The sequence below is a fragment of the Xyrauchen texanus genome, chromosome 43 (genome assembly GCF_025860055.1).
Source record: "Xyrauchen texanus isolate HMW12.3.18 chromosome 43, RBS_HiC_50CHRs, whole genome shotgun sequence".
Classification (NCBI taxonomy): domain Eukaryota; kingdom Metazoa; phylum Chordata; class Actinopteri; order Cypriniformes; family Catostomidae; genus Xyrauchen; species Xyrauchen texanus.
The window spans coordinates 18,114,083-18,185,223 of NC_068318.1; the positions used below are offsets into that span (position 1 = coordinate 18,114,083).

Here is a 71,141-nt window from a genome sequence, read left to right on the forward strand (position 1 = left end):
TTGTGAATGTGTTGTTTTTGATTTGGGACTCCGGATCAAAGGAGATGGATGACAGATTAAAACTGCTTACTTTATGTGGGAGTTTCATCTTCATAAATGTAAAGTAACTGATTCTAAGCCCAATTTTAGACTTTTTTGTGTTGATTTGAAATTATTTTACGACTCTCTTTGTTTATCAGCTAATAAGAAAGCTGCTAAAACTTCTTTGTTGCTGAAAGAAATTATGGTTTCAGTATAAATTCCCTCATACTTTTCTGAAAATATTTATTTATTTTTTTTATTTTTTATTTATGTATTCCCAATGTTATTTACTTCTAATTACTTGTATTCATTTTGTATATTTGTTGTTTCTATGCATGTCTTGTGAATTGTGTTTATTTTTTTAGTGGACTATCCCTTATCTAGCATATTGCCTTGCTTACTTTGAGTGTACTGTCTTATTTTTATTTTATTTTATTTTTCTGTGCTTGATACATGTATCCCCTGTGCTTTTTGTTCAATAAAAAAAAATAAAAAAAAATAAATAAATAAAACTTTGTATTATTCCCGCCCTCCTTGGTCACGTTTTCAGAATAAGAGTTTGATAAGCGTGTGTGTCAAACATCATGTCTGTGCTTTGTTACAACAAGGGATGTGGACAACGTTTTGATCCGGAGAAGAATTCAGATGGTAATACTTTTGATAACAAACGTAAACTGCGTTGCTATGGAAGATAGCAGGCAAGGTGAATGAGACAAGAAAGCCAGTCAGTTGTGTTTAATATCGTAGGCTATGTTTAATTTATTTTAATTAATTATATTGAAACTTTATCTATTTGTTTGAATAACTCATGTTTGAATGACGATTTTGGAATAGCTCATGTGTGTGTGTTTAGCTTTATGTTTTTAGGTAAATTATTATTTATAGCTTTAAGTGGCTTATACATACGCATTTGCTATATAAACTTTATTCTGCACTTTAGTGTTCTGCGGACTTTATTCCAAAATTATACTTTTTATTTTATTTTTTTATTTTTTATTTTTTTATTCATAGGAGTTGATCTATAACTTTGTGATATTACATTTGACTCTATCAGTCTCTTCTTATACACAGATGCATGTACCACCCTGGAGTGCCTGTGTTTCATGGTGCATTGAAGGTATGGAGATGTGAGAAGAACAGTTCACTTTAATGAGAAGTATAGCCTTGCTGTTGTTGATTCTTGCCATTACTCAGAGCAAGGGCGTAGATTTGGGGGGTATTTTCATTTGCATGTTTCCATTGATCATGGTATAAATAATGGGGAGGAGGGGGAGTTGTACTTGCTTGTTGTGATTATTACCTCCTCCCATCCCCCCTGATATCTATGCCCCTGACTCAGAGTTTAAGCTATTAAATAGTTTCTTACATTGATTCCCAGGGTTGGTCTTGCTGCAAGAGACGAACAACAGACTTTTCAGATTTCCTCAGTATTGCTGTAAGTACTACACTGCACATTTAATGAGACTGAAATCATGTTTTCATCAAGGTTCCCAGACTTCCCACAGTTGTGGAAAACCTGGAAATGTCAGTGGATTTTAAAATGGTGATTTCCTGGCTCAGGAATGTCTTGAAGTTTAATAAAATATTGAAAGTAATTGAAAAGTCATGAACATTTTTATAGTGAATATGGGTTTTTCCAGTCAGGCTCAGCTTTAAAATATTTTATTTACAAAAATTTCTATTCATGAGACCAGTCCCTATAAAATATATATTTTTAAATCTTATCCATTAATCCACTACTGGAAATTCCATTAGTCGAAAGTAGAGGTTGACCGATAGATCATTTTGCCAATATCTGTAACTGTTGTGCTGGGAAATACAGATAACTGATTGTAACCGTATAAGGACAGGCAAGGAGGTGGTGGGAACCGGCTGAACAGAAAACATAAAGTTTAATGTGAAACTCAACATAAAACTCGCTCTACTGCTGATTCAGCGCCGCCGGCCATGCAGCCTCATGGCCTGGCAATGCCCTCCTCCTCGTCACACTGATTAAATGCCCGATTTATAAAATGTCAAAAAAAAAAATTATTCTTCCCTTAATATGACAGGCACAGACAAAGATTCCTAAATTAATAAAATCCCAGATGCAGTTTATTGTTCAACCAAAATCCCAATTATAACCAGAAAAAATGTAAGCTTTGGTAAAAATCATAACACTGGACTTTTTTGTATAATCAACCTGGGAATTCTTATTTTGAAATGACAAATTTATTTTTTTTTACTATCGGCAACTATTAATCTGTAAAAACGATATATTCAAATTCGGTCTACCTCAAGTCAAAAGGTGTGGGAACCCTGTTTTATAGATGGCTTCAAATGTTTGCTCATCTAATTTAAAAATATCTTTAGTTAGAGATCAGGAGTTATAAATTACTATCTTTATGAATGAAACTGTATTTTAGGGTTGCACAAAAGGCCCTCCTAATCAAGAGAAGCCCGTTGAGCCTGTTAAACCAGAGGTGAAGTCCTCTGCGGATAAGAATGTCAACGATCTGAAACCAAAGTTTGATGAATGCATCATCCAAGCACCAAAACCTCTGGAATCCATCCAGCGACCAAGGTAAAAGCACGCTTTAAGAGCACAGAGCCTTCCCCCTTTTTTTATTTTCTGAATCATTGGTTCAGATTTTCAGAAGAAAAAGTAATGCAACATTAAATCTAAAATGGAGAACAATGTGTTCTCATTAATAGTCCACCAGCCTTGGGGGCCTGGTTAGCTCAGTGAGTATTGTTGCCACCCCTGGATTCGCAGTTCGAATCCAGGGCATGCTGAGTGACTTCAGTCATGTCTCCTAAGCAACCAAATTGGCCCGCATGGGGTAACCACCTCATGGTTGCTTTAATGTGTGGTTTTCACTTTCAGTGGGGCACGTGGCGAGTTGTGTGTGGATGCCGCAGAGAATAGCGTGGGCCTCCACACGTGCTACGTCTCCTCTCTAATGCGCTCAACAAGCCACGTGATAAGATTGGTGGACGGATTGATGGTCTCAGACGTAGAGGCAACTGAGATTCGTCCTCCGCCACCCAGATTGAGGCGAGTCACTACGCCACCACAAGGACTTAGAGCGTATTGGGAATTGGGCATTCCAAACTGGGGAGAAAATAAATTAAGAAATTAGTCCACCAGCCAAAACCCGCATTGATGCCTCAACCTCTTCGAGATAAATCACTGACAATGTCCATTTTTATCATCTTTGTAGTCCAGATGAGCCTTTCTCAACACTGCAACAGAAGATCTCTCCTTCACTGAAACAAGCCTTAGAGAAGCTTAAATTAACTGAGGATAGTGCACAGGAGACAAAAGGTAATACTACTAATAAAAACAATTAATAAAAGTAATAATATTACATGATAAATTGTCTGCACTTATATAGTGCCTTTTTAACCTTAACAGTATTCAAAGCACTTTACACTGACTCATTCACCCATTCACACACATTCATACACCAATGGTACTAGCCTGCCATTGGGAGCAACTTGGGGTTCAGTGTCTTGCCCAAGGACACATCGGCATGTGGAGTCGTTTGGGCTGGGATTCAATCCACCAACCCTGCAATTAGTGGCTGACCCGCTCTACCAACTGAGCCACAGCCACCCCTAACATGGGGTGCATTATTCATTGCATATTTTATTTTTGTTGTATTGTATTGTGGTGTATTCAATATTTATTATTGTTAACTCATATTGTCTGATTTATGTCTACTTCTGTAACACCTCAAGTTCCCCCAGAAAAAAAAGTTTTCCTATCCTTTTATTCTTAAGGATTTTATTTCTTGTATTATAGAAGAGGACAGTGATGAAATTAAGATAGGGACATCTTGTAGGAATGGAGGCTGCAGTAAGGTATTGTTTATTCTGGTGTTTTACCCACATCTCTGATTAGATACCACGGTACATTGAGTTAAGTCTCTTTAGCCCATAAACAAATGGATTCTCATTATTCTGTTTTTCAGACTTTTTGTGGACCAGTCAGCGATGATGAGACGTGTTTGTATCACACTGGAGTTCCTATCTTCCATGAAGGGTAAATTAGCTACCAGTCAAGGCTGAATATTACTTGAAAAGTGTAGATAGAGAAATCTGATAAATCACGCCTGTGAGCTCTGCAGTTAAGAACCCTTTTTTTGTCTCTCCTCATAAAAGGATGAAATATTGGAGCTGCTGTAAGAGGAAACCTCAGACTTCAACACATTACTGTCTCAGGAGGGTTGTACCCAAGGAAAGCATCAGTGGAAGAAGAAAGATACAGTCAGTGTCTAACATGAGATTTAAAGTGCATAGCACTATATTACTGAAAAATCTGGAATTTATTTAATTCATTTTTTGCCATCACATTTTTAGCAACTAATGACATTCGTGCTACTATATCTTCACAAAAGTGTAGTTATTACAGTTTTCCAGAAACCTCTTTGAAAATGGTAATTATTTTCCATTTGTTGAATTGGGGCAGAAATGACACGCTTCAAATTTAACGTTGCAGAGCATCTGGGTTCTGGAATTGTTCAGCTTTCAGAATGAACAAATAAAATGTTTAAGGCCTGGATATTTTCGCAGATATTGTTTTTAACTGACTAATAATTTTTCTATTTGTGTACACAGGGAAAGAAGGTCATACCATGCATGTTTGACTGGCATCAAACGGGAAGTCAGGTCATCATTTCAATTTATGCCAAATATTCAGTACCAGAGCTGAGCTCAGTGGATGGGAACGGCACTGTGGTATGACACCAGGATTACTTATGTTTTAATTTTTTTTTGCTGTTATTGTTTAATTAGTTGTTAATTTGTATTACTTTGTAAATATATTTTACCTTTTATCAATGTAATTCGTTTTTAATGGTAATATTAATAATTAATCCTTTTGAGAACTTAATGAAATGTCACCTATAAAGTTATAACTAGCTTTGTATCTATGTCCAGTGTGTCATGTATGCAAATACAATTAAAAGTGTATTTTTCCCTTGTCACAGCTAACAATTCACATATTTGGAGAGAAAGAATTTGAACAGCAATTTAGTTTGTGGGGGGGTGAGTATTGAATAACACATCTCGACACCTAACACAGTATAAAACCTTTCACTGTTTTTAATTTACCAATGCTGCCATTTTGTGTCTATTTGCTTCTTTAATAAGGTAACTGATGCTAGTAAAAGTTTGGTGAGCATCGTGGCTTCAAAAATTGTGGTGTTAAAGAAGGCCGAACCAATGTCATGAGCTCGATTGGATCTTCCCCCTGTCGTCGCTCCTCCAAAGGAAAAAGATATTGATAGTGAGGATGAGTGCAATGATTAAATTGAGACCGTAAGATTATTTTGCAGTATTGAGACAACGTTCCGATGCCTGAATGAGTTTTTGACTCTTGGATTATAACACATTCATGCTTCATTGTCATCTCTTTTGTAAATTCTGAGATGTATTTACAATTGTCTAGATTTTACCAACAATTATGAAAAATTTAAAGTTACTAAACCAGGCTTGTTTACAGATTTAAGAAAGCTCTTTCACACAAATTACCAGCAGTTGTTCTGTTAATAGTATATTTTTCAACTCAATCAAAACTGTATCCAGTCTTAGTAAATGGAGCTTTTCACTTTCCCAATGATATTAGTCCCGTTTGTCAATCAAGCAACAATTTCATAATGTATAAATGTATGCTTTAACCTTGTTTTACCACATATAAAAGGTACAAAGTTTAGAAAATTAAGCAAATACTTTCATTTAAAGGTATAGGATGTATTATAAAATGCTGCTGCCTACAAGTTACACACGGTGGTTTTGACAATTAATATCAGGAAGAATTACAGCCTTACACAGGGTTTTTTTTTTTATAAACTTAAGGCAGCACGGTTTTGATATTAAAGATTCCATGTGTATTGTTTTTCTCAAATGGTGCTTAACCTTCAGGCCCCAGCCAAGTAGTGTAGGAAATTTCAGCCTTCGGGGTGTGCTATTTTTCCAAGTTCATATATTAAAAAAAAAAATAACATTTGCATTAACATTCTGCTGTCAGAGACCCTTTAACCTGAGCAGATCACTTGTATGAACACAAGGGAGAAATTGAGCCAATTCAAGAATACACAGGTGGACTAGTCTGAAAAAAGTAGCAAGATTAGAGCTACATTTAGGATGCCACTAATGTCCCATTTTATCAATGTTCTTGGATCATAATCTTGACTGTTATATTATAGATTTCCCCAGTCAAGTAGATAGTACTTTTTAATGCCACTTGGATCCATGGAAAATAGCTGCTTAGGAGTGTACCAAAGACCGGTTGCCAGAGTTTGGCAATTTGTGTAAATTGTGATTGAGGTGCAAGGAAGAGACAAATCTTTACAGTAGCAAAAGTTGCACTATAGGGTTACGCATCGTACTCATGCAGCCTACAGAACAAGATGCATACGGTCATTACTAATGGCAACTGCAACATTTTAAGGTCGCTGGCACTTTACAAAACCCAAGCTTGCATCTCCAAAATAAAACCTCTTGATATATAGATCATTGCTTGGAATATTATGACTTGACATCCCAGCCAGTCCCAGGAAAGTTCACCCATGTTACACTTTTTATTCATGTCGAAAGCAAAATAAGCCAAAACGTACTGCAAAAATATTAAATTTTATTCAATTGAGAATTAAAAAAGCAAATCAAAAATCAAATTTCTTCTGGACTTCAGATGCTCCAAAGACAAAGTTTGCATCTGTGGCTTCAGTTGTCAAGCACTGATCCCCTCCATCCTGTGCAAAGTACCATGTGGAAAGAGAACTTAACTTTTTCCTGTGCAGAAGTCATTAGCATCATTTGTAAACTGTCCTCAAAAAGTAGGATTGGTAGGCGTCTTATCATTGGCAACACAACACCCACCTCACTGAAATACTTCTCAATAAGAGCCTGAGCTGCTCGATACACTGCATTGTTCTCATGGTTTTGGAGGAACTCTATTCGATCCAGTCCACCCACTTCCTCCACCAGCAAACAAAGCTTATCCACCTCCCCAAGTTTCTCAGCAGCCTGCAGAAGGCACAAATTTTAACAAATCCCTTAATGTAAAGCACTGAGAATTGCGGTGCAAATATGTATGATCTTTTAATGCCACACACACACACATTGCAAACTCACCAAGAAAATGTTATTAATGGCATCTAGGATGACCAGGACAGTCTTTGGGTCTTTAACTTGAAGTAAAGACAATATGGCCTCTAGAGCACCACACTTGACAAGATGAACCACCTGGTCAACGGTTCCACCACTTGTGTAGTTGGTTACTGCCCATACTGCCTCTCGCTGGGTTTTGAAGTCACCCTGGAAAACAAGCTCTGCAAGTTAGTGCAAAATAGGGACAAAAAGTACCACAGATCCACATCAAGTTCGTGCATCCTTACAGCTCATTCATTTTCAAATCAACTTGTTTTGAAAGCAATGTTTCAGCATTAACAGATCATTCAGCTCAGAGCTTAAAAATGCTCAACCACATCAATTAGTGAATCTTAACAGCTTTTGGGCCCCCATTAGAAACACTTTACCACCAACATTTGTAAACAAATGCAATAAGGCTAGCACTGTATCCAGAAGGTTTTGAAGATCAAAGCCTAGTGATAATCATTAAAATACAGTCTTAAAATTCTTGCACCAAGACAGATTTCAGTGTAACCACTTGCTTTTGAAGTCTGCACTATTCCATAAAATATCAAAGATTAGACAAGCATGACGGTTTTTGATTTACTGTTTGCCAACTGGAAAATGCTACAAAACATAAAATTCCCCAAGGGGGACAGTTTGTAAAATTTGCCACATATTGCCAGCTTCAGAGTATCAAAAGTTGTCTGGAGTATTTAAATTCTTAAGTGATTTTATAGGCAATTTTTTGTGGGCAGAAGCTGAAATCAAAACGGGCATTAAATCAATTGCCACCTACGTTCCTTAGGAGATCCACTAATGGAGCCAATAATCCACATGTGAGGAGCTGTTGTATCTGTTGGCAGGGTCCTGCTGCAATGTTGGACACTGCCCAAGCCGCCTCTTTCTGAACACTGGACTTGGGGTGTCGCATCAGTTGAGGCAAAGCACTCAGCACACCTGCGTCAATGGCCGCTTGGGTCTGCATGTCTGAGCCACTCACAATGTTCCCAATGGAACGCAGGGCTGGAGTCTAGAGTGCATCAGCATGACAAACGTAGAGTTTAGAAAAGAACCTTGGAAAACTTTTAGGACAGCAAAAATCATAACAGTATGGTTCTTACCACCACAGCAAGCTCCTCAAAGCCCAAGAGCTCAACCAATTTTGGAAGGATTCCGGTTTTAATCACTACATCGATTCGCTCATTGGGTCCATCAGTAAGGTACGAAATGGCCCAGCATGCATCCGATAGGATGGATTTGTCACTTTGGTGGAGCAGTTGGATAATGGATGGGAGCATTCGCTGGACAGCACTAAAACGAGGGAAGGGATTCTTGTTCCTACAAAGGTTTGAAAGGGTCCAGGTCAGGTTTCGGAGGTATCCCACCTGCAAAACATTCAGGCAAGTTTTAGATTACATATCCTCACATACAAGAAAAAAAAAAAAAAAAAAAAAGGCAAAGTGGGACACTTCTGGAAATGTTGCTTTACCCTAGCACTTATTAGGTTTCAAATGCTAGACAAACCGGACACTACATTTATAGTCTCATTAAATGCACGCAAACAAATTTGTCAAATTCAACAATTTTTATTTAATTGTAAGAGTTACATCAGATTTCTGGATAATTTCTCATCCATTTGATTTTCCCCACACATGCTCATGAAATCTCAGTGCAAGATCAACTTCGGAACCCAAAAAGTTACTTCCCAATGATCGATTTTAATATGTCATTAAATAGTTATATACACACGCATGTAAAAATGGGGACGCTTAACTGTCCCACCATACGCAATTCCGGAGGGGGTAGTGTTTTCAGGAAAAGAAAAAAAAACCACTCACTGGAGCATCTGGTGATAGTCTTGCCAACAGTGCAGGAATAACACCACAGTCAATCAAGGCATCACGATATGATGGACCGTCACCTAATAACAGAGGAAAATGTTGTATTTAAGTTATAGGTTCTCTAGAGTATAAATATAGGCAGGGTTGGGGAGTAACAGGATTACGCATTTAAAATATTAGTAACTGTATTCCACTACAGTTACAATTTATATCATTGGTAAAAGTATTTTGATTACTGAAGAAATTTGTTTGCATTTTATTGTCATTTAGTATTTAGTCCTTTCAGATGGAAAACATTTATACATATAAATGATGCGATCCAAAGTGCATCTGAACAGCAGTGAAACACTTTATATCATAATATTCATACGAGCAGACAGAAGTTTGGAGCAGAATAGAAATTAACATTGTGTAAATACTTATGCGAAGCCAAAAATATATTTCTAGCCATTTTACAAGCACATGTTACCAGGCATGATCGTTTATCAAGAACTCACATTGGATCATAATTTGAAATTACAGCAAAAATCATATTTCCTGTAAAAATATCTAAACATCCGTCAAACAAGTTCAATTTCTCTTGTTTTTCGAAACACCGCATAAGATATGAAGTAATCCAAAGTATTTAGAATACATTACTGACCTGGAGTAATCTAACAGAATAAGTTAGAGATTATACTTTACGGTATATTTGAAACATTTCAAAAGTAACCCTCCAAACCCTGAATGCAGGCAGTTTTGGATTTCAGTACAAAAAGCTCGGTGGTTAAAACAACGTTTTGCTCTACAAATTATACGGTCATACCTCAAACATGAATTTGGACTGCTAGAACTGCTAGTCAGTCCTTATTTTTTCTTCCAAAGTAATTCCAATTTAAACAACCTACATGTTCTGCTAGTACCAAGATGATCACAACACCAAACTATTTAAATCATGCAGATTGCCCCCTCTGAGAATTCAAAGTAACCTCACCAGCAATGTTGCCTAAAGCCCAGACAGCTTGCTCGCTGATGTTCAGCATCGGTGATGCCAGCAGGGCAATGAAGGCTGGCACAGCCCCATGCTCAACCACCTGTCGGGTGTGCCAGGAAGTGCCAGATGCAACATTAGTGAGGGACCACGCAGCTTCAAACTGCAGAGTGGGGTCATCATGCCTTCCCAGAAACTCCACAAAGCGAGTCAAGAGTCCCACTTCCACGATCTCCTTCAGGGGTGGGTTTCTCTCCCGAGAGAGCAGCTTCCTGCAGGAACAGGAGTAAAGGCTGGTAAAGCTCTACAAAAAGATGCCAGACATGTTTAGTTAAGAAAAATAACAAGGGCTTGAATTGGTAACAGTACCTTGCAGCTTGACAGCCTTGCCTCTGCTTCTCTGGGCAGTCACAGTTCACATTTGCAACTATCTCTTCAATTGTTGCAGATATGACCTTAATGAAATGAAAATAGTGAGTATTGTGAAAACATGAGCTCTACCTTAAAGCAGCAACTAGTGAACACCTGTTCATTGTCAGTGTTAAACTCTGGCGACAGAGGTTCCTCATCTCCCAGGGATGAAATGTTTCTCCTCTTTAAAATACTTTCAACCCTTTGAGCTTTCCGAAGCTCAACACACTCTGCGATTCTGCGATCACGCATTTTCTGCAAGCACAGACACATCGAACAAAGGAGTTCAAGAGACTTAATAGTGAACGATCAAAAAGGGAAGAGAACCAGAATGGATGAACTCACCATTGGCTCTTTGCCCTTGTTTTTGAATTTGGACATGCGCTTATCAGACAGATTTTCTGTAGGCATTTTGAAACTCAATGCACTTGCCATAGGTCAGTCACACCTTACCAACTTTTACAAAAGTTGCGTTTAGAACAAGTGTTACATTAACTAATAAAACTCAGACCGCACAAGCAGGTGTTTCTTGCCTACAAAACAGATATCACAATCTCAAACTCTACTGCAATTGCATGTCAGCAGCTGTCAACAGCATTAAATAGATGAGCACAATTAGAAGCAGGTGATATTAATTGAACTCCTTAAAGACACACCTTAGGTCAGAGGATTCACTCTTTATTAAATGTGTATATGTTGTTTCATGTTTTGGATAACATGGGTAAAGTATAATGATATAAGTCAAGTGGTCTTATAGTAAGTGTTGTAAACTAACTAATATCACAAGCACCCTTAAAGGGAAAGTTCACCCAAAAATAAAAATTCATAATTTACTCAATAATTTAGAACACAAATTATGATATTTCGAAGAATATCAGCTCTTTAGGTCCATATAATGCAAGTGAATGGGTGCCAAAATGTTTATGCAGCAAAAAGCACATAAAGGCAGTATAAAAGTAATCCATAGGACACCAGTGGTTTAATCAATATATTCAGAAGTGATATTAATATCTCTCATAAGTGTGGGTAAGAAACACATCAATATGTAAGTCCTTTTTTTGTTTGAAATTCTTCTCCCAGCCCAGCAGGGGGCAATATGCATGCAGAATGCGAATAATCAAAAACAAAAGAAGAAGAATATGAAAGTGAAACTAAGTTTACAGTGGAGACTGACTGAAGATCGCTTCCAAAGACATTGTTTTAAACACTGGAGTCTTATGGATTACTTTAATGCTGACGTATGTGATTTTTGAAGCTTCACGTGCATTGTATGTGCCAAAAGAGCTGAGAAATTCTTCAAAAATCTTTAGATTTCTTCTACATTTCTTTCTATCTTTATTTGTGTTCTACAGAAATAAGAAAGTCATACACATTTGGGATGGCATGAGGGTGAGTAAATGATAAGAGAATTTTAATTTTTGGGTGAACTATCCCTTCAACACAATATGATAGACTTAGTAGACGTTGTGTCTCTGGGAGTTAAAAAAGGATGTTATTGCCATCTAGAGGCCATTCATGATTGGGTTAAGGACAGAGGAGCTGTACATGCCTGCATTTTGTTGTTTTTTCAATGCAGGTTTTAATCTTATTTAAATAAAACCCCAGACAAGTTTTACCAAAATGTGTCAGCACAAACACAAACTCAAAAAAAAGCACTAATATGGCTGTTGTCTCCAGCCACATCCCAGATCTTACAGAAAACACTTAAAGTCAAGATGTGGGTTAGAAGATCTAAAGCCGTGGCTGGGTCTAATGGGAGTGAGAGGGAGCTAGGGAATGTCCTTGTGACACATTTTAAAGAAAACATATTTGATAAAAATTAGCTTGGTGTAAAATTAAAACCTCCCTGTAGACATGTACCATGCACTACAGTAGGATATTGTTTGTCTGGAGCAAAATAATTGGATAATATGTTTCTATAATAAATATGTCACAGACTCACTTGCTTCTTTGCTCCAGAAAAACAATTTAGCATGCATTATAAGCTTTGTCAGAACGGTGTGTGTGTGTTAGTAAGGTAGCTTCGTATTGTCATTCCATGTATTCAAACATATTGTGCTCTGTTGGAGCACTCAAGTTACTGCATTTTACATAATCAGTGAAAACTGTATAATACTGAGGCCAATTCCTAAGATCAAGTTTGGAGAGGGCTGTAAAGTCATGTTCCTTATGATGAATGACAACAAATGGGTGCACACATACAGATAAATATTATATAATTAATTATAATTTTATATATATATATATATATATATATATATATATATATATATATATATATATATATATATATAAAATTGAATTAATTGAATGCACTGCAAGCTGCTTTTAATAAAAAAATCTTTTTAATGAATTAATGAAATTATAGAGACTAAATTGCATTGAACAATGCCTGTTCTCAAAATGTTAAATAAATAAATTAAACTGTTTGCACAGTTTGCTTAAAAAAGGATTTTCTGTTAAGGCAATGACAGGGAAATTGTTGGTCTATGATTGAAGATTCAATATGACTGGAGCAGTGATGGAAAAATTCCAGGTATCATTTTGAAAAGAAAATATTATTGACCAGTTATCAGCTAAATTTATAAAATGTTTTATAACTGTAACCGAAGGCTTTGTGTTTTCTAACAAGACAAATGTATTTATCACCTAAAAAAATTAAAAAAAATAATAATAATAAAATGCTGAATTATTTTGAGATAATTCAACCAGATGATGGCGCTGTACAACTGAAGGTCTCTTTGCTGGTCTTTTGGATGTAAACGCAGGAGGTAACGCAAAAATAACACCTTCTCTACTCAAATGTTCTTACTCGTGTTTTTAAAATAGCCTAATAAACGTAAGCTAAACTTTTAGGTGACTTTTTCCTCTTTCTTTCCTCATTTATTCTTATTCTTTAAACGATAAGTAGCTAAAACAGCGTTCTTCCTTTAGAGATAATTGTCTGATAATTTTGCAAGGTTTCGATTTTAATGGACAGTGACACCAATATATATATATATATACATCATCGTCTAAGAAAGACAACTGATATCACGTGACGCGCGCGAGACTTGTCGCTCGTCTCACAAGCTCGTTCACGCGCAGTGGAGACGCTCTGCTAAGAACACGAGCAATGGCCCAAAATAACAACCGAAGGGTAAGTTTTATTATTGTTGTATTTGTTGTTGTGATTTTGTATTGAGTTTCTGCGATTTCAGGGGGGGGGGGGGGCTAGATACAGCGTACGCTGTATTTCACACTTTCTTTGAGGTCTAACGGTCACACTAAATCACTCTCAAGTTTACGGTCATGTTTCTGTTGATGTGAAGGGTAAAGTGCTTTGTTTGACCATCAAGTTCTTAAATATATGTTTCGCCAAAATATTAAGAAGTAGAATACTGCACCACATGATTATCTTCATGACCATTTCTTGATTCATATGCACATGTTTGTAATCAAGCACGATTAATGCATTTCAGCACCACGGACAGCACCAAAACAGAAGAGCTGCATCCCTATAACTTTTTTCATGTTTTATGTAATTACCTAATTTTTAATTAAATCAGTGCTTAATTTGCAGTAATGAAAGATGTTAAGGGTGAAGAGGCAATTCAAATAGTCATTGGCTGCTAATCAGTGTAAGAACATTATTTGCTGGGGATAATGTTTTGTGCAGGTTATTGATGTATCTCTTTTCTGACTGAATTGTGAAAAGCTGCCCAGGATATCTAGTACATTTTGCACACTTCATGTGCATTGAAACATCTTTCCCCCTGATCTTTCTGGCATCTAGAGGATGCCAGAAAAATCCTCACACTTTAGAATAAGACGTTGCCCTGGCGACAGCTCATCCTTATCACGACTCTCGACAAATATGCACCTCTGTGATTCAGTGGGTGGTTGATGATCTCCAGGGATATTGTTCTGAAGGTTGTTTTTTCTCTAAATTCTTTCTCCTCTTTCAGATGCCCCAAGGGACTATACTGTTTCAGATCTAAGAGGGCGAAGGAAATGGGGTTTTTACATTTGTTGGTGTTTATACTTCTTGGGGACAGATTGGGTCCTACAAGACTGGACATTGTAGTGAATGGCCAGGCCAGCGAGCGCCGGGTCTTAGCCCACATTCCTGGTGACATCATCATCGGGGCGCTATTCTCTGTCCATCATCAGCCGCCTGCCGACAAGGTTCATGAGCGTAAATGCGGAGCCATACGTGAACAGTATGGTATCCAGCGGGTAGAGGCCATGATGCACACCCTGGACCGCATCAATGCAGACCCAAACATCCTGCCCAACATAACACTGGGTTGCGAGATCAGAGACTCCTGCTGGCATTCAGCTGTTGCTCTAGAGCAAAGCATTGAGTTCATTCGAGATACCCTGGTCTCGGCGGAGGAGGAAGAGGGCGTTTCCAAGTGTTCAACTGAAGGTGGAGGTACACCCATGAAAGGAAAGAAGCCCATTGTAGGACTGATTGGGCCTGGGTCCAGCTCTGTGGCCATCCAGGTTCAGAATCTCCTACAACTCTTCAACATTCCACAGATTGCATATTCGGCCACCAGCATGGACCTCAGTGATAAGTCCTTGTATAAGTACTTCATGAGGGTGGTGCCTTCCGATGCCCAGCAAGCAAGAGCTATGGTTGACATTGTCAAAAGATACAATTGGACCTACGTATCTGCTATTCACACTGAAGGTACAGTGATCTCTCCTCTAAGGTGTATTTTAATGCAAACATATCTATATTCACACTTATAATGGGATTTTTTACATAGAGAGATTTTGAGAGTTCTTAGAAGTAGAGCTGCCCTGAAACTCTTTCTCTTTTGAACAGAAAACATTCCAAGAATTCATTCAAAGCTTTGGGACTTTCTGTTCTTTTCTGCACTGGTATTTCACAAAAGTCTGTACCAGAGAAACATTTACTTCTCCCCCGGCATGTAACGCCATTATTTAGTTCTCAAAGTAACAGATTTCCAGAGGGATTTTATGAGCTGATAATGTTTCACTCAACCTGTTGTAGTTCACCTTTATCCACCCAGTATTATATTTTCTTACAGAACAATCTCTTTATTATTTATAGAGGAAAATGTCACATCTTGTAAGGAGCTGTATCAGTTGCTGTTCAGAGGAGTTTATGAGTCAGATGTGGCATGTGCCACATGTAGTCGAGATCCTCTCTTTTGCACCAGCTAAAGATTATTATTTTTAATTTATTACATTCAAAATAGGTGAAAACAAGATTTTACACCATTTAAAATGCATTAAGTCAAACTCTTATATGCACTTATTTTGATAAGTTCCACAGCTCTCAACTGTGTATTACAGAAACAGGGGCTGTTTGGCTGGAAGATCAATGACCTCACAGACAGGTGTTAATTGCCAGTGGGTAGTTAAATATGGAACCCTCCCAAGTTTTCACCCACATACAGAACAAGGAGCTGTGAAATGCTCTGTAATGTTGATTAATTTACTTGCATATTCTCAAACAAATTTTTGTGCCTGCAGCTTTGACTTTTGTGGCAAACTATTGATTACCACAAAAAAAAAAAAAAAATATTTGAAAAAAACAAAAAACAAATCTGCATTACAATGGGACACTTACAATCATAACAATGGGCATTTACTGTCAAGTCTTAAAGGAGAAGCAGCACCAAAACCGAGCCTTTTTGACAGAGGGTCAGAATGAGGGTATAAAATGATCATGTGTTACAAATATTTAACTTTTTTTTTTTTTTGTGCAACATTTTTTACTAATATTATAAATTAATCTCAAGGAACATATTTAAATAATAAAAATACATGTCTTGACCCCTTTAAACCCTCCAAAAATTGGCCCCATTCACTTCCATTGTAAGTTCCTAAATGTATCCTCAATTTTTGCTTTTTTTTAAAAGTTGAATTAATTTTTTGTGCTAATCAACATTATGCCACAAATGCTGTCGGCTGAGCTTAACGTGTTGATCCCTGAATATTCCTTTAATTAGCAGATAATACCATCAGCATATGGAAGGAAATGACTGGAGATTTACTAGAGGCATTGAAATGCAAACATTTCTTTTCAAACTGAGCTCATACAGATAATATGTCAAACAATAGCGAATCTTCCTGCATATTTGTGTATCGATTGTTTGATCATGTTCAAGAGTGTCTTTGATGTTTGAAAAGACCCCCACAATGATGCTTAAAATTCAGCATACACAGACACACTCAGATATTGTGTTGCTGCTGCACTTTTGTTTTGGCCCCTTTTTGGCCTCTTTTAATAGACCATACTGAAATCATTAGCTGAAAGGCGATCATGATGATCATTTACCACTTTAGTTGTATTTGTACTGTCTATGGGCTCTTTATGAATTTTCGTGGTTGAATGAACACACTTTTTAAAGACTTGTCACTTCAGCAGTCTCTCCGTAGGAGGGAGGAAGAGAGAGTTCATTAAATTATCACAATTACTGTATTTCATGCAAGGAGGTCATTTAAATTAATAATGCATTTTATGATCAACCTTTTAGCTTAAAATATTGCTTGTTTTTGACTAATGCCTAAATGCCAGATATCAGTCACTTTTTTTATTATACATTTATTTTGAATCCATATTGTTCAAGCTAAATTTTAGTGCAGCATAGGCATGATAATTAATTCAAAGAACTGGCACAGAAGAATGGAGTGAAAGATTTGGAAAGTTTTTCTCTGAGGAGAGATAGAGATGGAGTAATGTGCATTTGGAAGCACTCTTTTAAAATCTAAAACTTCACAGAGTAAAAGAATGAGATGCTTTCATCTGCTGCATTTTAGCCAAAGCCATTTAGATTGTAGGACACGTACATTGTTTTAGGCACTAAGGATCCTCATAACTCACATGTCAGGAAAAATGGCATTGGATATTTCTCACACCTGCTGTCTCAGTGTCAGGATTTAGCTGGAATGCAAATAACAACCAGGGTAAGGTACTGTACATTTCATTTGGGACACAAGCCTAACTCACCCCTGCCAGATTTGAACATGCATCTTTTGAAATACCAGACCTAAAACCACTACGTTATTGCCACAGTAATACTGATCTTATATTTGAGCAAAGCTCCATCCCTGTGATCTTGTGATTGTTGGTTTACTCTGTTTATCCTCATTACCCATAGCTTATAATCTTTTGTGCAATTAACGTTGTGTATTGATTTGGAGAAAAACAATGAAAGGAGATTTACTTTTGTGGAAATTAAGTCATTGCAGCTTTATGTTTTGAGGTGGCTGTGGCTCAGGTGGTAGAGCGTGTCGGCCACCAATCACAGGGTTGGCTCATCATGCCAAAGTGTCCTTGGCCAAGACACTGAACCCCAAGTTACTCCCAATGGCAGGCTAGCGCCATGCATTGCAGCTCTGCCATCGTTGGTGTGTGAGTGTGAATGGGACACAGTGTAAAGCGCTTTGGTAACTGATAAGGATAAAAAAGGCGGTATATAAGTACAGACCATTTACCATTTATGTTTGCTTTTTATCAAGACATCTCTGCAATTGTATCAAACTGCTGATATATATTTAAGCAATATCTCACAAACAAGAGTGCGATATGGCCCTACATCAGCACTACTGTTATTTGGCCGCAGTGTGATATTGCTTACATATAGTGTGATTGCTTATAAACACTAACAGTTCAATGAACAGTACGGTCATAAATAACGTATTTGTGCACAGAACTACTTTCTTGTGCAACGGATCAGAATCTGCCATTTCTGGTTCAAAACAAATGATGCGTTCAAGCCTTCGTTAATAATTCAAAAATTTCACTTCAGAAATAGTATCACAGCTTGTGCTGTTTTGAACAATTTATTGGATAAACAAGGATGGATGTGTGTGTGTGTGTGAGAGAGAGAGAGAGAGTGATGGAGCGTGTGTGATCACCTGTTGCTACACCCAAGCAGAGATGCTGTCAGATTTCTGAAGGTCATGTTTCTCAGTGGAAAAATAGCATTATTATGGAAAATATTTGTTATGAGAGAGAAGATATATGCGTATCGCAATGTCAGAGCAATCACCTGCCACGGTGTTCAGTCTATCGGGAAGCGGCAATACTGTCCACAAGTTTTAATGTAAGTAGAAAAAGCTGTAATATCTGCTTGTTTTGGGGTGACAACAAGTCTCGTCTTTAAAAAAGTCAAACCGGGGATTTTTAATTCACATAAAAGTCAAACATGGATGCATGACATACATTATGTGTTTGTTTGCCATTTAAATCTAGCATATCAGTTTAATTTAACCAGCTTTGCTTGTCTCCCTCAATCTCAGTGCCTAATGCATGTGTGATAGACGGAGAGAGCACACGCTCTTATTCAAGCAACCACGAGAAAAGTGAATTTGTTTACATTCAGCTGATCTGTTCGCTGATGAAATGGTGAAGTGAAAAATTCAGACTATAAATAAAAAAATAATTACATGTGTAGGAGGTTTGCATTGTAGGGATGTACATGCAGAGTTCAGATATAAAATCAGTGATTGAATGACTAAAGTTTACTTGCTGAAATTAAATAATTGTCTGTTAAGGCAATAGGGAAATTGGAATGTTTGGGCATAGCAATATGGTGGCGCAATGACTTTATTGTTATGATGTCATGAGCAATCCAGTTCTGTATTATATATCAGTGTATCAAACCCACACCTCTGAAAATGTGTGAGAACTGGGAACATTCCTCACACAAAAGTAGGTGACCTGATTTTTATGTAAATTGGCTCTTTGTGAAACAGGGGCCCTTTTTTCATTAGTGTGTCTTGCCATGAAAAAAATTAAAACTGTTTACATTCCTCATCGAATATTTTCAAGAAAGCAAAGCACTGAACATAGAAAATTTTATGGAATGTAAAATAATGTTAGGGAAATTAAATTGCAGTTAATCTGACATCCCAATTTACAATACTCTTACTTAAATTGAAGAACGAGAAATCAAGTTTGTCTTTGATCATTTGAGCTAGATGAATATTTCAGTTCAGAAACTTGGGATGCTCAGTCCAACCTGGTTTCATGGAATCACATTACTATACCTATATTATTGCAAAATTATTTTACGTGGCTTGCTGTATGTATCCTGACAGTTTCCTGGTGAAATGAACACTAGAGGTGAATTTTTTTTTATTTCCTATCACACAAATCACGATTAAAAGGGTAGATTATCAATTCATACACACTTCTTTTCACCCTGTTCCGCACAAAATGCTATTTTATGACTTCGAAACACTTTTACTATAGCACATGACTTGTAAGGCGAGAAACATTTTGACATTTGCTTAAAGGGGTCATGACATGGTTTTTTTTATTGTATTATTATGTTCCCTTAGGTGCAATTATAGTATTAATATATTTTTTTTTTAAGAAAAACTTTTAAAATCTAGTGATTTATGACCTTTTCCCACCCTGTTTCTCATCCTCTGATTCAAACAGTCTGTTTTGGGGCGTTTTCCATTTAAGACATCAGTGTTAACGCCCACTGTTATGATTGGCTAACGTCAGTGCCTATGTATCAATTATTGACGCCCCAGCCAGAACAATATGCAATTAAACTAAGTAAAAACACTGTGATTATTCATAATGAATGAAATTGCGCTTTAAAAAGTAGTTTAAAGTTTAAAATAGATTACTTACAGTTTGCGTCGTCGTTGTTCCCAGAATAGTCGGCACGGACTTATCTTTGAGCAACAGTTTTCTGGCAAAGCCAGCATCATATTGAGATTTGTTCTCAAAACAGTCATCCTTAAAATGTACAGAACAAACGCTTAAGTTAACACTGCCATGACTGGGACGTCCGCAAAAAATAAACTGCATCCATTTTTCCCTGACGTCTGGATCTTTCGGCAGCTTATTCAGAGGTTTTGTTTGACCACAGCCAGGAACAGCACATCTGTGTGGCATCGTAATTTTCCTGTGCACAAGTAGTCTCTGTCAGAGCTCGCTGTCCATCGACTGAACACTTGTGAGGCGCACGGCGATACTGAAATGAGCGTAGTTGTCTTGCGCTTAGAGCGTAGTTATCTTGTGCTGGAGGCGGTCATATGCAAACGCTGTTACGTCACTTCTAACCGACACGTCACTTCTAACCATGAATCCAGAACGAGCTGTATTTTGAGTTTGATTAAATAAATGATTCGTTTAGAATGGGGAGGACGTCTTAAAATATTAAACTTGCAGGACGTTTTAATGATACAAAGACCTCTTATATACCAAAAGATCAAGGCAAATTTGGTTTCTCATGTCATGACCCCTTTAACATAAACAACTACATTTACAAGCTTGTTCTAGTGTCATTAAACTGCGCAGTAGCTCAACTGATGTTCGAATTGACCGGGGTACAAGTCCTAAAGAGCATGTAAGTCGACACAAGTCGAATGTGTCACAAAAGCACCACAAAAAGATGTGGTTGGTTCAGCGATTGCATTTTTTTAAAATCTTGCATTAAATGTTTATGGCAGTATGGGTTAGGTTTAGGTTTAAGGTTTAGGGTAGTGAGGTAGATTTTGTTGGGGGGATCACCTGTTTGGCAGTAGGACTGGGTAAATACTGTATATCGATTTTCTGATGCATAGCAATCTTCATTTGAACATATTTGAATCTCGATATATATTCTTAAAACCCAATATCAATCTTTTACACTTGGCTAAATGAGAGGAAATCACTTGCATTTGCAACCAAACTTCACGCTATGCTCATTTACAGATGCTCTTTACAGAACAGCCGGTTTTCTTAAAGAGAAAGTATCGTTTTTTAGCACAAGTTCAACAAATAAATTTAAACAATAATAAAAACATGTAACAAAATATAATATACTGTATGTAATATTTTATATTTTTAAAAAGCTACCTATGTGACCAAAATGATAAAATGTGGCCAAAATGATAAAAAACGAATAAATTATCATTAATAAATTTCCTTTTTGAACTTTTGAAATGCACCTAGTTAGAAGGTTCTCAGTGTAATTAACAGCATTATCTGGGAGATAATTTATTTCATATTTAAGCAAATTGGACATTATAACTGAAGTATACTCATGTGAATCGATATCGGATCGAACCGAATCAGAATCGAATCTTATTGAGAGCTTGGGAATAGGAATCCAGTTGGGAAATCTGTATCAATACCGAGCCCTATTTGAGAGAAATGTTTACTCACTTTAAGCGGCACACGTTTTACTTCACATAATGTTCATGAGATCAGTACAAAGGAAAGGTGTTTTGATTTCATCAGCATAGCGGGGGTGATAAAATCAGCAATTGTACTCGTGATTTGTGTGACAGTGATGAAACGACACAGTTGTTGTAGGGACTCTAGTGTTCATTTCACCAAGAAACTGCAGCAAAATGTAGAAAGCGGCACGTACAAGTCAGTTTGCAAAAGTTCATTCTATGAGACCAGGTTGTCCAGAAATGTGTGTAAATTTGCCAAACCTTGTGGTGTTCCTGGGTTTGTGTAGCACCTCCTGCTCAGCATATCCTTCCGAAAGATGCTAATGTTTAAAATGTATTTTTAACAAGGTCTTTAAACATTTCAGTCTGACCTTAACAATTGTGTGCTGCATTTCAGCATGGATTGTTTTAAGAACTGCTCATAAAGTAATGCAAAGCAGCTGTTATTGATGAATTGCAATCTCTCAATCTTCAGGAAATTACGGTGAGAGTGGAATGGAGGCCTTCAAAGACATGGCAGCAAAGGAGGGTATCTGCATCGCCCACTCTGACAAGATCTACAGCAATGCTGGAGAGCAGAGTTTTGACCGACTTCTCGATAAGCTCAGGAGCCACCTACCCAAAGCTCGTGTGGTGGCGTGCTTCTGTGAAGGCATGACCGTACGTGGCATCCTCAAGGCCATGAGACGGCGTCGACTTGTTGGGGAGTTCCTATTGGTTGGCAGGTGAGTAACACAAAACATGTTCTCCAGAATTTATATTTAGATGCATATTCTTGGCAATCCAAGCTTTCTAAACGGCTACAAGTCAACACTCCTAAAATGATGCCTGTGAGAGGTGTCAAGCACTCTTTGTTGATGTGTAGGTGGTGTATTATAAAAGCTTACTGTACATGTATAATACTTAGTGCTGCAGAAGTAACCAAGTAACATTTTCAAAAGATACAGTGTAGGGGTGTCCAAGTTGTCACAATTTGTACTACAGTAAATATTTCTCAGGGTGACTTTTTCAAGTCAATTTCTGCATAGCCACATACCTTTAAATATAGGCTACAGAAAAAGCTTTTAATATTTACACTGTTATTGGCCAAAAAAATATATACATTTATCTTTTTTGTTACACTAATTGGGGTAAGTAGTCATTATGGGAACTTCCCATTAAAAAGCCTATTTTAAGCTATATAATGGCTTTTTAGCAAAATAGTTACTGCGATATAGCCCTTGTGACAACTAGTCCCGGTCTCCTATCTTTTATATATTTTTAACTGCCTGTTATCTTGTGTTCAAATAGGGCTTTTTCACCAAGATTGTGGGTTATAAAGTGCCATGGCTTCAGGCTATTCTGTTAGTATTTCAAGGAAACCACCTTTTAAATGTCCATCTACAACTGTTGATCATCATTTTGTGTGTGTGTGTGTGTGTGTGTGTGTGTGTGTGTGTGTGTGTGTGTGTGTGTGTGTGTGTGTATCTGTGAGACAAAATCAAGATGGATCAAAACATGGAAACAAAGCTCATCTTTCTGTGTGCTATCACCGCAGTTGTTGCTATCATCATCATCATCACCACCACCATCATCATCATCATCATCACTATAATGGTGTATAATCCAGTCCTAAAGAAAGGTATGTCAATTTTGATTGCTTCAGTAAAGGCAGTTAATTCACATTATGAATTATGAGATTATGTCTCATTCACTAATAATTGCATTTGCTTAGACTACACGTAAACATATTTGCTTTTTTATTTTATTTTTATTTTGTGCAAATGTGGTTTCAGTTGGTGCCATTTTTTCCCCTAACTATAGAATAAAGTTAAGTGTGAACGAATTGATGAATCATGATTTCTGTGTAAAAACATTGTTATATGCACAGTTAGTGTATGTCTCCCCTTTTGAGGGTGAGACTGTTGGGCCGTAACAGAGCTGATGCTGTAATTCTTGGGCTGTTTCAAGAAGTATTGAAGACGTATTCAAGATTGACTCTTTAACACTCTTAATTACATCAACTTTAGGTAATACAGTAGGTCCTCTTCCCAACTGACACAGAGTCAGAGACTCTTTTAAGCATTTATTGTCTGACAAACGGATAAATGCTTATGAAAGATCCTGTGAAAAGACTATTTCAAGAATTTGACTTGATCTTGAAAAATTTGCACACACTATTCATAGTGTCAATTTATTCTTCCCATTTTAATCTCCTGGAATGTGACATCTTAATGGACTATTTTTAGCTTCTTCCCCAATTCAGTTCGCACTGTTCCATTAATACATTGCTTATGGATATTAAGGACTGAAATAATGTCTTTGATAAATAATTCATTAAGAATAATCCTTCCAATTTCTGTCTCTGGACAGGAGTTCTTTAGTTTGTACTCTGTTTGATAATTAAACTTTTGCTCATTGTTGGACATAAAGACATTTTGATAATCTGTGTGTAATTGTTTTATGCTGAAATACTTTATTTTATCCCAGTTTAATGTAAAAAGACAACACAAAGTAATTCAATAGAAGGGTGACTTCCTGAGTAGTGTGAACACTCTGGTGGCTCTGAGACAGTTTCAAAACATTGTTCTGATTGTATGAGTGGTTCATTATTTTTTATTATGGTTTTTGGTTCAGCCAATGGCATGAGTGTGTGTTTGTGGGGGGTTTGGGTACAAACCAACCAGCTCTGATGTGAATAACAACATTACAAGATGCATTTACAAGACTGTGCACTTAACATATTTAATGAGGGAATGAACTTCAATCCCATGATGCACTGCAAATGATGTAAGCGAATGAAAATATTTAATATAAAAATATAAATCTGTATTGATTTAAAGTTGTTGATTATACATATGTAAAGATTATATTTTACGTTTATTGCAAAATATTGAAATATATACATTGAGAGAGAGAGTGACTCCATTGCGCCATTCACAGTATGTCATGAATGTGCGGTCGCTATTGAGCTTGTTTGGTGATTGCTTGTTATTTCATTTCAGGATCATGAGTAGTGCATTTTATCACTAGAAAGTCGAAATTACACTGACAGGCTTCAACAGAAGCATATGCCATCGATTAAAATCCTTGGAGCTCAGGGCTGGTCTGTCTTTAAAAGTTTATAAGATAAAATCTTTAAAAATCAGTTCATCTATGGAGAAGATTAATGGGATTTTTACTTTAGGAACCTGACTGTTGTGCAATGTTACCAACACTGGCAGAGTGGAAGGGCATTTGAGTGTTTGGGAAACCTGTTTGCAGTTCCGTAAAGGAAGAGCTTATATTAAATGGAATGGATGAGAACACCTGCTGCTAAATGTAAACAAGGAAAAGAGAATACAGTTACTGAACAGGCTTAATGTTATAGGGTTGTTTTATTGTGTTTATCTTCCTATTCAAGTAAAACTATTTGGCTGTGTGAAACAGAGTCCCTAACATCTCCATGCATATTCAGGAGTGGATTATCTGTGATCTCAGGCAGACTTTAATGCTGTCAGACCTCTTATCTGCATAGGGACACACACAAACATTCAAATGAGCCTGTCGAGTTGAGTGTGGGGAAACGAGAGAGTGTGTGTGATTCAGAGTTTCTCTTTATAGGAATAATTCACCTTGTAATGAAAACTCTGTCATGGTTTATTCACCCTCGTGTTGTTTCAGACCAGTATGACTTTTTTTATCCATGGAACACAAAAAGAGATGTTAGACAGAATGTTAACCTCAGTCACCATTCACTTGAATTGCAAATTATTTCCATAACTCCAAAGTGGATGGTGACTGAGGCTGTCATTCTGCTTAATATCTCATTTGTTTTCCATGGAAAAACTAGTCATACGTGTTTTAAACAACATGAAGGTGAGTAAATGATGACATAATATTTGTATTTTTGGGTGAACTAACCCTTTAAATAAAAAAACACAAATTATTTAAAATGTATGTCTAGGAAATGGAGACTTTTCAAGCATGTGAATGAGAATATTTCTGTCTTCTTCTCTTTTGAAAAATTGAAGTTTTCAATTTTGGATTTTTCCTAATAGCAGCCACCTAATTTATGAAATGCAGTAATGAACTGATTTCTTTGTTTTTGTCTGACAAAATTTTAATAGCGCAATATTTCAAATCATAAGAGAAAGTGATTATTTACAGAATGTTTAGATGTCATCAAACTATTTGGAAAATACCTGTTTTAATAAAGTGTAACAGACAGATAGCTTTGCTCTACAGTGGGGGCCTATATTTAGTTTATTTATGTTCTTTGTATTTAACAGTATTTAGTTCCAAAAATGGTGTCAATGTCTATATTCTGGGCCTCTGGGCATTTCAAACAGCCTGGTTGGCTAACATGCCCTGTTTATGGGGCACCAGAGAGATTGTGTGCATGTGCATGCGTGTGTGAGGTAGGTGTGTGTGTGTGTTTGTGTGTGTGTGTGTGTGTGACCGAGTTTGTGTGTCTTTGTTTGATGAGGTGTCAGACACTAGCTCCAGGGAAGAGGTAGCCAAGGGTTCAACCCCCCTTGGTTAAATGAGAGTAAGACCACAGTGTCTCTGTTCCAATTCCTTCATCTCTGTGTGACTACAAAATGTGATAAAGTATCTTGAGTCTTTTTTACAAAATCTCTAAGACCCTTCCCCCATTTGTACTCTGTTTCATTGGCAAAAACTGCAGTGTGGCTGAAAATTATTTCTTGATATTGTTCAGCCTTTCAGTGATGTTTGAAATACTGTATATCTCAGTTGTTTATCTTTTTGCTCTAAAATGAATTAAAAGGGTGATATTTTTTTTTTAATTAGAGGAACCCTGATTTCGAAAAAACAGCCATTGTTGCCTAGTTGATTAAAAAATATTAATGCAAAAAGATAAATACATTAAAAATCAACCGATAGTTAAAAACAATCAGAGTTTTCCTCACTCATTTCCACTAAATAAACCATGAAAGAATGATATATAATATTTTCCTTTTCTGTGCACCAATATGACAATGTAATAAACAGCTATATTTAAAGTTGCACTCAGTAATTTTTTCCCCATTAGAAAATAAATGAATTTTAACTTTGAAACAAAAAAATCATTTAAAATCATTACTCTTGTCATATCAGTAACCTTATAAAAGCTGTTTTATTCTAAATGGGACAGGGGTGCCCTCTTTTTTTGTTTGTCTGTTTGTTTGTTTGCTTGCTTGTTTGTTTGTTTGATTGTTTATTTGTTTGTTTTACAAAAACAGTTCAATACATGAAAAATGCCACACTAGGACATTGAGTGATACAAAAGAATCATTGAATCAAAATTCTAATTTGATTCACTTAGACAGCTGATCAAATTCATCAAATTTACCAACACTTAACAGCATTTTTGTTACTGAAGTTTATATCAGACACTATTAACACACTAATAACACCATCAAACACTATCAAATAATACAAATTGCATTAAAATCATTGCGATAGTCACAACATTGTTTTATTTTATAGCACCAGTAATACTTCCAACTCATTGCGCACATTCTTATACACTTACGGAGTACAATCTTTCACCCAGCCCTATACTACAATCAAGTTAATGTTTCATATATTTCAAAAACAAGTTTATTTAACAAAAGGTTGTCTCACAATGCCCACTCTTTCAGCAGCCTATCGACAGCCATGAAAACAGTAATGTCTGAGCTTCACTTATTCACAACTGAATGGTTTTCAATTATTTATTAATGAGCAGTATGCAGCCAGTGCCCAGCCATTCTTCTCAAGTGAGTGTGAGGATACTATATTTTATTCGGTTGTATTATTTGTTGAGATGTTTGTCAGTGTGCAGCTGATCCATTACTGATGTGGGCTGATCTGACTCCCCCTAGGGATGGATAAAGATGTAAATCCTAATTAAATGATCAGTATCACTTTGCAGCTTCTTTGCAGCTTTTAGTGGTGTAAATCTGATATTATTTTCTGTCCTCAGTAGAGCAGCATCCCACATAAATGTGTGTGTCATTCCTATGTGGGATAATTGCTAATGGATTTCATCCCAATATCGAATGCCCACGAACATATTTTGGCTGAAACGTGCACCATAACCTTTTCGGAAAAACAAATGTTCGGCTGTTTTCACCAAATCTAATTTTGTGCTATTATAGCTGATTAAATGTGGTTGGATTAAAAGGTAAAACATTACAAATGTTAGTATATCAAAATACAACTAATGTTAACATGTACAACTTTTAATAATTTTTTTTTAGCCTATATGTAGTCATTAACATTAACCAAGAGAGGGAGTCGCATGACGCCATGCGAGGTTTGGATGTGTGAACGGTGAGTGAGCTCTGGACACTTTGCTAGTATTTAACACTTTTAATAATATAAACCGGTGAGAATCGATTCACCCTTATTCTTAAAGGTGCAATATGTCAGATTCAGAAACTCTTGTTATTAATGACACCTGTGGCCATTAAGTGAACTGCAGCCAGCTACCTGTTGCTCCCGCTAGTGCACACATTACATAGGGACATGAGCGAGCAAGCGAGCATCCAAAACAATGACGTAACGTACAAAGAGACTGAATGTGAAACATCGGCATCATGCTGACAGATGAGGTAGCATAATAAAATTACACAGTTATGATTATTTTACTACAAACTTTGAGACTAAACTAAAACTACTTATCAGCTAACATAGCATACTGATATACACATACAGCTACATACTACTGAACTATACCAGACTGTTTACTGTTGCACTGTTATGTTGCACTATTGTATGTTTTGTATGTAATATGTTGTACTACGAATAAGAAACCAGCTTATTTGCATAAATGTATCCTGTATACCTGACTTTTAGTATAAAGAGAAGATCATTGAAATCATTTGAAAGTTACGAAGCAAGGTAGCTTGAAATTCATCAGCGTTAGCAGGCAAGATCAAGTTAGTTAAAATTACACTGATCGATCCTTATGGCACTATATTTCACATGCTTTGCAGTTATGTAAGCTTACCTGTCCAATAACAATAACACCAATTCGGGGTCAGTTTTGATTTTGATTTTTTGGCTTACTCAGAGTTTGTGCAGGAGTCAGTGTTGTTCTGGGAGCCGGACATTTGCTGGATTCCATCTGTAAGATAACGTTACCTAATGTTGCAGTTTGTTGTCACTGTTGAATAGCGGAAGAAAAGATATTACTGCCTGAGGCAAGGCTCTTGGGAGCACTCATAAACGTTACATCCTTTAGATTTAAGGTTAATGTTATTAACTACTACTGCTACAATCTCTCCCTGTAGATGTGCCCCTCTCTTATTTCAAGCAACTTGATACCATAGCGAAGTCCTTCATTTGGAATGGTAAACATTCCAGATTACACTTCAGTAAGGTACATAGGCCGATTGAAAAAAAGGTGGGCTAGGCCTACCCAAGATTTTGTTTTATTATTATGCTTTCAGTCTCAAACATTTGGCTCATTGGTCACTTCGACCTGACAGAGTCGCTCCCTATTTACAGCTGCACCACCTGCTCTGTATTGGTTTTTTTGAGTAGCATACACCCCCCCTAAAGTGGCAGATACTCTGGGAGTGGTGATTACTGCTTTTGGAAAAGGTCATGAGGCATCAGTGAATTACTCCCTGCTAATTCAGAGTCTGGGGGATGGAACTTCAACTTCTCTCAAGAGATTATGGGTGAAATTTTTAAACTTTAAGGGAGTGTGAAAGGATTCTATAAAACGTCAAATCTGCATCTAGAGATGCAAGGGTTCACCTTATGCAATTCAAGATTTTACATAGATTCTATTGGATCCCCTCTAGATTGTATAGGCTTGGCCTTAAAACACACACACCTGCTGATGATGCCAATCAGAAGATGGTGACACAACCCATGTTTTTTGAGCGGTGTTAATATCCAAGAGTTTTGGTTGAAGGTTCAGAGTTTCATATGTAACGTTTTGGGAACTCAAATGTAGTTTTGCCCAGACTCTGAGTTCTGGCCAATGGGCCGGTCATAAATTTGGGGGACAAACACATAAAAAATTGGGTCCTGACCAGTATTATGATTGGCAGGCAGATTATTTTAAGGGGATGGAAGTCAGATGGGGCTCCCTCATTTCCGGAGTGGTGTACGGAGATGGGGAGTGTGGCGGCTTTTTGTCACGAACCCCGCTCCTCTGCCCCATCCCCGCTTCCTCAAGCACGCACACGCGCTCCCCTTCGTCCAGCTCACGCGCACGCTCGGCTTCACCGAGCACACACATGCACTGTGCGAGCGTACTCGCTCGCTTCCCGCTCCCTCGCTCCGCCCCCTCGAGCTTCTACGCTCGTTTTGCTCGCTCGAGCTTGCACGCTCGTTTTACTCCTACGAGCTCACATGCTCGTACACTATCTCCCCCCCTCGGGCTCACATGCCCACTTCTATCGCCAGAACATTATGTACACCTGCACTCGCGTCATCTGCACTCCTGTTCATTGTATACACCTGCACTCGTCCCTATCACCTGTCATTGTTTACACCTGCACTCGTCTCTATAAATATCACAGCACATTCGTCTCCCGCTTGTTGGTTATTGTATTTAGTTTCCCGTGTCCTTGCACCCCACTAGTCTCACCTAGTTTTGAACTCCTCTTGTTTACCCATTAGCTTGCCAGCTCCCCTTGTTCCCCTGTCGTTGATCCTGCTAGTCCCGTCTTGTTCTACGCCATAGTTGTTAACTGTTTTCCCGGCTTCGACCTCCCGCTCTCGTTGACCCCTCTCTCCCGGATTTGCCCCTTCCTTCTATTCTGATTCCCCGGCTCCGACATCACGCTCCCCTTTGACGCCTCTTCACTGGATTTGCCCTTCTTTGTACTTTGCACGCTTTGTGTTTAATAAAGCTGTTTTGTATTCGACATTGTGACTGTCTCTTCTTGTGCGGGTTACACTTTTGAGGAGATTTTTTTTATTTTTGTGTGTGTGTGTGTATTCTATTTGTGTCCACAGGGGTGTTTGTTGGGGGTTGGGGTGGGGTTGGTGATTGGGGAGAGTGATGGGTAATAGTGGGGGTTAAATGTTGACTCAATGTATATATATGTTGTGTTTTTTATTTGTTATATGTTTGAGTCAATATAAAAAAATGTTATTGAAAAAAAAAACTATAAGATTAATAAGTGCTGCAAAGTAATGATCATTGTTAGTTCATGTTAACTTTTGCATTAATTAAAGTGTTACAGATTAAAAAATAAAGAATTAATAAAATATATGGATTATCTGTTGCACAGGTTAAGTAAATATCACCTTTAATTTCAGAGTCTAATCATAGTTACACAGTATCAAATTCCATATATGGCTGATATTGCTAAATATCAATATTTTGATATTTTTCTAGCCTTTTGACACTATTCAATATTTGTTATTTATGTGTTTGCTCTGAAATGGCTAAATATTTAATCAGAGGTACCATAATTTCACCCAATCAGCCATTGTTGACAAGTTGAGGACATCCATGTACAATTTTAAGTGACGAAGCAAACAAATCAAGTCAGTGTTTTGTGCAGATATTGAAATGGACAGTTCAAGTTTTAATCAAAGATGCTATTACAATTTCTAGTTGTCATAGCATACAAAAAAGTAGACACAAACCTGACTTAATAACTAAGAAAAAGCATAAAAATCATTATGACATTGATATGTTTCATTTATATCTGTACCAAAATAATATTGAAAATATTGTAAATCTTCGGCATACAACCTAACCCTAGGGGCCCTAATGGTGCAAGAGTTAAACAATCTTTTATCTGATGTAAAATGCTGGTAGACAAGTTTATAAAAGGCTGGGGTGCCTTTGGCATTTTTGTTGTCTTTTTAAGGTTTCCAGCAGCAGTGGGCAGAGGAAGGCTGACCCGCTAGGGTCAGTGTGTGGGTTTACTAAGCGGCTCAGCTCTTTTCTGTAAGATGATTCAAGCTCCTGCTAACATGCCCCTCTTTGCTTTCCCTTCCTTTCTCTTTTGCCTCCAAGGACAAGTTATGAAAGCCTCTCCTTTACCTACCACAAGAACAAAAATGATACCTCCCACACACTGCTGAGTTGTGTAACATTTAGCACAATGTGGCTAGTAAGTGTTTGAAAGCATAGATGGAGAGAACACTGAAAAATGAGAGGCATGAGTGTATGTGTATGAAAGAGGAGGAAGCAGACTTTCAGACAATTAGACGGAAATAGTCTCTTGCTGTCCAAAGATCTGCTTTGCTTCATAAAGGAATAGTTCACCCAAAAAAAAAAAATTCTATCATCATTTATTATTTTGAAACTGTATGAATTTCTTCTGTGGAACTCAGAGGTTTTCGATATTCTAAAAGGATGCAAAAGCACTATAAAAGAATAATAAAAGTGGTCCATATTACTTGTGCACTATATTTCAAGTACCGGTATTCTGAACCCAGGAAAAGACTCAAGTTGTTTTTAACAGAAAATGTCGACAGCCCTTGCTCTCGCTCTTAGGAGAGTTAATAAGAGAACGAATGTCTCATTATTGAGTGTGTGTGTGTGTGTGTGTGTGTGTGAGAGAGAGAGTGTGTGTATTTATCACTTAAATGACCAAATGTCCCCATAAGGATAGTAAAACCCAAAATGTTGGACCTTGTGGGGACATTTTGTCGGTCCCCATGAGCAAAACAGCTTATAAATCATTCTAAATTATGTTTTTTTTAAATGTAAAAATGCAGAAAGTTTTATGTGAGGGTTAGGTTTAGGGGTAGGTTTAGGGTTAGGGGATAGAATATAAAGTTTGCACAGTATAAAACCATTATGTCTATGGAAAGTCCCCATAAAACATGGAAACACAACGTGTGTGTGCGTGCGTGTATTTTATTTAATGAATTGTTTGATCGTGATCAGTACATGAACTAACATAAATGAACATTAACTAAAATGTATAAATGCTGTGAAAATATACTGTCCATTGTAAGTTTATGATGCCTAATGCATTCACTAATATGAAAAAAAAAATTTGAAATATGAAATATGAGCCAAAGTCTGTCACAGTAATTTCAGTATGAAATAATGGGAGGCTACCTGGTTGTGTCTCAGAAGCCATTTCAAGGGAATTTATTATACGAAAAAAGAAAGAGAGTTTCTGTGATTCATTACTACGCTTTCTCTGTGCAGCGATGGTTGGGCAGACCGCTATGATGTCACAGACGGGTTCCAGAGAGAGGCAGCAGGGGGAATCACAATCAAACTGCAGTCTGCTTATGTCACCTGGTTTGACGACTACTATTTGAACCTGCAGCCAGACTCAAACAGCAGGAACCCCTGGTTTCTAGAGTTCTGGCAGCATCGCTTCCAATGCCGGCTGAAGGGTTATCTGCAAGAGAGCACCAAATACAACAAGACCTGCACTAGTGAGTTGAACTTTCAGCAAACCATGTAAGAGTGACCAGGTTACTCAATTTCTGTCTGCGCTCTTAGTTTATACCTATGAATATCCATCCATTTTATCCATCCAAGGGTGTAGGAACAATTTGAATGTGGAATGGATGTCATAGCCATGTCACAGTAGCTAACGCAAGTGGGTAACATTTGTTTTTTTACTATGCCAACTCACAGAGAAGGAGTCTCTCCGACACCAGTACGCTCAGGACACAAAGATGGGCTTTGTGATAAATGCCATCTACTCCATGGCTTACGGTCTGCACGCCATGCAGAAGTCTCTGTGTCCTGGCTACGCAGGTCTTTGTGAAGCCATGCGACCAATCGATGGAGGTAAACTCTTAGAATTCCTTATGAGGACCGACTTCACTGGTGTGTCGGGGGAAGTGGTGCTGTTTGATGAGAACGGAGACTCTCCGGGGAGGTAAAAATCTTTCCTTTTCAGCACCAAACAAAAGTAAGAATGTGCTTCATTGCTCCCCTCAAAGAGAATATAATAATACTTGGTAGACAGATCTGTCTATGATATCATTGTGAAATGTCAAAAACACGTCTTTTAGAGACTAAATGGCTAAATAGGCAAAGCATGTAGAGGGTTGTGGTGATTTATAGCAGTGCTTTTATGTGTCTTTTATTTTTTTAGATATGAGATAATGAACTTTAAACAGATGAGTGAAGAGGACTACAGCTACATCCATGTTGGCAGCTGGGACAATAGCGGGCTGAAGATGGATGACGAGGAGATTTGGGCCAACAGCAGTGCTATCATCAGATCAGTGTGCAGTGATCCCTGTGAGAAAGCTCAGATCAAGGTGAGAAAGGGAGTGAAAAATTCCTTTCAAAGAAAATTTGTGATTTCAGTGTGTTTTGTTTTGTTTTGTCAAAAACCCATCCAATCTAGCAACACACTAAAACGTTCAGAAAACCATAGCAACTCAAATAACCTTAACACCATACCAGCACTCTGACAAAAACCTTAACCCTAACAACCACCTGGCACAACCTAGAAACACCCAAGCAACAGCATAGAAAAATACTAAAAAATGCATTAGCAACTCAAAACAGAGCCCTGGTAAAAACCCACAAAACCTACACCCTAACAAGCACCTAGAAACCACCTAAAACACCTTAGCAATAGCATAACAAAACACTAAAAAAACACTAAAAACAACTTAACAACATAGCAGTGCCCTGGCAAAAACCACACACCTACAACGTAGCAACCTCCCAGAGCACCCTAGCAATAGCATAGCAACATTCAAATAACCACTTAGTAATAACAGCATAGTAACACACAAATAACCACTCGGAGCACCTTAGCAACTCAAAACACCTAAACACAATAGCAGCACCCTGGCAAAATCAACATACCCTACAACATAGCAACCACCCAGAACACCCTAACAAAAGCATAGCAACACTCAAATAAACACTCAGAATACATTAGCTACTCAAAACACCTAAACAACATAGCAGCGCCCTGGCAAAACCCCACAAAACATACACTCTAGCAACCACCTACCAACCACCTAGAACACCCTAGCAACAGCATTGCAAAACACAAGAAACCAATCAGAGCACATTTGCAACTCAAAACACCTAAACACCATAGCAGATCCCTGGCAAAAACAACACACCCTACAATGTAGCAACCTCCCAGAGCACCCTAGCAATAGCATAGCAACACAAAAATAACCACTCAGAATACCTAAGCAACTCAAAACACCTAAACACCATAACAGAACCCTGGCAAAAACCACACACCCTATAACCTAACAGCCCCCAGAGCACCCTAGCAATAGCATAGCAATACACTAAAAACCACTCAGAACATCTTTGCTTTGTGGTGTAGTTTTGCACATGTAATCGCCACTCACGTGTTTGTTTGCTTTTTTCCAGAAAATGTAAAAGTCTCATCACTTATATAACTTGACTTTTCAGGTGATCCGTAAGGGTGAGGTAAGCTGCTGTTGGACCTGCACTCCATGTAAAGAAAACGAGTTTGTGTTTGATGAATACACCTGCCGTGCATGTGAGCTTGGATCCTGGCCTACCAATGACCTCACAGGTGATTCTCGTTCCAACTTCAAAACAAAATGTTCTTCTTGTAGTTCAGAAGACTTTGTGTCTTAGCACACAGTTCTGAACAAACGATTAGCTCCAAAGAACCAACCATATTGAAAAAAAACTACCAAGCTTATCATCTTGTACAACAGTGGGTGATATAAATGTCTTATAACTAGGTCACAGAATAACATGCAAGACACATTTATCTCTCAGAGCGTCATTGGAGAATCTGGACCATGGCAACTTAATGCCAAAAACAGAGATCTGGACTTGGCGGGGGTCCCCATCAGTATGTTCCAGAATTGCTGTCAAGCTTAAGCCCTAAAGCAGCAGTCTCTCTGCATGTAGTACATTACTGAGAGCTGTGGCCGCTCTGCTGTTCATACAAGACTCTTAATGGCAATTTTTGACATTTATAAATAGGTCAAAAAACATTTTGAATTGTACCACTAACTTTTTTTTTATACTAGTTTTTGGGTTTTGTGCCAGGGTTTAGAAGGAACTTTTGACCAGTCTAGTTTAATAAAAGGGTCAGATATCATGAGAAATAAAATTTTCCTTGATCTTTTTAAATAAAACACTTAATTGTACTTTGAAAAAATATCATAGCTTAAACATTGCAAACTAGAATTGACTTAACATCATAGACACAGCTGTGTGTAAACAGCATAGCAAAATGCTGTTTCTCATTTGATATGCACAGTTTCTGTTGCTCAAATGGTAAAGTGTGACACTGGCAATGCTGGTCATGAATTTGATTCCCAGGGAACATGTGACCTGATAAATGCACATCCCTGAATGCAACAATTACAAGTGTCTTCCAAATGCATAAATGTAAAAGTGTAAAAAATCTTAAAATAAAAGGCCTAAAGGCACAGTAACAAAAACAACAAAAAACAAACAAACTCCCATTTCATTCTAAATGCCAGAGAGACTGTGGACTAGGGTTGTCACAATACCATTATTAAAAATAATGTGTGATAACAACCATTTAAATTAGTCAGTTTGATTTTTCCAAGTAGGACTTTTCCTAAATCAGCATGTTTAATAAATTATGTTGTTCATTTTTTAACCCTAAACCTAACCCTATAATCTTATTTGTTTATATTGTTCCAGGACCAACAAGGATGTTATACAGGAACATGTGATACTTGGCAAAATCTCCATCACCCTTTAAATAAACAGAATAGAATGATGTTCAAAAGATTTAATTTTTTTATGCTCATAATATTGATAATCATTGTAAACTCTGGTCATCACTTTCTAAATTAGCTTTTGTTGTTTTTGGTTTTTCAGTATGAGTGTTAATAACAGAATTTGACCATTAAATAACATGTCAAACCTCCACAGTCCCATCAGATCAGCCTCATTAATGGCTATCCAAAGTGTAACTCTCATATCATATCTCATATTCACTATCTTTTGATGCAAATCACACAGGCTAAATATATCAGTGCTTGTTTATGCCAGACTCTGATGCATAATGAATGGTGCTTGGATGAACTGATGGTTTTGTTTGTTTCTTTCACCTTTTTACATAAAGTCGCTCTGAAATTCTGCCGCCAGTTTTCCTGTGAAATCTGCAAAATGATGGATGTTTGCTGCACAATTTTTAATGTCACATATCAGTGGATCTGAGTAATTATAGACAAAGGCATTATACTGACTTGGATAATTATGATAAATAGTGTTTGCACTGCTTATAGATCTTCCAGTGGTGTGATTGTGAGCCCTAAGGTGAAAACGTTTAATTTGAAGTTCCAGGGCAATGTGTGGGCCTAATTACGTAAAAGTCTTTTCAAATTCATGATCCTCAGGGTGTGAGCCAATCCCAGTGCAGTACCTTCTGTGGGGAGATCCTGAGCCAATTGCAGCTGTGGTCTTCGCCTGCCTTGGCCTGCTTGCCACCATCTTCATCACCTTAGTCTTTGTCAGGTTCCATGATACACCTGTGGTGAAGTCCTCCAGCAGGGAGCTGTGCTTCATCATTCTGGCTGGTATCTGTTTAGGGTACCTGTGTACGTTCTGCCTGATTGCCAAGCCACATGTGGCCTACTGCTACTTGCAGAGGCTGGGCATCGGGCTGTCACCTGCCATGAGCTACTCCGCCCTGGTCACTAAGACCAACCGCATTGCTCGTATCCTTGCCGGCAGCAAGAAGAAGATCTGCACCAAGAAGCCTCGTTTCATGAGTGCCTGTGCCCAGCTGGTCATTGCCTTCATCCTCATCTTGATTCAGCTGGGTATCATTGTGGCACTCTTCATCATGGAACACCCGCAGGTGATCTACGACTACCCTTCTATACGCGAGGTGCACCTCATCTGCAATACCACCACGCTTGGAGTTGTGGCACCATTGGGATACAATGGGCTTCTCATTCTCAGCTGCACCTTCTACGCCTTTAAGACTCGAAATGTCCCCGCCAATTTCAACGAGGCTAAATACATTGCATTCACCATGTACACTACCTGCATTATCTGGCTTGCATTTGTGCCAATTTATTTTGGTTCAAATTACAAGATAATCACCATGTGTTTCTCGGTGAGCCTTAGTGCTACCACTGCTCTATGCTGCATGTTTGTGCCCAAAGTCTACATCATGTTAGCCAAACCGGAGAGGAACGTGCGCAGTGCATTCACCACATCGACGGTTGTGAGGATGCACGTTGGTGATGGGAAAGCTGCCTCAGCTGCTAGCCGGTCCAGTAGCATGGCTAACCTGTTCAGACGCAAAGGATCTGCTACAGACACTGCAAGGTCAGTATCAAAAACCGCAACATGCTAAGTCCACAGCACCAAATTGACAATTTACATTTTTACATATTAGCTAGCATTTGGACACTTAGCCAGGCTTTAAAATGTATGAATGCCATTGCATTAAAGGAATAGTTCACCCAAAACTCATAATTCTGTAATTAACTTACCATTATGCTGTCTCAAATTCATGACTTTCTTCTGTGCACTACAAACTAATATATTTTAATGGAGATATGATGTGAATATATCTATGCAATTCAAGTCAATTGGGTCCGACACATACAAGCTCCAAAAAGGACATTAAGGCAGCAGAAATTTAATCCATACAATTCGTTGTTTAATGCATGTCTTCTAAAGTGATAGCTGAATAAATTTGGGGATAATTAGGCATAAAATGCCAATTATTTTATGTCAGTCCTCAAAATTCTTATTTGACCTCTTTATAATAAGATGATATTCCTTCACCACTCTCAATTGCAGAAAAAGCAACTGCTGAAAAAAAAAAACAAAAAAAAACTTTGAGGATGAAAATATATTTAGACTGAAAATGAATAAATTACTAAACTGATACAAATAAAAAAGAAATTGGGGGGGAAAAACACCCCCCAACCAATTACCCTGTCTGCATGTGAATCATTCCTGGAGTAACTCTGAAGTTTTGTGCATATGGGTCGATGGGCCCCAAGGGGCATTTGGAGCATTGAAGTTAGAGATTTCCTATTGGGCGTAGAGGAGTAGATGATGATGGTAATTGCCTGTAATGGCAGGCTCAGTTCCCTCTTGCCTTTTAGCTGTGATGTCACAGACTGGTATATGTTCAGTCTCCAGCCATGGTCTAATATGTGCCTCTTTCAACAGTTCAAATGGCAAAACGGTGACCTGGGCACAGAACGAGAGAGGTAACAGGCCAAACCTTTGGAAGCGGATCTCCATCCACCTTAAAAAGAAGGAGGAGGCCAATCAGACAGCCATCATTAAGCCTTTCTCAAAGGGCTGCGACCACACACCAGACATTGGGGTGAAGCTAGCATATGAAGGGCCTCAGAAAAACCAGCGCTACCCTGTATCGTACTGTCCTCGCGCCCCATCACCACTGCCAACTGTGAGCCAGCGGACTTCTATGAAGAGATGCGAAGTGGAAGACCGTGAGGAACAACGTACGGTAGTTCCACTACCTTCATATCTAACTGAGCGCTTGCATCATGGCGCCCCACCCCAGACCTCCATCATGGATCAGATCAGCTGTGTGGTCAGCCATTTCACAGCCAACATCAGTGAGTTCAACAATATGATGCTGCCCGGTTCCCCACCAGGGACAGCTGTAATTGTTGCCGCCCCAGTCCCAAGACCCAGTCCCTGTTCCCCTTCTTTCCGCCGGCACCCGCAAGAATGGCAGCGCCCCTCCACTGTCACAACATATGCTGATGTTGTGGCTTCAGCAAACACCAACCCTCGCTCCGCTGTTGGCATTGCAGGGGGTATTATGGCTAGTGGGAGTAGCAGAGCTTCACCAGCCAGTCTTTTTGAGAGCACCTACGACTCGTCGTGTGCTGTCAGAACCACTGATTTGGAGGACTTGGGTGCCTTGACTCCCCCTTCCCCATTCAGAGACTCCTCTGTGGATTCAGTTAGTGAATCTCCCACGTCCCCAGCCTCGGAGATGCCATTGTGCGAGCCCTGCTCTCCAATATATGACCAGCTGGTGCTTAGGCACTACAGCCAGAGCTCCTCTTCACTCTGAGAGGCTGTTCAGAGGACAGGAAGGGGACAGGCAGCTACTAAGTGTGTGCATCTGCTTATATTGCAAAGCTGAACTGTAAATGTCAAGGAGTGTAAACTGTTAATACACAAGCACTCACAGAGAACTATTTATGGTGCTTGGAATCCAGCCCATCCTCAAAATACTGATAGTTTGAGATCTGCGTTAGGAAAGGCACTTCACAAAATTACTTTTAAGCTAATTAAGGAAGTACTTGATATGCTCTTGTGTATAAGAGCACTTGGATAACTTTCAGGACTTGAATTTGATGGTCTCTTGACAAGATGTAACTGATGTGAAAGATTATGAGTTTGGTTTTCAGCCAGTATAACATTCCAACGATGTCAAACCACAAAGGTGTGGAAACTAACAATATTCTGCACCAGGCTACGTACACTGGTGGCCAAAAGTTTGGAATAATGTACATATGTTGCTCTTATGGAAAGAAATTGTACTTTTATTCACCAAAGTGGCATTCAACTGATCACAATATATAGTCAATATATATAGTTTTGTATTTTGAAAAATACAAAAATGTCAGAACTTCTTAAACTACTAATCCTCCGCGCAAAAGATCCGGCCTGGGTAGCTCAGCGAGTAAAGATGTTAACTACCACCACTGGAGTTTGTGAGTTTGAATCCCAGGGCATGCTGAATGACTCCAGCCAGGTCTCTTAAGCAACCAAATTGAGGGTAGAGTCACACTCGTGGTCGCTATAATTTGGTTCGCTCTCGGTGGGGCGCGTGGTGAGTTGTGCGTGGATGCCTCAGTGGATCGCATGAAGCCACACGTGCTATGTCTCCGCAGTAACATGCTTAACAAGCCACATGATAAGATGCACAGGTTGACGGTCTCAGAAGTGGAGGAAACTGAGATTTATCCTCTGCCACCCGGATTGAGGCGAGCCACTACACCACCATGAGGACTTAGAGTGCATTGGGAATTGGGCATTCCAAATTGGGAGGAAAATGTGGAGAAAAAAAAATCCTCCATGCGCAGCAATTACAGCTTTGCGATCTTTTGCATTCTAGCAGTCAATTTGTTCAGATCCTCAGGTGACATTTATGACATAGATGTGGCTGCCTTGTCGGGCACTTCTCACGCACCTTACATCTGATCCCACAAATGCTCAATGGGGTTAAGATCCATAACACACTTTTTCAATTATCTGTTGTCGAATGTCTGTTTCTTTGCCAAATCTAACCTTTCTTTTTGTTTTTCTGTTTCAAAAGTGCTTATTCTTTGCAGTTCTTCCCATAAGGCTGCACCCCTGAGTCTTCTCTTTACTGTTGTACATGAAACTGGTGTTGAGCGGGTAGAATTCAATGAAGCTGTCAGGTGAGGACATGTGAGGCATCTATTTCTCAAACTAGAGTCTCTGATGTACTTATCCTCTTGTTTAGTTGTACATCTGACCTTCCACATCTCTTTCTGTCCTTGTTAGAGCCAGTTGTTCTTTGTCTTAGAAGACTGTAGTGTACACCTTTGTATGAAATCTTCAGTTTTTTGGCAATTTCAAGCATTGTATAGCCTTCATTCTTCAAAACAATGATGGACTGATGAGTTTCTAGAGAAACAGTAAAATCTGTACATTATTCCAAACTTTTGGCCACCAGTGTAACTTAAGTTTTTTTCTGGCCTAAATAAAAGTGTAAAAGTCTGAATGTAGGTAGGACCAAACTGAGATTAAGTCTTTAAAGGAATATTCCAGGTTCAATACAAGTTAAGCTCAATCGACAGCATTTGTTGCATAATATTGATTACCACACAAATGTATTTTCACATGCACCTAATTGAAGTTATTGTAAGGCACTTTCAATGGAAGTGAATGGGACCAATTTGTGGAGGGTTTAAATGCAGAAACGTGAAGCTTATAATTAAAAAACAAAAAGCTCATTAATTCTTCTGTTAAAACTTTGAGCTGTAAAGTTGTTTAAATCATAATTTTTACAGCCGTTTTTTGGTTTACAGCGTTACGTCTTCATGGCAATGAAGTTGTAAAATTGGATATATACAGTATTTACACAGAAAAGTTTAGTAATATATTTTATCACACTAAAATCATGTTAACATAAAATGTTTACATCCTGTTGCTATAATTTTGAAACAATGGGTTTTTTATTGTTTATGGATTGGCCCCATTCACTTTTATAAGTCAAATCAAATCACTTTATTGTCACACGAACATATGCACAAGTGCAACAGTGGGTGAAAGTCTTTTGTGCAGTTAAGAGCCATACTGTAACTGTGATTCATGCATTCCTTTTTTTATAAATTAACGAGTTAAAAATATTTTTGTTGGAATCAATAACCACAAATGCTGTTTATGGAGTTTAACTTGTATTGAACCCAGAATATTACTTCAAGAGCAAAACATTTGTTTAAATATTGATTATAAAAATAATAATAACATTTTACATCCCTTAGTGTAAGCGATATAAAAAATTACTTTTTTTATTTTATTTCTTTATTACACAAATGTAATTTATGTGTACTTAAACTATATATATATATATATATATATATATATATATATATATATATATATATATATATATATATGGCTTAGAAAGTAGATTTACAATTATTATTTAATTTAAATAATTTCCTTGTTTTAATCCAATCAGGCTCGTGTTCCAAAACATACACTCTGTGGGCCAAAATACATGAGCCAAAAACGAAATAGTACCAATTTACACTTTGGATGTGGTTGTTATAAATGGGGCATTACATTTTTGACTGTCTTTGTTGATTAAACTTATACCTAAAACCTATAACCACCTAAAACCATTCTCCCATTATATATAAGGTTTTTTATTACCTTCTAATCTAAGTTTAAGCGCTCAAATTTTCCTGTAGTCCACATTGTATCTATCAACAAACTTTTATTCTTTTAATCAATGTGCAGTATTCTTATTGAATAGATGTTATGTAACAAGTTTACATGTTTGCATGCAGAACAGTGCCAATAGCAAAATAAGTGCTTATCGTTCTTATAAGAACTTTTGTACATTTTCTAAAAGTCTTTTGCATTTTTCGCTCTTTGCCTTTTCTGACAAGATGTTCATAGAATGTAGATTTCGGGCCGGATATGTGATGTATTTTTCTACTAACCGTTTGTGCTAATTCAATATGATGGTGGATTAAGCTTTGTGATAGTGGAGCAAATGCAGCTTGCAATTTTTGAGTAAGTTCAAGGTTTCATTTATAGTGTGGACAAGTCTTTTGTTATTTTGTTCAGGTTTTAATTTATGGCGTGGAAGTCTTTTTTATTTATCTTCAAAGTGTGTAAAAATATCAGTTTTACCTGAGTGTTATTAAAAGGGAACTCAAATACAATGTTTTTATTATTATTATTATTAATATTTATTTAAATTACATAGAGATAATCTCAAATTTAGATCTTTGGAAATACTGTGTGCTCTAAGGCTGGAGTTTGCATGGTTGTGTTATTTTCACAGTTTTCATGATTAAGTGTGGAATGCAGTACCAACCCCCTCCTCTCTGTCCTTTATTCACCCTCTCTCTGTATAAACTAAGACAGACAGACAGATAGAAAGATAGACAGACAGACAGACAGATAGATAGATAAGAGTGATAGAGTGATAGATAGATAGATAGATAGATAGATAGATAGATAGATAGATAGATAGATAGATAGATAGATAGATAGATAGATAGATAGATAGATAGATAGATAGATAGATAGATAAGAGAGATAAGAGAGATATATATAAGAGTGATAGATAGATAGATAGATAGATAGATAGATAGATAGATAGATAGATAGATAGATAGATAGATAGATAGATAGATAGATAGATAGATAGATAGATAGATAAGAGCGATAGATAGATAGATAGATAGATAGATAGATAGATAGATAGATAGATAGATAGATAGATAGATAGATAGATAGATAGATAGATAAGAGCGACAGATAGATAGATAGATAGATAGACAGACAGACAGACAGACAGACAGACAGATTTGTTTCACAACTGTTCTTTTCCTCGTGAGTAAACTGCTTGTCTGACAGCTGGTCACAAGTTTCCCCACGCCCTGGGCGGTGCCAGTTTAAGTTCAATGACAGATGACTAGCTGACATGTTAAACTCTGGAGAACATACATGTCTTCAATGATGCATAGCAATCAAAAAGAGCATTTGTTTAAAATCCTTGTCATAGGTGATTTAGGAGTAGGGAAAACCAGCTTAATCAAGCGGTATGTTCATCAGACGTACTCCACTAATTACAGAGCGACCATTGGTGTGGATTTCGCGCTCAAAGTTCTCAACTGGGACTCAGAGACGGTCCGGCTGCAGCTGTGGGACATCGCAGGTAAGCGACTGGGGAAGGGGAGAGATAGGCCTATTAGAGCAATATGTGTGCGCATTTGTTAAAATAAAGAGAAATGCAAGAGCTGACCTACACCTGTATTTGTGTCTGCGTGTTGTCACGTGACACGGTGGCGAACTTGTTTTTATTCGATTGATTAACATAATGGTACATTCTCAATGTTCCCTTTCTGAAAATATTCCATAGTTTTTGCTAAAATATTGTCACTAAATTATTGCTGTATTTATTACTACAATCAACCTGTTGTAAAAAAAAAATAAAAAATGGCATGTCTTTGTTTGAAGTTAATTACGTTTTTTACGTGTCATATTCATTATGATTTAACAGCATTCGGAAACTAGTTACCATCATAGGAACATTTTCAAGTGTTGATTGTACCACAGGAAGATGCGAAGATTCTTTAAAAAAGGGCGATAACAGCAACGTGATAAAATACATTTTAATAAGTAGTTACATTTATTATTAATAATAATAAGAATAAACAATTAGTCCGCCTAGTAATATAGTTCATTTTCCTAACTGTAGGCTGTTGGTTGTTGCTAGGCAACATTTGCAGTCATTTTACAACATCCAATCAGAATTCAGGATCGGAACTGTCCGTTTCATTAATTAATTTTTATAGTGCATCTCAGTTTCGATATTAAAGTAGTCTCTTATGGTTTGGTATAATTAAATACAACTGTTAGGGACTCTTGTACTGCAACAGAAATATATGTTCCCTATTCTGAAGCCTCTACTAGTGTATGTTTATCATACGTCTCACGTGCAAGGGACGCGACGCTTTAAGATCTAATTTTCCGCGTGCCCGCATGGAAAGGACTCATGTGAGAGAGATTGAGAGATGAAACACAGGGATGACATTGTGGCGAAATCACTTTCAACACACCATGGTTAAATAAGGGTACATCCAGACTTCTCAGCTGCCCAAAACAACAACAAAATCTTTGGGAGAAAGTCTTCTGCTTAGGTTGAGTAATCTGCATGGGAAACATTTTGCAAGCGATTAATGCATCTAAATGTTGGGTATTACTTTGGGTATAACGTATTACTTGTGATATAGATTACATAAAAAGATTACAAAAAGTATTTATTATATGATTAAATTAGATTTTAAAAAACACAATCAGAGAACAGTTACGTTTTTTGGATTACATGGTTACATATTAATCAGGCAATGGTGGTAAATTGGTCATGATTTATTAATCTCCTAATTGCAATTTTTTTATTATTCTAAATCAGCCTACCAGTGATATAAAAAACATTCCTTCTCATATAAAAACTAAACACTGCTGATGAAATACTATGTCTATATCATATCGAGTGATCTTTACAAATTATTGAAAAAAAGGTGAAACCTGGAAGACATTCTTTTAAATAAGAATAATTCACACCATCTGTTTTGGCCAAAACATACATACATACATACATATCAGTTAAAATGTGTTTTTGTGTTCCATGACCCTTTAAGTGCCTTTTATTATTTCACTCAGTAACAGACAAATAGTGAGTACAACACAAAAATAATATCAATTCTCATATTTGAGTCAATAAGTACATTTTCTAAAAATGCTTTTAAGCAACATCATTTCAAAATAGTATAGATTATACTACTTAAATGCACATGACGTCAAATAAATAAGAGCTAGGTCCGAGGTAATCCAAAAGTAATTCCAAAAATAATCAGATTAGATTATCTAAAAAACATAATCGAAGCGATTACGTCACTGATTGCAATTTTTTCATGTAAATAGTAATCAGTACCAGATTACAAATCAGAGGTAATCTACCCAGCACTGGGTGTAACAGCCCTAAAAATGTCTCCACAGTGACCACAGTATTCAGCAAAAACCATAGTTTGTGAAGCAACTTGAGCTCCCCTTCAAACAGAGTAAGATGCTTTCATATTATGTCATTAGATTTATTTATATATTTATTGATGACCGTGCACTAATGCCAAATTACCAGAGTTTTATTTTAGTAACAATATCTCTTAAAGGTAAATAGTAATCATGAAACCCACATATATACCAAACTGAACTGGTGCATTTTACCCAAAAAATAAACTTCATCTCATGTTGTTCCTTACCTGGGCTTTTTTCATCCGAGTGCCACAAGAGGAGAAATTTGGAAAAATGCTGACGCTGCTCATTTTCCATGCAATGAAAGTGAATGGGGACTGAAAATGCCCAAACATTCTGCATAACATTTACTTTTGTCTCCCTCAAAAGGGAGTTAGATGGGTTTAGAACAGCATGAGGGTAAATTTCACATTTTGGTTTACTATCCCTTTAAAGGGTTTTGTTCTTCATCTTCCTTTAACTGAAGCACGACTGTTTTGTGAAATGAACGTCTCCCGAACAGACATTCAAAAATCATAATTTTTCATATGAATCTACCAAGGAGGTCTATAATACCTAGAAAAATCGATCTAATTATATTTGCTATTTAAATGTTGCTTGCAATAAATTTAGTTTCATCAGGGTGCATGGTTATTCTGCTTTCCATTCAAGTTGGATGATCTTTGCTTTTAAGTTCCAAGGAATAAATTCTGATTGGATAAACTTTTCGTTTTTCTCCATTTGTTTGTAGATTAAATAAGAGTGGAAAGCGATTAAAAATACATAAGGTGATTGAGAATGAAAGGATGAAAAACATTTATTTATTTGGCATGTTATGCCAGCAGGGAAGGCTTTGCTGGCTCTGAGAATTGGCCACTGCTTGTAGTTATGTTGAACTCTCCTCCAGACATGACTCAGTAGTCTTAAACCAGTCATAAACTCCTCATGGTCTTTACATTTCTTTTCAGGAAGTCATATGACATCCAGTTTAAAGAACTGAAACATGCTGAGTTAATCTTTCCTTGTTAGTGTACTAATAATGCGTCACATATTGAGCTTGTTTCTCTTCTCCAAAAGCACACACAAGTGTGCCAAGTTGTCAAGCTAAGCGTGACTATTTTAGTAATGGGCATTCTGCGCAGCTCCTTTATATTTCAGTCACCCAGCAGCAAAAAATCTTATGCAAACCTGAAATAAGCATTTTTAAGTGCAAAATACTTATTTATTACTACATAAGTTTATTAAACAAATCACAGTTACCATGAACTGCATAGGACCAACAATATGCAAAACATATTAACATAAAATTGTCAGAATAAGCTAAATGACCATTTTTTAAAAATCTTAATAATAGCAGAATTGCAATTTACCTCTCTAACGTACAGTATATGGAATAAACCCTGGCTCAAATATCGTATTAGTCTTAGCCATATTACCAAGTGATGTTAGCTTTACGAAATCTGCACACATATATATTTTGTTGCATTTGATTATTTGCATCTAGCAATATACACTCACCTAAAGGATTATTAGGAACACCATACTAATACTGTGTTTGACCCCCTTTCGCCTTCAGAACTGCCTTAATTCTACGTGGCATTGATTCAACAAGGTGCTGAAAGCATTCTTTAGAAATGTTGGCCCATATTGATAGGATAGCATCTTGCAGTTGATGGAGATTTGTGGGATGCACATCCAGGGCACGAAGCTCCCGTTCCACCACATCCCAAAGATGCTCTATTGGGTTGAGATCTGGTGACTGTGGGGGCCATTTTAGTACAGTGAACTCATTGTCATGTTCAAGAAACCAATTTGAAATGATTCGAGCTTTGTGACATGGTGCATTATCCTGCTGGAAGTAGCCATCAGAGGATGGGTACATGGTGGCCATAAAGGGATGGACATGGTCAGAAACAATGCTCAGGTAGGCCGTGGCATTTAAACGATGCCCAATTGGCACTAAGGGGCCTAAAGTGTGCCAAGAAAACATCCCCCACACCATTACACCACCACCACCAGCCTGCACAGTGGTAACAAGGCATGATGGATCCATGTTCTCATTCTGTTTACGCTAAATTCTGACTCTACCATCTGAATGTCTCAACAGAAATCGAGACTCATCAGACCAGGCAACATTTTTCCAGTCTTCAACTGTCCAATTTTGGTGAGCTCTTGCAAATTGTAGCCTCTTTTTCCTATTTGTAGTGGAGATGAGTGGTACCCGGTGGGGTCTTCTGCTGTTGTAGCCCATCCGCCTCAAGGTTGTGCGTGTTGTGGCTTCACAAATGCTTTGCTGCATACCTCGGTTGTAACGAGTGGTTATTTCAGGCAAAGTTGCTCTTCTATCAGCTTGAATCAGTCGGCCCATTCTCCTCTGACCTCTAGCATCAACAAGGCATTTTCGCCCACAGGACTGCCGCATACTGGATGTTTTTCCTTTTCACACCATTCTTTGTAAACCCTAGAAATGGTTGTGCGTGAAAATCCCAGTAACTGAGCAGATTGTGAAATACTCAGACGGCCCGTCTGGCACCAACAACCATGCCACGCTCAAAATTGCTTAAATCACCTTTCTTTCCCATTCTGACATTCAGTTTGGAGTTCAGGAGATTGTCTTGACCAGGACCACACCCCTAAATGCATTGAAGCAACTACCATGTGATTGGTTGATTAGATAATTGCATTAATGAGAAATTGAACAGGTGTTCCTAATAATCCTTTAGGTGAGTGTATTTCCATGCTGTCTGTCTGACTGACTGTCTGTCTGTAAATTATTGGGGTCGAAACCTCTGCATTACGATTAATGTTTTTAAAACATAATAATACTTAAAATTGTCTTTGTAATTTTTCAGTTGTAATTATACACAATGTTGCACTTTATAACACTTATAACTGCAATAACTGAAAAGCCCATATGCATTTAAAAAAAACAATACACCGTATCTTGTTTTGCAATCTATCAAGTGTGAAGGAGACTGCTGTCTACCCCACCGAAATCAACACTCATCGCATGATTCTAATTTTGAACAAATAACAGAATAAACCGGTGGGGGAAACAGCTGTCCTAGGGAAAGTTGTACAATGCTGCCAGCCCAGAAGAGTGGCTGCATTGAGAGTCAGACAAGAGAGAACAGCAGACAGATGGAATGTGCCATTAGTAAGAGAAATCTACTGCAGTAACAAGCATATTCCATTGACTAAGAACCATAGGAAAGTTTGTTGTGGATACTGCTCAGAATGCACAGTGTAGAGAAAATGCATCCACAGTGCATTTTTTTTTTTAAATTTTGTTGTATAGAGTCATGTGTTCTCATGCAGGAAATTAATTATAATGTGATCTTAAGTTTATCATGGCACAGCCTTTTTCTTGGAACTTGAGAAAATCTTTGTATGCAAGCAAGAGTTGCTTAAAGGGATAGTTAACAAAAAATACAAATTCTGTCCTTTACTCAACGTCATGATTTTCATGGAACACTAAAGGAGATGTTAGGCAGAATGACAGCCTCCGTCACCTTTCACTTTCACTGCATTTGTTCCATTCTCTAAAAGTGAATGGTGACACACTTAGTTTACATATTTGAACCACTAATAGTTCTAAACATAAATAACTAATATTGGCATTATATTCATTCATTTTCTGTTATAGCATAATTTCCTGTAGAGCTGCTTTGAAACAATGCGTGTTGTGAAAAGCGCTATACAAATAAATTTGACGTGACATTTCTGAATAGTGCCTATTTTTGTTATAAAACAGTGGGTTAAAGGAATATTCCAGGTTCAATACAAGTTAAGCTCAATCGACAGCATTTGTGGCATAATGTTTATTACCACAAAAATGTATTTTGACTCGTCCATTCTTTTCTTTTAAAAAAAGGCAAAAAAACAAGGTAACAGTGAGGTACTTACAGTGGAAGTTAATGGGACCAATTTCCAGAGGGTTTAAAGGCAGAAATGTGAAGCTTATAATTTTTAACGTTTTTTAAATCGATGTTTGTGCGGGATTACAGGGTTTACTCATTACATCGTCATGGAAACAATGTTGTAAACCTGGATATAACTTTACATAGAAAAGGTTATTAAGCGATTTTATCACACTAAAATCATGTTAAGAGGTATATTTTTTACGTCTTGTGGCTATACTTTTTAAACAGTGATATTTGAAAGGGATAGTTCACCTAAAAATGAAAATTCTCTCATTATTTACTCACCTTCATGCCATCCCAGATGTGTATGACTTTCTTTCGTCTGCAGAGCACAAATTAAGGTTTTTAGAGGAATATTCCAGCTCTGTAGGTCCATACAATGCAAGTCAACAGGGTCCAGAACCAAAAACACATAAAGGCAGCATAAATGTAATCCATAATCTCTTCAGAAGTGAAATGCCAAAAACAATAGAATAAGAGGAGAGAAGAGGGCGCTTAGGAGGGCTGTTTGAAATTTTTTACAATAAGAATCACATAAAAAGTGAGTTCTGATTGCCCGTTATCACCTTTCAGCCACCTGAAGCTCTTACAGTGGAGGGTAATTGTGTTCGAAAGTAATAGGGTATAGGGATGATCACTTCAGGGTTGGACGTGCCAACACGGTAGCTGGATGCAAGGACAGTTGCTGGAGTTTATTTATATTTCTTGTATAGCCTGAGGTTTCTGGGAATGTACTACTAGAGTAAGTGTTCACACTAAGTTTATGCTTAGTGTGTTGTGATTCAATAATGGATATAATATATTAACTTGCTTGTTTCTCATTCATCTGTATTGAACTTGCACAACGACTCCAGCCTCGTCGTAAGCGAAGACTGCGATGTGATGTGTGCATTGTGGGCTAGTTATGGATTAAAGCGGTCATGACATGAAGAATCCAATTTTGACTGATCTTTTAACATAAAAGGGGTCATTGTACTATAAAAACATACTGTAAGTTTCAGAACTCAAAACTTCCTCCTCACCGCAGAAAGAGCATTTGTTGAAACCAAGTTGCCAAAACGACCCATTCTCTAGTTTCTCCACATTGTGATGTCACCCTGTGGTAGACTTTGGCAGATTTGCATCTGACTGCCTCCACAACAACACATCAACAAATACTTTACCTTATCACTTCCTTAGCCCCGCCCAGTAGCATTGAGCAGTGAGATGGTAATGAGAGAGCAGGTCAGTCAAGAGCAGAGAGCCAATCATAATAGTAGGCGTTTACTGTCAAGTCTTAAAGGAGAAGCAGCACCAAAACCTAGCGTTTGTGACAGAGGGTCAGATTGAGGGTGGAAAATGATCCTGTTTTACAAATATATGATTTTGTTGTGCTAAAAATTATCCCAAGGAACATATTAAAATGATTAAAAAAAAGGCATGCCATGACCCTTTAATGTTTTCAGTTTGTCAAGGCACTTCATGGGGACTTTAAAGCCTCAATAGCTGTCAAATGGTTTGATTAGGTCAGAGGAAAACATTGAAAGAATATGATGGGGAAAAAAGAGGATAATTTCTAAATAACTATTATTAATTTTCCACATACATCATTGGGGTCTCTCCGACCCCAAAGATAATAACAGTTATTATTACAGATTAACAGTCAATCTCAAAGCATGAGGGTTAAAAAAATTATTAATTTCCTTAGCCTAATCATTGTAGACTTCACTACATCTGTGCACCTTTTGCATACAAGGACCGTTAATCTGTTTTATTTGGCTTGTGTATTACATCTACAGACTATTTTTACCATTTTTCTTTCTCTCTCTATCTGAATTGGAAGGTCAAGAGCGCTTCGGGAACATGACGCGAGTTTATTATAGAGAGGCCATGGGGGCATTCATTGTTTTCGATGTTACCAGGCCTACAACTTTCGAGGCAGTCTCCAAATGGAAGGAGGATCTGGACTCAAAATTAATACTTTCAAATGGCCAGGGTATTGCCACAGTGCTCCTTGCCAATAAGTGTGACCAAAATAGAGACTTTCTGACAAACAACAGCCTGAAGATGGACCAGTTCTGCAAGGAGAATGGATTTTTGGGCTGGTTTGAGACATCTGCTCGGGTAAGATATAATATAAATATTATTTTAGACATAGAAACCCAATTAACAGGAAGCATTTGTGTCCACAATTACCTCAAATTCAACACTATTCACTATGACCATTCATGAGCTCATAAACCTATAAACATGTAGCACTTAATGAAAATCATGTGACAGAGTGACATTTTGTGAGTATCAAAGGTCATTGGAAATTGGAATAGGATTCTTTTATAAGCAGGGGAAAAAGTATAATTAAAATACATCATGCATATTTCACATATATCTAGGTTTAAATGATTGTATTAGTGTATTTTGTTTATTTTATTTCTGTTTAGGATAATATAATGTATTTGCATTAATTCATTTAGCAATGACTTTAAGTTCCTTATAGGGAGAGTATTTACCACTAGCATTGTTAGAACCATTAGCTCTTGATTAAAGCTAGTTTTTAATTGAAGCATAAGTATAATATTTGCATCCTAATTACACCTGGCACTCACATGGAAAGGAAAACAGAATGGACCGTTGTTACACTGAGGGCGGCTCATTAAATACAATAGAGATGTTTCAAAGGGGTTTATTTATTTATTTATTTTATTTTTTATAGCACCTCTCTCCATTTATCCTTAATGAAGAGTCCAAGCAGTCTTAAATTAACCTTAGTCTATTACCATTTTCATGGGTTTTAATAATTCATTACTGTTCTCAGATCGAGTTCAATGGGAGATGAGATCAAACATAGTGTCTTTCCAAATGATCAAATCAAACAATCTGAAACCTTGTCCTTAAACACACCATACAAAATCTAAATTAGAGTTTTGTGGCTTTCAATCCATGTGTCTGTTTGCTAATGTACTCCAAAATGTTGACAAAATTAACTTTTAGCAGATAAACTCTTTTAAAATGCACAGCCTTACTCTTCTGTGCAAACGGACCAAAAATATTGATGACTCATGCTGCACTGCACATATTTTTGTCCAATCACATGCTCTCTAGAATTAGAAATTCCCTCCCCCTAATACCACCTGCAACCACTAGCAAGTAGTAGGAGTGATCACACAGGAAATCGGCATGCTGCTTCTGAATATTCATGTACCCTGAAATCGACCCCTTTCTACTATATTACTGACAAGTTCCATTCCTCATCTTACTTTTTTGCATTAATTCAAACATTTTGTGCTCTTTTCCTCTGGTGCTACTCTGAGCATTCTCTGAGACACAGGTTGGGGTCCTGTAGAAACCAGGCATTCATATAAACAATTTCAGAGGTTGCATAAAAATACAACTCTCTTTTGGTGCCACTCTATGGACAATTCACCCAGAAACTGGTCAAAAACAATTCCAGCTTTGGCCACTGGGGGCAGTGGTTAGAATTTTGGGAAGATTAGACTGATTTTAGCAGCAGAACTTTCGACCCGCTGTCTCCGAATTCCCAAGTGTGATCAGTCTGGCTCATCATACTATTTAATAAGGAAAACATTTCATGCATGTTCTCACTCTCTTTCTATCTCCTCAAATTTTAGGAAAACATCAACATTAATGAAGCATCCAACTTTCTAGTGAAACACATAATCGCCAGCGAGCATGACATCCTCAAATCTGTGGTTCCGGACACCATCTCTCCTCAGCTCAACTCTACTAAAGAAATGACCTGCTCTGCCTGTTTCAAACCCTGACAAAATGGTGACAGCTTATGGAAGCAGCAGGGGTGTTCCCTGGGGCTGAAAAGGATCACATCACAATCCTTCTGATACTAGCTAGCATTATGGTCATTCGTTGATAAGCCGAAACCAACAGAGAGATGTGTCTGTCCATTGGTAACAGTTTTGTACATCATTAAACTACAGGCTTTTTGGTAACACTTTACAAAAAGGTTCCATTTGTTAACATTGGGTACCATGAACTAACAATTAACAATATAATTCTTAAAGCATTTATTAAGATTTGTTTATATTAGTTAATAAAAATACAATGGTTCATTGTTAGTTCGTGGTGCATTAACTAATGTAAACAAATACAACTTTTGATTAAAAAATTTTTATTAGTATATGTTAAAATTAACTAAAATTAATAAATGCTTAATAAGTATTGTTCATTGTTAGTTCATGTCAACCAATGTTGTTAACTTATGTTAACAAATAGAACCTTATTGTAAAGTGTTACCGACTTTTTAGCTTGCACACAGAGTTAATGTATTTGTTTATGAAGCTGCACTTTTTTAGTCTTTTTGTGTTATTTATGGATAACAATAGTCTGGGGAATTCTGGACTAGCATGCTTGGCTACACTAAGTGAGAGATGACATCTTATTTCTGTTAGACAGACAGATGGCTGATGATAGTTTCAGAGGATCTAAAGAAGTATTTTATCAGTATGTACAACGTCAATAAAGTTGTTTTCTGTGTTTTAATTTCCATCCGAGTCAAATGAAAAATAACATCAAGCTTTCTTAAAATATTCATTATAATTAGGAGGGCTGTTGATAGGCAGACATGATAAAGGTTTGCACAAAACACACGTGGTTTCTATGTCACCTCTCTGTGCACATCTCAAGCTTTATCTACCTCCATCTTTCCATTTCATCCCCTTTTCTCACTCCTCTATTACTGTGCATTTCACATGTCTTTACCCTTCACAGTGATTCAGTGTATGACTCATTGACATTATATAAATCTCTCATGATTCCCTACATTGCCATGTGCTTTATTCAAACACTGTAATGTGCGATGATGTGTATTGATCTGATGCCTGTTCATATCTCTCCATACCTGCTGCAAACAGAGCTTTTATTCCCTGATTTTATTAGTGTATGTGGGAGGTGTTATAAAATCATGTATCGTATTGTATAGCTGTGTTTTCATGAGCTGTTTCTTTTAAGAGCACGAACATTTTTAGGTTTTCTGTTTTATAAAAAGAAACATTTTGACAAATGCTTTTACAAAAATGTGAATGTGGCAAATGCTCCCCGTTGTACTTCAGAAATATGCTTTGTTTTATAGTCAAATACAGTATTTGTATATTAAAAATGCATGTATTAAGTCTACATTTAGTGCAGCTGTTGAGTTTAAATAATCCTACTGAATAAAATATTTGTATATTAGCGTTATTAACAGAAGTGTTATCATCACCAATTATGTTTTAGTGCTTGTATAACAACATAAACGTGATCTCTCATGTGGAATAACTAGGGCTGTGGGAAGGCTAGACAAATTACAGACTTGTCCTTATTTTCACACCTATATTCCACTAGTGTTATCACCATGACAACTGCATGCTTCCTTTTTTTTTTTTCTTTTAGTATTGCTCTGCCTGCAATACTTTTTTGTTTTGATTTTTATAGTGCATGAAGATACAAGGTTCCTGTAAATGCAGTCCTCTGAAATACATCTGAACAAGAAGGCCCAAAATTAATAGAATTCACTCATAAAACACACAGCAAATATGTGCAACAGCTTAATGTACCAGACTGTTGCACTCCATATTTTAAAAGATTTTAGAGTGATAAGTACATTTATTTAAGGCAGAACTCCACATTAGGCATTCATTGGTGAGGACCTACATTCTGAGAACCTTTGTGTCCTATTATATTTAATTTTATTTATTAAATTCTTTATTTGAAAAGGGACCATGTAAATTTTTTAACATAAATGTTTCCATTTTATGTATTGTACCCGATTTAGCCAAAAGCTAATTTTCATCCGCAGTCCCCATGTCCTATTATTGACCGCATGGCTGCATCTGCTTATCTCTAAAGAATGGGATTTGACTTACCAAGTTCACCACAGGTTGCTGGTAAACACCAGACTTGCTGGAGTGCCATTATCCAGCACATAAACTGAAAAAAATAGTGTTAACGTAAAAATTTCCTTTATGTGATAACATATAAATTAACTGGTATGATTCAAGTGAAAAATATTATTTAACATCACTGAATGAACCTGACTACTTAGGCTACACCAAGAAGACTAATACAAAAAAAAATAGCTCCTTAAAGGAATAGTTCAACCAAAAATTACAATTCTCCACAGTAACTTTCACATTCTTCTTTTTGTATTTTTGGTGATACACATTCATTATGCACATCACCCCCTACTGGGCAAGGAGAAAAATGTCTAGGAAAAAAAGGACTTAACCCTTATGTTCTGTTTGGGGTCTATGTGACTCCAGACCCTCTTCAAATAGTAAAAAAGAAATCATATTTTTTCTGATATTTCATGAATTGTCCTAATTACATAAGATCTTTTCAGAAATGTGTTTTTTACTTAATGATAATGTTTCTGATGCCCGCTATGGCATAACTACACACATGTGATGTTTGGGGTCATATTGACCCCAGTAATAAATGTTATTGAGAGCAAAGGTTTTCCACATGCTTTGAATGTGTTTGGTACCTAAGGTGCAGTTTCTCAATACAAAACACACACACTCTCTCTCTCTCTCTCTCTCTCTCTCTCTCTCTCTCTCTCTCACACACACACACACACACACTCTCTCTCATTCTCTATGATAAACAAACACACACACACAAAATTATATTTAACAATGCCCCCACATTTATGGTGACAGGTGGAAAGATGTTGATACGATCTTCCTTCAAAGCTATATTGGGCTACTGCTCCTTGCTGGAGTATACAGATCAAAAGATGAGGCTACAAGTAGCCTTTGGAACACAAAGCCTGGTAGAGCTATTTTCCCAGCTACCATGTCTATTGAAACTTTTCATGTCCAGCCACGAGTCATACGCTTTGACAACAGCGAGACAAGAGTACACAGAAGGGAACTTGACTAACTGGCAGCCATAAGGGATGTTTGGGATATATGGGTTCAGCAACTGCCCCTCTTCTATAACCCATGTCCCTATGTGGCTGTCAATGAATTTCTTGTTCCGTTCAGAAGAAAATGTCCTTTTCAGCAGTACATGCCAAGCATGCCTGTGAGATATGGTCTAAAGATGTGGGCAGCTTGTGATGCCAATAAAAGCTATACTTGGAAATGACAAGTCTACACAGGAAAACCTCCTGGAGGTGCATCAGAAAAAAAACAGGCTATATGAGAGTTGTGTTGGATGTCACTGATGGGCTCTCTGGCCATAATGTGACATGTGACAACTTTTTTACTTCATATGCACTAGGAGAAGAACTGCTGAAAAGAAAGCTTACAATGTTGGAAAAAACAAGCCAGAGCTTCCAAAAGAGCTTGTTCAGACTAAAGAAAGGAAGACAACATTGTCTATCTTTGCATTCACTGCCACTACTACACTTGTCTCCTGCTGTCCCCCAAAAATAAAAATGTCCTCCTGATGAGCACATTGCATCTTTGACCACTAGAGATGACAAAAAAAAGACATGGTGTTGTTAGATTACAATATCGCAAAGAGAGCACCTTCCTAGGTTACTTTTTGCTGCATCCTGTGTGAGGGAGATACAAAGTCAGCGTGAAGCAATCACTTCTCCTTCAGCTGCTGGGAAAACATGGACAATGCTAGGTCTGATCCAGAAAAGAATATTCAAAGACTAACAAAATGTGTCTGAAATGTTACATGTATTTGTGTACAGCACACGCACAAATGATCCGTTCCTCTTGCATCTGAAGTTAGTCTTTTTTGGTTTTCACCATTTGCATAATACAATATCAGGCATTTTGTGGTGTGACTGGGTTTTGGAGGAAATTGTTTGGCCATCCTTTTTGTGTATTATATATTATATATGTGTACAGAGGGAATAAAAGAAAAACTCAGAATATCAGCAGTTCAAGACATATTGGTATTGGCAAAATCTATTACAGTGAGCACATCCGTTATCTATCTTTTTATTATTATTATTTTGGGTAATCAAATGTTATATGATTATTTTTAGATTACATTTATTTATTTTTTGAAAAATGCCCTTGAAATTTGCATGAAATTTACATTTGGCTGTCCTGTTGCCCAGACGATGTGTATATACTGTAAAAGTTTGTCTGGTTATGGAGTGGTGGTGGCGTAGTGGGCTAAAGCACATAACTGGTAACCAGAAGATCACTGGTTAGATCCCCACAGCCACCACCATTGTGTCCTTGAGCAAGGCACTTACTCCAGGTTGCTCCAGGGGGATTGTCCCTTTAATAAGTGCACTGTAAGTCACTTTGGATAAAAGTGTCTGCCAAATGCATAAATGTAAATGTAGTGAGTGTGTTGTAAAAATAGCACTTTTGCATTTACTTAATTTTTCATTTTCCAATGTCAGATTGATCCCAAACATAAGTAATGTTACTATTTTGGAAAACAATTATTTTCTGTGATTTATTTATTTAAAAAAAAAAATCAAACAAAAGGGATATTAATAATTGTTCAATAAAATATGTAGAACATATACAGCTATATTTGTTTTCAACATTATTTTGTGTAAATTAAGAAATGATATGGTTATTTCTGTATTAAGCTGCTTTTCTGAAATGCACATTCCTAGTTAATGATACACTTATTTCTATTCTTTTATCAGTTCAATAAGCTCAGGATACTGTAAATGGAAAGGAACATTTAAGCAGGAAAAAAAGGTTTATTTCAGAATTTAATTATAATTTTCACACTTTAATCATTGGGGTAACAGTGACCCCAAACAATGAGGAAGTGAAGCAAATCTCAACAGAACATAAGGGTTAAATATTGATCTGTTTCTCACACACACCTATCATATAACTTCTGAAGACATGGATTAAAACACCTTCACTTGCATAATATGGACCTACGGAGCTGAAAAAACATTTTTGTTTGTGTTCTGCAGAAGAAAGAAAGTCATATATTTCTGCGATGGCATGGGGTGAGTAAATGATGAGAGAATTTTAAACTTTGGGTGAACTATTACTTTTAGGTAATGGCAGGTTACCATTTTTTACAGTTTAGGATCTTGAAAGAATAACTGGCAGAAATCAATATAATAACAATACAGAGGGACTGACTTTAATGCTAAATAATGTAATGCTCAAGAACCAATGAGGTTTGATATTATCGACGTCTCCCCCATATTGGAGTTGCTGTTCACAATGTTTATTCATTATTTGATTTGATTTGAGAGTAAAAACAAATTACGTTCTGTTCATCATACAAAGTGATTATATGTCTTTAGAAGACTTGGAATATGACGCATGAACAACTTTTATGACACTTTTGGATGCTTTATGAAGCATTAATATGAGTCCCAAAGTACTGCCATTGAACTGAATTCAGTCAACAGGACTGGATTCAATTATACAATTTTCTCATTTTGTGTTCCATAGAAGAAAGAAATTAATTTGGTTTGGAACAACATAAAGGTTAGTAAATGATGACAGAATGTATTTTAGGTGAAGTAATCATTTAAAAATAATAATATTTTACTACATTTTTATTTAAATTACTTGTATTTAATGTAATGGCATGTTATTTGATTTTATTTTAATCATGTATAAATGTAAATGTGTATGCGCACACACTAATGTACGAATGCTATGGCAATGTAAATGTGTCAATAATAATACTGGAGTCACATTTGAGAGCGAGGGAGAGAAAGAGTGTGGAAGAGTGACTGGAAAAGAAAGGTATTATTCACAAGGACTCTTTAAACTAGATTGAGAAATTCTAAACATGTCATTCTTTTTAAAGCCTCTTTTATTTATTTTGGCATGTTAGTGACAAACTCCTAAAAAATGCATTTTGGGAGCAAGGTCACCCTGACTTTGCAGAACACTTTTGTTAAATCCAATTCAATGGGATGAATTGGTTAAGCAACAAGACCCATTTCAACATAGCAATTTAAATTAATTTATGCACATGAACTAGCTTGTGAGGCAGACTGCTCGTTACGAGAAAAACGTCCTCAAAGTCTCAGATTCCAGCAGATGAGCGAGTGAGCAAGCTTATGGGTGAGGAAATGAGTGAATATGACAGAGAAAGTGAGAGAGTGAGGGTGTTACTCCTCTCTAACTGTGACAGATACCAGCTGCATCAGTAGAAGCAGATTCCTCCTCAACATTTCATCAAAAACAGTCTAATTAAGCAGTCTAATTAATATGCTGAAACATCCCGTGCCTTTGTCACTTTCTGCAACCCCACAGATATGTAGATATTAAGATGAAAGCATTAAATAGAGTGGAAAGGTGAGATAAATAGGTGGTCTGATTTTGTTCATCATGCTGACTTCACCAAAAGGACATTTTAACAAGATGCTCACTGACATAATTGCCATTTCGGTGGTGCCATTAAAATGTTTAAATGTGGCGTTGATGGGGGAGTGGACATTTTCATGGCTACCTATGTTTATTAAAAGCTCTGTACGATTCTGTTGAGCTATCTGAACACTTCACTCTAGCTTTGCCGGAGAGAGCATTCCACACACAGACACCCACACAGCCTGACATACAGAGACACAGCCACAGAGTCTTTCTCTAGCATAGACCAACATGCACTCACACATACATACATACACACCAAAACGTTTAGGCAGATATAAGCACATAAACACATCCACCTACTCACATACTTTGCATTGTTAAGAGGTAGAGATGGGAATCTTTCCCTCTGTCTTTCTCTCTTTTTCCTTCTTTTCCTTTTACAAAATGACAGTGGCAGTACTGATGGTACACACATGGAAATACCATCCTCCATCATTCTGAATGTTTACCATCATGCTCCACACTTACAAAAAAGTACTGTATTTTTTGGACATGTAACATGGTAGTAGCTTGGTATTCTAGGAGATACATTGGGCAACCATGTAAATACCAGCTACCTTGAAATTAAAACTTCTCAAGCTACAAACTATTCAACATTTAGTTAAGCTACAGTGCAACTACTGCACTACAAGCTACCAACAAAAGTAGCAAATTACATTGAAGCTATTTAAAGAAGAAATTATTATAGTTTTAGCACTATCGTATGATGTTATATAATTCTGCATTCAGAAGTCCTGAATAATTCTATAATTTCAGGTGATAGTCATACATTTATTTAGGGTAATGTTCCCTTACGCAAATTAACCGTGGTTGCACTACACAAACCATAATTATGGTATTTGTAGTACATCTATAATTACCACAAAAGTAACCATGCTAACTACAGTCATGTTACTACAATATTACTACAGTAAAACAATGGTTTCTGCAAAGTTACTATAATGTTAATTTCACGAGTTCACTGGTTCATACAGACCTGGAGCACATTATGGTAAATGTATTTGGTGTGCAGTCCATGGAGGGTTTCGAGCACAGCAATCTTCCTAACCCCCATCTGACTAAAGCAAGACATAGAAAGACAATTTTGAAAATATTTGGTATAGGTGTTATTAAATATAAGTTGGAGGGATGTCAGAACAATTGTTACCAGTGCAAGGGAAGCAGGCCTTTATATTCTTGGGATATGATTGGCAGGCCTAGTTGTCCAAGCTTCAAACAGTCCAAAAGAACCAAATTAATCTAAGTTCACAACACTAAATATAAGATAATTGTCAGAAATAACTGTCTGAAAGAACTGATTCACTTAAAGGGATAGTTCGCCCAAACATTCTCTCATCATTTACTCACCCTCATGCCATCCCAGATGTGTATGACTTTCTTTCTTCAGCAAAACACAAATTAAGATTTGAGAAGAATTTCTCAGCTTTTTTGGTCCATACAATGCAAGTGAATGGGTGCCAAAATGTTAAAAATCCAAATATCACACAAGTCAGCATAAAAGTCATTCATACGACTCAAAATGTCACGAAATCAATGTCTCCAGAATTGATATGATAGTGATTACCAGTCACTAATCTTCTGAAACTGTAAAAATCTGCTTTTCACTTTATAATGCATTTTTAATCACCCTAGTAATTACAAAAGAACACATAATGACATGAAGTTATCAATAGTGGCCCTTCCAGGAGCAATGACAAATAAACATGTAGAGACAGAGCTTAGCATCACTCACACAAACACTATCTGGGTAACACTCGCAAAATTAAAATAATGAAGTAAACATGAACTAAATTACATCAAATATAACACAGATCACCCCAGTGTATGTAACTGATATTAAAAATAAGAAGAAACATAAATATCCCATAAAATATAATGAAATGTATTGGGTCATGCAAGGAATTCTGGGAACGCCTAATTACTGTTTTTACCATAATTTTAAAAATAATTTACTGTAAAAAGTACATGTACTTTCTTTTTAAATATAATGTACATTTTTACTGTTAATTATATGTGAAAATCATACTTTTAAATTTTTTTACAGTGCACCACAGTACTTTTTTGTGTAAGGGCAAGACTACTACTGTGTAAGTAAAACTACTGTGGTACATGCATGTTTTGTGATAAAATGTCAATGTTTAAAAACAAGAAGTCTCACATATAAAAATGACCATATGTTCATGGGCACTTTTTTGTTTCTCACTTCCTGAAGTACGTTTATATCTGCAGTGCCATCCATCTGGTAGTTAGTGCACGCAATTCAACCATTTAGCAGACTCAAGCAGAATCACAGTGAGAGAAAAAAGCAGAGAGAGAGAGAGAGAGAGAGAGAGAGAGAGAGAGAGAGAGAGAGAAAATGACAGAAAAAGAACAAATGTGCAAGCCATAGAGTAACTCCAACACTTTTGTTTATCTCATGTCCTGAGCTTGTCAGTCACACCAAATGTTAGAAAGTGGTCAGTTTCACAGGAGGTTTTCCAGACAGAAAAACTTTGTGAGACATTTGACATGTGAGGGTAAACAAAAAGTGACATTTGGTATATTCAGAATGGCATTATGCCACAGTACTTGAACTATTTTTACAATGTGCAGTATGTATCCTATGCCTTGCATGTATATATAAAATGAAAGCATTATTGTTGAGATAAATGATTGCTTGGATTTTAATCATTCCACCAAGTTCGCCAAAAATACATTTTTCAGATTAATCAATATGCTTACTGACATATTTACCATTTCGATTCAAATACATAGATGAACTTCTATATTTGATCAAATGTTCATATTACAACCAGAGCACACTGTATAGAATACTATTTCCCATAATGTAGAGCCCATTAAATTGACCTTCCAATATCATATTTAGATTTTTAACACCTGCCTCTTGCCAAAAGGTAAGCCATTGTTACACAAGATTGCATTTAAAATGCTAAATAATTAACTAATAATTAATTTCCGTGATGATAGCATGACATAACTTGCTGAATTAAATACGCAATGGTCATTGGACAACAGTGTAGCTGCATACTTTTATGGTATAGAAAATAATCAGTATAAACTTTACAGAATGCAGCAAGCAAGCATAGCCAATCTGGCATCTGATCATTCGATTAATGTTTGCGTTTTCTCTTGTGAAAACCTAGCGAGATCAAATCATAACAGACACATAAGCTCATTAACTCCAAGTCAGACGCTTTGTTCTGTAAACCACATGACTCTTGATGCATGACACTATCTAAAGATATGAGACCATTAAAGACTTATGGTGTTTAAAAAAAGCCAAATATTGCCCATTATAGTATCCATTCCCTTACTTTCTCACACTATTCCTTCCTCATGTCACTAGCTGTAGAGTTAATCGCTTTGACTAGAGAGAAGAATCACTGACCTAGTTAGTGGGTGGATGCGATTAGCACCGATTGCTCTAAAATGCTTCCTTTAAGAGATTTATTCATTACATCCACTAGCAAGAAATACCTATGGCAAGCAATTGTTGGGATTTTTAATAGCATTTTGGAAACTAACTTTATGTGATTATCTAATCAAATTCAGAGGTACTAGCATGTTGCTGGGTGTGGTGAGGTCATTCTTTGATTGGTTGGGAATATGACGTGGTGTGGGTTTTCTGAATGAGATCTAACAGTAAATTGGCAGTGTTATGCAAGACCTGGAATTTTTATTTCAAAGATTATAAATGCTTTGTTAGTTTGGCAAAAAGACAGCCTTTGATTTGAAATGATGCATTCACATTTTCCAACTCATTGAAGATTTTCAAAAACAAGCACAAAGTTGCAGCATTTCTGAAACTGAGGTTCATAAACTTGGCTTTTGTTAGAATGCATAGTGACACGGACAACATAAGCAAAACACTGATTGCACCTTAAAATGGATAATATAAAAGACTCATGAGATGGAAAAGGGAAATTGAGGATGAAGGGGAAAACCTGTAAAATGATTACCAATTAAAACCATATTTAATGTCAGGTTGTGGTAATGGAAAACATACCAAAAAGAAAATAGTTTAATGTTTTATTCAGTATACTGAAACATATATGATGAGGCATTAAAATGTACTGCAACAGCAATGACTCAGCCCTGAATTTGATCATAAATCACATTTGCTTTCATGCAAAAACATATTTGCAAATAAAACTAAAAGTGTTAGCATAACCATGCTATATTACATGCTATCCTCCTCAAACTACAGGTCTGCCATTTTCTTTACTCAAGATTAGTGCACACCACCTTCCATCAATTGGAAATAGGCCACCAAGTGGACTCTCAACAGACTGGAGAGAAGCAAGAGCAGCCTGTGCTGAATATAGAATATGAAATTATCTTAAATGAGTTACAGTGTGCTTGAAAACCCCCATCAGAGCCCAGAGAGCACACATCTGTCTAATAAGGAGTGTTGGGCAGCTGTTCTGAGGTCAGTTTGCTTTGCCATCTTAACTAGATTAACTTTAAATTTAATATTTAAAGATTTGGAAATTGTGATCCACTCACTTATTACATCAAGGTTAGACTATTGTAACTCATTGGACATGGGTCTCCCTCAAACTGTGTTATCTCGCCTACAGCTAATTCAAAACGCGGCAGATAGGCTTTTAACAGGGTCAAGAAAGATGGATCACATTTACCCTGTTTTAGGATCTTTACACTGGCTTCCTGTGAAATTTGGAAGATGTTAAAATTCAGATTTTTGTCTACAAGTCACTGTCTGGTCTCACACCCCAATATATCAGTGACTTTCTACACCCTCACTCCCCCACAAGAGAACTCAGGTCATCTGATCAACTTCTATTGAGGGTTCCTCTATAGAGGATATGCCACTATAGATCTATGGGTGACCGTGCCTTTTTTGTGATTGGTCCTAATCTATGGAATAGTCTCCCTTTCCATGTGAGGTCAGCTTCATCATTAGTCATTTTTAAATCTTATTTAAAAACATATTTTTATACTGTAGCTTTTGAATAGATCGTTGAATAGTTTGAAATGGATAAATACATGATTTTTTTATTTAAATGTTTTTATTTATTTCATTATGTTTTATATTTAACTTTAAATCAATCTGTTTTTATATCACTCTGTCATTTTGTTTGTTTGATCTGTAAAGCACTTGGGGTCAACTTTTTTTTAAATGTGCTCTATAAATAAAGATTGACTTGACTTTGTGCGATTAACAGTTTATTTCAGTATTGTGTTTAACTTTGATCAATAAACAATTAATTTCGGTATTGTGTTTAGCATTGAGCGATAAACCATTTCGATACTGCGTTTACCTTTGTGTAACAAACAATTTCGCTATTGTGTTTAGCATTGTGCGATAAACAATTTCTTTCAGACTTGTGTTTAGCTTTGCCCGATAATCTATTTCGGTACTGTGTTTACCTTTGTGTAACAATTAGTTTCAGTATTGTGTTTACCTTTGAGCGATAAACAATTTTGGCACTGTGTTTACCTTTGTGGATATAATTTTATGGTGCTGTGTTTAGCTTTGCACGATAAAACTTTTCAGTACTACGATTAAAATGTTGGTGCTGCATTAACGTACAGTATGTATAATTAACAATTTTGGTAGCCTGGCTTCTATGTGTACCTTTGTGCATTAAACAATTTTGGAAATTTGAGATCCAACATAAAATGTGGGTCCTGAAGCAAAACCAGTTGAGAACCACTGATATAGACCATCTGTGACAAAATGTGTTAAAAATGGAGCAAATTCAAGCTGTAGTGACATATTGTAAGCTAACAGGATTTTGAATTTGAATTTATCATAAGAGTCCTTGTAAGATAATAAAACAGACAGACTGCATTCAGACACTGGTGACCAAGAAAATAATGGCTTTTTCCACAAAACACATAGACAGTGTCATGGCTGGAGATATTGCCCTTTATTGGCCAGTTTAGTGACTCACTGGCTCCAATAAGTTCATTCCAGTCTGTCTTGGCCTCCTCAACCTCTCCTCTATGGCACCAGACAATGTAAGTAGGGGTGACATTCTGTACCAGACTTTATGGTTATGTCGCAGCTTTACGAGGACCACACAGCTATAATGTGCAATGTTTAACACTGTTTAGGGCGCAGAGGGATCATAACAGCTAAAATATCTTCAGAATCTTTTCCCAAGTCTGCATCCAAACAATTATGAGAGAAACAAGAACTTTCTACAGCTCAGGTCATATACTTCAGTGATTTTTTATAGCAAGCATACGTGGAGTAATCAGCCCTTTTCTGTAATTAGAAAGAACACTTATATCTATACGAGTGCAAAAGGGAGGGAATGAGAGAGGATCCAATGTGTCCCGTTCTGTTTGGCACTCTTGGGCCTTGCCCTCCAGACATGTCTAATAGGAAGAGAGTTTAATTAAAGAAGAGGGAGAATGAATCTGGACGCATCCAAGATAAATGAGCTGCAGAAGGTTGATTGAATATTCAGTGATGAAGGTGGGCGACGACTGAAAAGGTTTGGCTTTTAAATCGTTTAGGACAGGGGTCAGCAAACTTTTTGACATGGAGTGCCATTTAAATTTTTCCTTGTTAATTGCTATGCAATTACTTTTCCATATTTAAGGGTCTTAAGTGTCCAAATACTCTTCAGGGCCACTGTATTAATATTTTCTTGCCTAAGTGTGTGAATTTTATGATCAAATAAGCAGAAATACAAATGGCTGAATTACTTTCAGCCTGATCCCATGAACATTATGTGACTGTAGCAAAATTTTTGCAAAACAAAATTGTCTTATTACATGTTTTGCTGCAGTTTTCCAGTGAAATGTCCAGCAGGGGGTGCCAAAAGCGAGTGAAATGGTGTCGTAATCAAAAAAGGTTTTTCAGGTGAATATTAGATGGAGGTTTTAATGAGTAAAATGTACCTCCATAACCTAAAACTTTAACATAAACCTAACCAATAGTGTCCTAAAAGCAAATGATAGTTAAACAAAACAGACATCCTTACCCTTAACCAGCACCTAAACCTAACCGAAAATGTCAGAAAACAAAATGCTAAATAAAAAGCACATTTTCCAAAGCAACCACGTCATTTTGTGTTCTCTATGACACTTTCGCCTCATGTGTCAGCTTCTGTATTTAGCTGGGCACAAACTGTGTACTTACAAGTTCAAAGTTTAACGCTCTGAGCTACCGTGAGGTGAGCTAACGTGCAAGCTAAACATCTTGGAATAAGTGTGTAAATGTTGGCGGGTCTGTAATACAAGAATACAAATTTATCATTTTTCAAATTATGCATTATAGTAAAAGTGTTCAAAATCATAAAATAGCAGTGTGTGAGTAATAAGAAGAAAATAAGTGTTAATAAATTCATAATCAGCCATTATAGTCATGATTTGTGTGAAAGTGCTGTAGTGCCTCAAAAGTTCATTTAACCTGGAAACCTGACGAAATGTAGAACGTAGCCGTGAAAGTCAGTTTGCAAGAATTGTGTTATGATAAAGTTCATTCTATGAGCCAAGTTTGATTACTTTTTCATTTCCAAATTGGAAAAAACACCATAATGTGGATGTGTAACAAAGACCTGGATGAAGAAGATGATGAAGGGATTACGTGTTAATAAATGTGGTGAGTACTACTAATCTTTGCAACAGTCTGCCTGGAAAATTACTCAGTCGATACCTGCAAAACTCATATTAACACATCTCTCGCTGTCTTATATAATAAATGTGTTAAACTGAGCTTAAAGGTGGGGTATGTGATTTTCTTTTTTGACCATTTTTCAAAATAACTTGAAATCCTATTCCTAACCCACTTACTGGCTGTAAATTAGAAGCACTGAAATGAAAATTAAGCAATTTAATCATCTGTGGAACGGGCAGGACTCGAAAAACTCCAGCCAATCATTTTCAAGACCATCTAGAATCATTGGACAGAAAATGTGTCAATCAAACGGTCGTACCATGCCCCCTCCCCCACCACCCTGGCGCGCGTGTCCCGTTCGTGCGCATACTCAAAGCTCGTGACCCAGTAACAGGAAGCGATTGTATTTATGTATGGAGAATAGAGCTTTTATAGTGCTAGTGGGGTTGTTCCACATTTCTATGAATCCTGTTTTGAATAGAAGACCGCTGTACAGACGCCAGGGCTGGCTATGTTCTTTTTTTTTACAGTTATGAGAAAATGAGCTCTACACCTTTCAAGAGTGGTATGCGAACCCCTCCTCCTGCTGTGTCAACAATTTGCTCTGAAAAATTGTCTGACAGGTGAATGCACTGTTTGACTAGTGAGTCTAGAACACTGCGCATCTGAGTTTTCGCTCGTGCATGATTGCGCTTCCATGTTTTTCGAATGGGTGGAGTCAGGGCCAGCGTTGGAGGAGAGAAGGTAGGACCTTAGAGTTGTGTATTTTCAAAATCTGCCGGCCGTTTTGCAAATCACATACCCCACCTTTAAGTAGATTAGATGCTATTATGCTGTGCTTCAGGGGCAGTGCCAGGATTTGTATTGTCCGACTAGGGGGGTTTGGCAGGCTTCTGTCCTGCTGTACTAGTACATATATTAAAATCCCCTCTTACAGAGCTGCAGGTCAGCCTGCGTTGTCAATAGGGTCTTGTCTGCCATAATAGCTGATAAAATATTCTGAAGCTAAATCAATACAAAGTGTAGTGACAACACTTAAGATGACTTCACTGGCATCAATACAACAGCAACCAGACATAAACGCATCACTTTGAGTGTGTGTGTGCATGTGTCTGGCCTCATTCTGCCATGGATCCTGACAACCTGGAGGCAGATGCAAGAAAGGACATGCCATGATTAGGTGCACTCTGAGGCTAACCACACACGCGCGCGCACACACACACATATGCAACTCTCACCGGTTTCTAACAAACATGACAGCTTGACATAGCACCTGGGTTCGACTCATCTGGATCAGGTCCCAGACAAGCGTGAACAAGAGAGAAGAAAGAGAAAGATGGAGTTCATAAACCTCCTAGTAACCTGTGAGGAGAAACGATGCAGTTTTCACGTGAAGCTCACCGATCATGTGCAGCGTGCAGATGATTTTTCGATCAATTCACACACCTGCCACACACACGTTCACACTCTCATCCTCGAGGTACTTCAGACTGTTTGATAAGATTTAGTTGCCATGGAGAAAGCTGAAAGTGATTGATTGGCCAGCACCTGAAAAGTGCTAACCGAAACTTCTAGATCAACCCGTTATTTTTAAAGTCCCAGTGGGAAATCCAAGAGAAAGTTTCTATATCTACGGTGTAACACACTCAAGGTCATTGCGAACATACTGGCACAATTAAAGGCAGGTCTCCCATTAGATGCAACATTGCGTCCATTTGCACTAAGTGACGTTGGCATGATTTTAAAACTGCAAGAATGGATATCTGTCCATCAGATGAAATCTGTCCACACCAGCTGTTTCTGCTGTTAAAATATAATCAGATCAGCGAGAGAGAGACAATTAATACCTCTCCTTGGTGAAATATCAAAGACATTCATAACAGCTTCCTTTTCTCTCTAATTTCTCAATTGTCGAAAGAATAAGTTGTTCCTGTAGCTCAGCTGATAGAGCCTAGCGCACTGGATTTAAAAAGGTTATGGGTTCGAATCCCAGGTAACCCACACGCACATGCAGTACTGATAACATGTATTTTGACGTCACTTTGGATAAAACTGGCTGCCATATGCATAAATATAGGCTACTATGGGGGGGGGGACACCAACAAAGTTCTTTTTAATATTCAGTATAAAAATGCTACTATGCTTTTAAGCTCTTCTAAAATAGCACTGTAGATATAAACACTTAAATCAAGCGTACAAATTCCTAGAAGCAGCCATTTAATGCTGGTTGACAGGGATTTAATAAAGTACAGCATCGCCCTCCAGTGGATATTTACCAAATTACGCCTAAGCGTCTCATTAAATTAATCAATAGACAGTTGAATATCTCAAAATAATAATAAAACACATAAAATAATAATAATAATTTAAATGTTACTATATTAAAATATAATGTAGCATTTTCAATGATCAATAATTTAAGACTTTGTTTTCAAGCATTTTTGAATTTTTCTACTGGAAACGCTCGCTCAAGTTGTGTGTGGATCTCCATTTTCGGCCTGATCTCATTAATATCCGTAGCTATTTGTACATTCATATTTTTAACATATGTACATGTTTGGATGGATGTGTGTGTACAGTAATGTGCAAAGTCTTAGGCACATAAGATGTTTCACAAAAACATTTGTCTTAAGATGGTTATTTATATCTTCAGCTTTAGTGTGTCAATAGGAAATATAAATGTTAGACTCCCAAACATTACTTTTACAAATAGAATAGAATAGAAAAATAGGGAGCCCAGCAACAGGTGTCATGGTCCCCACAGATCCCCAACTGAACATCGAGTCAGTCTGAGAGATTGCAGAAAGAGACAGAAGCAAGTGAGACAGCAGAACTGTGTGGAATTCTTCAAGAAGCTTGGAACATCATATCTGCCAACAGCCAAGAAAAACTGTGTCCAGGTGTACCTAGAAGAACTGGGGCTGTTTTGAAGGTAAAGGTGGTCACACCAAATATTGATTTAGCTTTTTTAATGTTTAACTGACTTTTGAAAACTATTTGCGGCATTATTTTTTGAAGACATCCTCACTATGCAACATTTTTCACAAGTGCCTAAAACTTTTGCACAGTACTGTACATATTACAGCCACTAATCCCACACCTACTCCTAAACCTAACCATATTTATTAGGCATACAAACAGGGTTGCAAAGACAGGGTAAACAGGGTTAGGTGTCAGCATATCCAATTTAATACTTTTTAATACCTTTTAAAAAATGTCACTTAAATCACTATCGGGGTTAATGCAAATATATACCCACTAATAGATATAACATGAAGTCACACATTAAAATTACATGTATCTAATACAAGAGTAAAGGGCTGGTTTGATACTGTATGCCTTCTGTGTGTATATTAATGCAGACATCTGCAGTAGTTATTAAAGTTAATTACTTATGCTTATGTTCGTTCTATACCCAAGGTACCACGACTGGACGTCACTCCAAAAATCTTACATAAACATCCATTTGTTTTTATTTTTTAGTGCGTTCATTGAGGCTCTCATCAAACACGAGCACAAAAGGCCTTCGTCATTAACACTACTTAAAAGCTTCTCCTCGAACTAGACCATTTCAAATTCTATATGGCGTCATGGCACATGTAGGCCTAAAACTTGTTGCTATATACGGGGAAACACTGTTTGAAAAAGATGGCAAATACCTTTGTTCAACCTGTATGAGTGGTGCTTTCATTTTGTGAATTAACAGGAGGTGC

The 71,141-nt window shown here is 37.1% G+C and overlaps 3 protein-coding genes and 1 pseudogene across 3 annotated transcripts; 3 read left to right on the plus strand and 1 right to left on the minus strand.

The window, feature by feature from the left end:
* Positions 1-605: 605 nt before the first annotated feature.
* On the plus strand, positions 606-5,316 carry LOC127636196 (cysteine and histidine-rich domain-containing protein 1-like; annotated as a pseudogene).
* A 1,352-nt stretch (positions 5,317-6,668) lies between these two features.
* kpna7 (karyopherin alpha 7 (importin alpha 8)) lies at positions 6,669-10,773 on the minus strand. The gene is made up of 10 exons (XM_052116547.1): positions 10,708-10,773; positions 10,477-10,617; positions 10,321-10,406; positions 9,955-10,223; positions 8,979-9,061; positions 8,262-8,525; positions 7,937-8,170; positions 7,141-7,323; positions 6,886-7,032; positions 6,669-6,758 (listed from the first exon to the last, which is right to left on the minus strand). The coding sequence occupies exons 1-10, from the start codon at positions 10,771-10,773 to the stop codon at positions 6,669-6,671; spliced, it is 1,563 nt and encodes a 520-aa protein (XP_051972507.1).
* Positions 10,774-14,355: 3,582 nt separating this feature from the next.
* Positions 14,356-41,874, plus strand: LOC127636136 (metabotropic glutamate receptor 5-like). Its single transcript, XM_052116546.1, has 8 exons — positions 14,356-15,040; positions 21,986-22,235; positions 32,600-32,835; positions 33,041-33,287; positions 33,507-33,675; positions 34,805-34,931; positions 36,748-37,687; positions 38,546-41,874. Exons 1-8 carry the CDS (start codon positions 14,356-14,358, stop codon positions 39,426-39,428), a joined length of 3,537 nt encoding a protein of 1,178 aa, XP_051972506.1. The 3' UTR covers positions 39,429-41,874.
* Positions 41,875-43,520: 1,646 nt separating this feature from the next.
* Positions 43,521-55,996, plus strand: rab38b (RAB38b, member of RAS oncogene family). Its single transcript, XM_052116174.1, has 3 exons — positions 43,521-43,787; positions 51,389-51,669; positions 53,172-55,996. The coding sequence occupies exons 1-3, from the start codon at positions 43,577-43,579 to the stop codon at positions 53,322-53,324; spliced, it is 645 nt and encodes a 214-aa protein (XP_051972134.1). The 5' UTR covers positions 43,521-43,576; the 3' UTR covers positions 53,325-55,996.
* Positions 55,997-71,141: the final 15,145 nt, after the last annotated feature.

What these genes read in the sequence shown, in the direction of transcription:
- kpna7 (XM_052116547.1), bottom strand. Translation starts at nt 10,773, where the DNA reads ATGCCTACAGAAAATCTGTCTGATAAGCGCATGTCCAAATTCAAAAAC. An exon ending in GGCTTTAGGCAACATTGCTG is followed by an intron (nt 9,062 to 9,954) that starts GTGAGGTTACTT and finishes CTCTGTTATTAG; the next exon opens with GTGACGGTCCATCATATCGT. An exon ending in TAGTGGATCTCCTAAGGAAC is followed by an intron (nt 7,324 to 7,936) that starts GTAGGTGGCAAT and finishes CTTGTTTTCCAG; the next exon opens with GGTGACTTCAAAACCCAGCG.
- LOC127636136 (XM_052116546.1), top strand. Translation starts at nt 14,356, where the DNA reads ATGGGGTTTTTACATTTGTTGGTGTTTATACTTCTTGGGGACAGATTG. An exon ending in ATCTGCTATTCACACTGAAG is followed by an intron (nt 15,041 to 21,985) that starts GTACAGTGATCT and finishes CTCAATCTTCAG; the next exon opens with GAAATTACGGTGAGAGTGGA. An exon ending in GCCTACCAATGACCTCACAG is followed by an intron (nt 34,932 to 36,747) that starts GTGATTCTCGTT and finishes CATGATCCTCAG; the next exon opens with GGTGTGAGCCAATCCCAGTG.
- rab38b (XM_052116174.1), top strand. Translation starts at nt 43,577, where the DNA reads ATGTCTTCAATGATGCATAGCAATCAAAAAGAGCATTTGTTTAAAATC. An exon ending in GCAGCTGTGGGACATCGCAG is followed by an intron (nt 43,788 to 51,388) that starts GTAAGCGACTGG and finishes CTGAATTGGAAG; the next exon opens with GTCAAGAGCGCTTCGGGAAC. An exon ending in GGTTTGAGACATCTGCTCGG is followed by an intron (nt 51,670 to 53,171) that starts GTAAGATATAAT and finishes CTCAAATTTTAG; the next exon opens with GAAAACATCAACATTAATGA.